Source organism: Cervus canadensis, chromosome 1, assembly GCF_019320065.1.
Source record: "Cervus canadensis isolate Bull #8, Minnesota chromosome 1, ASM1932006v1, whole genome shotgun sequence".
Classification (NCBI taxonomy): domain Eukaryota; kingdom Metazoa; phylum Chordata; class Mammalia; order Artiodactyla; family Cervidae; genus Cervus; species Cervus canadensis.
The window spans coordinates 20,704,565-20,772,636 of NC_057386.1; the positions used below are offsets into that span (position 1 = coordinate 20,704,565).

At 52.4% G+C, this 68,072-nt stretch overlaps 4 protein-coding genes and 1 long non-coding RNA gene across 7 annotated transcripts in view; 4 read left to right on the forward strand and 1 right to left on the reverse strand.

Annotated features, from left to right (window-relative positions):
* Positions 1-3,576: 3,576 nt before the first annotated feature.
* On the reverse strand, positions 3,577-15,083 carry LOC122441928. Its single transcript, XR_006269508.1, has 3 exons — positions 14,991-15,083; positions 12,401-12,507; positions 3,577-3,706 (listed from the first exon to the last, which is right to left on the reverse strand). It is a non-coding gene; the product is annotated as an uncharacterized LOC122441928 (long non-coding RNA).
* A 10,171-nt stretch (positions 15,084-25,254) lies between these two features.
* On the forward strand, positions 25,255-29,075 carry KRT19 (keratin 19). The gene is made up of 6 exons (XM_043469047.1): positions 25,255-25,739; positions 27,396-27,478; positions 27,699-27,855; positions 28,161-28,322; positions 28,434-28,559; positions 28,691-29,075. The coding sequence occupies exons 1-6, from the start codon at positions 25,323-25,325 to the stop codon at positions 28,943-28,945; spliced, it is 1,200 nt and encodes a 399-aa protein (XP_043324982.1). The 5' UTR covers positions 25,255-25,322; the 3' UTR covers positions 28,946-29,075.
* A 5,212-nt stretch (positions 29,076-34,287) lies between these two features.
* Positions 34,288-38,939, forward strand: KRT15 (keratin 15). Its single transcript, XM_043469024.1, has 8 exons — positions 34,288-34,965; positions 35,751-35,833; positions 35,917-36,073; positions 36,559-36,720; positions 36,806-36,931; positions 37,134-37,354; positions 37,787-37,812; positions 38,572-38,939. The coding sequence occupies exons 1-8, from the start codon at positions 34,477-34,479 to the stop codon at positions 38,664-38,666; spliced, it is 1,359 nt and encodes a 452-aa protein (XP_043324959.1). The 5' UTR covers positions 34,288-34,476; the 3' UTR covers positions 38,667-38,939.
* An 8,384-nt stretch (positions 38,940-47,323) lies between these two features.
* Positions 47,324-51,911, forward strand: LOC122441907 (keratin, type I cytoskeletal 13). The gene is made up of 8 exons (XM_043469034.1): positions 47,324-47,935; positions 49,168-49,250; positions 49,569-49,725; positions 49,920-50,081; positions 50,171-50,296; positions 50,391-50,611; positions 51,225-51,247; positions 51,592-51,911. Exons 1-8 carry the CDS (start codon positions 47,453-47,455, stop codon positions 51,642-51,644), a joined length of 1,308 nt encoding a protein of 435 aa, XP_043324969.1. The 5' UTR covers positions 47,324-47,452; the 3' UTR covers positions 51,645-51,911.
* Positions 51,912-57,387: 5,476 nt separating this feature from the next.
* The window catches only part of KRT36 (keratin 36), a 12,091-nt gene continuing 1,406 nt past the window's right edge, over positions 57,388-68,072 (forward strand). The window contains exons 1-6 of one of the 3 annotated variants that reach the window (XM_043469069.1): positions 57,388-57,524; positions 62,308-62,818; positions 64,462-65,980; positions 66,874-66,956; positions 67,220-67,376; positions 67,927-68,072. The exon at positions 67,927-68,072 is cut by the window's right edge and continues 16 nt beyond it. In XM_043469069.1, the coding sequence (XP_043325004.1) occupies positions 65,522-65,980; positions 66,874-66,956; positions 67,220-67,376; positions 67,927-68,072 (845 nt within the window). In that variant the 5' untranslated portion in view covers positions 57,388-57,524; positions 62,308-62,818; positions 64,462-65,521. Of the gene's footprint in view, positions 57,525-62,307; positions 62,819-64,439; positions 65,981-66,873; positions 66,957-67,219; positions 67,377-67,926 lie in introns of those variants that run through there. The other 2 variants (XM_043469078.1, XM_043469088.1) reach the window with 2 other exon arrangements.

A 68,072-nucleotide genomic window follows, 5' to 3' on the forward strand; every position in this document is an offset into this window, starting at 1 on the left:
GAAACATTAAAAAAAATTCTTTTCTATTATGGTTTATTATGGGATACTGAATATAGTTTCCTGAGCTATATAATATATCCATATATACATCATTGTGTATCCGTTCTATATATAACCATTTGCATTGGCTAATCCAAAACGCCCATTTCAGCTCTCCCCTGCCCCTTCCTCCTTGGTAACCACAAGTCTGTTCTCAATGTCTGTGAGTTTGTTTCTATTTCGTAGTTCATTTGTGCCCTATTTTAGATTTCATATATGTGGTATCATATGATATATGTCTTTGTACAACTTCACTTAGTATAATAATGTCTAGGTCCACTCATGTTGTTGCAAATGGCATGATTTTGTTCATTTTTAAGGTTGAGTGGTATTCCAGTGTATGTATGTACCACATCTTCTTTATCCATCCCTCTGTCAAGGGCCATTTAGGTTGTTTGCATGTTTTGGCTATTGTAAACAGTGCTGAAGAGAAAACTGAGGTGGGTGCGTGTGTCTTTTCAGTTACAGCTTGTCCAGATATACGCCCAGAAGTAGGACTACTGGCTCATATGGCAACTCTACTTCAAGATTTTTGAGTAATTTCCATACTATGGTCTCCATAGTGGCTGCATCAATTTACATTCCCACCGACAGTGCAGGACATTTAGGCTGAGGAATGTTCTGATGTTAGATTACTAGAGTGATCTCAGGGGCTGCTCTGAACCCCTTGCCTACGCCCACATTTTCTATTTGTGCAAGGCAACTGCTGGGGGTCAGGGGAGCTTGGTGGTGCCCCCCTTCAAATATTAACCCCCCACACCTACAGTGTTTCCTCCTATCAGGTGGCTGTGGGAGGAGATCAAAGTTCGGAGACGTTTAGTGGCTTGTTTAAGGACCAACAGCTACTTGGGGACTCTCTGCCCTCCTGGATTTGAGCCCACATACATGGGATTCCGTCGCTGATAGGATCTCCTTTTGGGAATTTGTCTCAGCCCTTTGCAAGGAATCCAGTCCCGCTGAAGATACGCTTCTAGTTTGCCCGGCTTTCTGTAGTTTCATCTCCTAAGAGTCCTACTAAGGTCCACACCCAATAGAACTAGGAACCGAGGGGACGGTCGTATTCTGGTAAGGTTGTAAATATTTGGGTTACACTGTGATTTCAGCTGGGTTTTCTAGGTGGCTCGGCTGTAAAAGAATCCGCCTGCAATGCAGGAGACGAAGCAGACGTAAGAGACCGCGGGTTCAATCCCTGGGTTGAGTAGATTCCCTGCAGCAGGAAATCTCCAGTATTCTTGCCTGGAAAATTTCACGGATAGAGGAGCGTGGCCGGCTACAGTCCATGGGGCCGCGAAGAGTCAGATACGACTGAGCACACACACGTGACTCCATCAGGGGTGGTACTGGGAGGAGGATGGCGGGGCTGACCGCCCACCGGGGCGTGGTGGGGCGTGTAGTTCACCTGCGAAAGTGCAGGCGGCGTCATCAGCGCCACCTTCCTTTACAGCCGAGGCTGTAGCGGCCCCTTGTGGCCATTTTGTTCTTGAGGAAACCGAAAGGAAAGGAAAGAAAGTGAAGTCACTCAGTCGTGTCCGACTCTTTGTGACCCATGGACTGTAGCCTACCACGCTCCTCCGTCTATAGGATGTTCCGGGCAAGAATACTGGCGTGGGTTGCCATTTCCTTCTCCAGGGGATCTTCCCGATCCAGGGATCGAACCGGGCTCTACGGCATCGCAGGAAGACTCTACCGTCTGAGCCACCAGGGAAGCCGAGGAAACTGAGCGTCAGACAAATTACAGCTTCAGAACTGGGAGGAGAGGTACCTTTCCTTAGATGGCCTCTCCGACTCCTTCGTTGTCCAGAGAGGCATAGAGGGCAAGCCCAGGGTCCCACAGCTAAAACCGTGGTCTTCGGATTTCCAGCCCTTCTGCGGCTCTTCTTCCTGTGCTATTCTCAGCTCAGTGCCCGTTTGCTCTCCATAGGGAGGCCAGGGAGTAGCCTGGAGAGTCGGGCCTGCCCTTGCTCAGACAGACCTTCCCTCCCCTCTCCGAACCAAGCGCAGGGATGCAGAAAGCGGAGGGCCTTATCTGGTGACGGGGCGGCGAGTCCCCATGCGGCCTCCAGGGGGCGCTGTGACACCGAGTTGGCCTGGTCCTGGGCGTCGGCGCAGGCGGAGCCAGCTCAGCCTCCTGAGGACAAAGAGAGCGGCAGGCCCCCGGAGTTTTTTGTTTTTTTGTTTTTTTTTTCATTTATTTTTATTAGTTGGAGGCTAATTACTTCACAACATTGCAGTGGGTTTTGTCATACATTGACATGAATCAGCCATGGAGTTACGTGTATTCCCCATCCCGATCCCCCCTCCCACCTCCCTCTCCACCCGATTCCTCTGGGTCTTCCCAGTGCACCAGGCCCGAGCACTTGTCTTATGCATCCCACCTGGGCTGGTGATCTGTTTCACTATAGATAATATACATGCTGTTCTCCCCCGGAGTTTGTTAAGTCAGCCCGGTGGCAGGCAGCCTGCTCGGTAGGAAACCAATGGCTGGCTCCAGGGTGGACACCTCCTCCTTTTCCGGCGGCTCAGATGCCAGCCTCTGCTTCGCCTTGCAGTCCCCTCTTCTCTTTGAACCTCTGCGTAGCCTGGGGTCGGTGGGGAGCGGGGGTGGGGGCGGTGGGTGGGTCGGGGGGTGGGCCGCGGTAGGTAGGATCACTGTCTCTGGTACACAGACTGGGAAACAGAGGGGCTGAGGGATTGCCCAGGCTGGGACATCAGAGCCCTATTGTGTTTCTGTGAGGCAGGAGCAACCTTCCCTGGACTCTGGGGTGCAGAGCGTGGACCAGTGTCACTCTGACTGCTGGAGCCAGTGCAGAGATGGAGCTGAGAAAGGCCAGGGCTGGAGGGGTCAGGGGCCGGGCAGGGTGTGAGGGATGCGGGGTGAGTCACTTAGCAGTTCAGATGCTGGGCAGTGAAGGGGCAGGAGTGCTGGGGCCGGCCAGGCCTGGGGGCACCAGGTACAAGGCCACCCTGTGGAAGGAGGCTGGGCCATGGCACCACGCCTGCCCCACCCCACCAGTTCCCCAGAGCAGGGCTGGAGCACAAGGAGAAATGTGGCCTGGGACCTCCTGAAGTGTGCGAGGATGGGGGGAGTGGGATCTGGAAACCTGACGGGGGTGAGGGTCAGGCTGCTTTCCTCCCCCGGCTGCCCACCCCCTTCTGCTATCCCCCCTGGCTAAAGCTTTTCTTCCTGCCTGTATGGCTGAGCGTGGAGGAAGATGCTCTGTGGGCCTCTCCTCCCAGGTGGGGTCACCATCTAAGACAGACAGACAGAGTCAGTGTCCACAAGAGCACCAGGCCCCTTGCAACTGACTTTCCTCTTGGGCTTCAGCCTCACCTGCGCAGGTCAAGATGCCCACAGGATATTATGGCTCTTGAGGTCAGCTGAATAGATTTTCCAGAAAGAACTATTTCGGGAGGTCTGGACAGGAGCAGGGATGGCGTAGCAACCAGACGGCAGCATGGGAGCTGGAGGGACAAGTGGAGGAGGGGGCAGTGTGATGGGAGCTGGTGGGGCTGCGGCCCGGAGGGCTGCTCTGCAGAGACAGTGACCGCAGTTGCCCGGTGGGGAGAGTGCATGCCTGGCCACTCTCTTCCCTCCTGTCCACCTCCTGCAGCTGCCTCCCATTGGCTGATCCAACCGAGCAGCCAGACATCAGCTTTCGGGGCAGATCTGGAAGGATGGAAGGAAGGATGGAGAATCGTCAGGATGATGGGGGCAAAAATATTAATAGCCAGGCCCCACCCTCAAGGAGCTCACCATCTAACAGAGGGGATAAGAACCCAACTACCTCTCACCAGAAGAACTATATAAAAAAGATCTTAATGGCCCAGATAACCATGATAGTGTGATCACTCACCTAGAGTCAGATATCCTGGAGAGTGAAGTTGAGTGGTCCTTAGGAAACATCACTACAAACTAAGCTAGTGGAAGTGATGGAATTCCAGCTGAGCTCTTTCAAATCCTAAAAGATGATGCTGTGAAAGTGCTGCACTCAATATGCCAGCAAATTTGGAAAACTCAGCAGTGGCCACAGGTCTGGAAAAGGTCAGTTTTCATTCCAATTCCAAAGAAAGGCAATGCCAAAGAATGTTCAAACTACCACAAAATTGCACTCATTTCATGTGCTAGCCAAGTAATGCTTAAAATCCTTCAAGCTAGACTTAAACAGTATGTACAAGCTGGATTTTGAAAAGGCAGAGGAACCAAAGATCAAATTGCCAACATCCGTTTGATCACAGAAAAAGCTAGAGAATTTCAGAAAAACATCTACTTCTGCTTCATTGACTCTGCTAAAGCCCTTGACTATATGGATCACAACAAACTGTGGAAAATTCTCAAAGAGATGGGAATACCAGACCACCTGACCTGCCTCCTGGGAAACCTGTATGCAGATCAAGAAGCAACAGTTTTTTATTGTTCCTTGGAACAACGGACTGGTTCCAAATTGGGAAAGGAGTACATTAAGGCTGTGTATTGTCACCCTGCTTATTTAACTTATATGCAGAGTACATTATGTGAAATGCCAGGCTGGATGACGTACAAGCTGGAATCAAGATTGCCAGGAGAAATACCAATAACCTCAGATATGCAGATGACACCACCATTATGGCAGAAAATGAAGAATTGAAGAGCCTCTTGATGAAGGTGAAAGAGGAGAGTTGAAAAAGCTGGTTTAAACCTCAGCATTCAAAAAACAAAGATCATGGCATCTGGCCCCATCACTTCATGGCAAATAGATGGCGAAACAATGGAAACAGTAACAGACTTTATTTTTTTGGGCTCCAAGATCACTGTGGACAGTGCCTGCAGCCATGAAATTAAAAGACGCTTGCTCCTTGAAAGAAAAGCTATGACTAACCTAGACAGCATATTAAAAAGCAGAGACATTACTTTGCCTACAAAGGTCCATCTAGTCAAAGATATGGTTTTTCCAGTAGTCATGTACGGATATGAGAGCTGGACAATAAAAAAGGCTGAACACCGAAGAATTGATGCCTTCGTGTTGTGGTGCTAGAGAGGACTCTTGCGAGTCCCTTGGACTGCAAGGAGATCAAACCAGTCAGTCCTAAAGGAAATCAACCCTGAAAAGTCATTAGAAGGACTAATGCTGAAGCTGAAGCTCCAGGACTTTGGCCAGCTGATGTGAAGAGCGACTCACTGGAAAAGACCCTGATGCTGGGAAAGATTGAAGGCAGGAGGAGAGGGGGATGACAGAGGATGAGATGGTTGGATGGCATCACTGACTTAATGGACATGAGTTTGAGCAAACTCTTGAAGATGGTGAAGGACAGGGAAGCCTGGCATGCAGCAGTCCACAGGGTCATAAAGAGTTGGATATGATTGAGTGACTGAACAACAACAACCTCTCACCAGGTGGGGAGAAGACAGCCCAGGGGAGGGTCAGCTAAAGCCCCAGACAGGCTCAGAGGAGGGAAGGAGTTGGGGTGGGGAGGATGCCAGGGGTCCCAGAGGCTTGAAAGAAGAAGTGGTATTTTGGTTTCCTATTGAAAAAGGTACCTCAAAGTTAGTATCTTAATACAAACTCAATATCTTATAGTTCTACAGGTGGGAAGTCTGAAATGGGCTAAAGTCAAGGTGTTACCAGAACTGTGTTCATTCTGGAGGTTTTAGGGGAGAATCTGTTTCTTTGTCTTTCCTAGCTTAGAGGCTGCCTGTGTTCCTTGGCTCGTGGCCCCTTTCTCCTTCAGGGTGCATCTCTCCAACCTCTGTTTCCATGGTTACCTCTTCTGTCTCTGAATTTGACCATCTTGCTTCCCTCTTATAAGAACCCTTGTGATTGCACTGAGCCCATTTAGATGATCCAGGATACCCTGTCCATCTCAAGATCTTTAACTTAATCACATCTGCATGACCCCCCTTTGCCATGTGAGATGCATAGTCATAGCTCCTGGGGGTCAGGACTTGCACATCTTTGGAGGGTCACAGTGGGCACTGGAGCAGTGGTAGGGTTAGATCTCTGATGGCAGAGGGTGAGGACACTGCAAGTGGAGAGAACGGCCCAGCAGGGGCAGGGGCATGAGGACAAAAGCAGCTGCTGCCAGTGCCTTGTGCCTGATCGCAGAAATAGGGCGAACAGGCCTGGAAAAGCTGAAAGGCCAGTGCCTGCTCCGTTTCCAAATAAACATAGATGACCTCTGATTTGAAGGGGCAAAGATTGCCCCTGAGGGGTGGAGGGGCTGGGGTGGGCCCTTTGGGGGCTGGTTAGCATCACTGTTAAGCCTTCATTCCACTGCTTCCCTAGTGGCTCAGACAGTAAAGAATCTGTCTGCAATGCAGGAGATGCAGGTTCAGTCCCTGGGTCAGGAGATTCCCTGGAGGAGGGCATGGCAACCCACTCCATTTTTCATGCCTGGAGAATCCCATGGACAGAGGAGTCTCGCAGGAGTCTGGTCCATAGGGTCACACAGAGTTGGACACGACTGAAGTGACACAGTACGCACACACGCACCATGCTTTATTGAGGGACCAGTCATGGCCAATTTGGCCTTTATAATTGTCCTTCAGTGGCTGTTCTCAGCCCCACGGCTGAGAGCTTTAGAATCAGCACTACTCTTTCCCCTGCAGAAGTGCAGGTCTGGGCTTGTCTCCCCTACGTGGCCTTCCCAGCCTCCACACCACTGATTCCCTCCTTCTCTCCTCCAGCTGTACTCCCCAGCTGCACCTAACTGCTCCCAGCTCCAGAACACCCTGCATTCATTGACAAAAATCTGTGTCTGCTGAGCAGCCTCCCACGCAGAGCTGGGGGTCATATCCCTTTCCACTCTCTTATTGGTGTTACATCCCATCAACTATAGAAGGCTCTGCATGTGCCAGGCACCGTTCATTATATTACATATGATTTTTATTTATCTCCCACAAACTCTGAGTTGGGTGCTGTTAACCCCATTTCAGAGATGAGGAAACTGAGGTTCTGAGAGGTCAAGTAACTGGCCTTGGATGATGTGGCCTTAAATAGTGGATCTGTAAATCAAACCCAGGCCACATTTTATGGGGGAGGAAACTGAAGCTTGGGGAGGTGGAACAACTGGACCGGGCTAATAAGTAGTGCTTAAATCAAGGTGTGTCTCGTTTCAAAGGCCAGCTTGTCATTGTCCTGCCAGTCATTGATTAATTTTAACTGCTGCACGGCACTGCTTAGCCTCTGCCCTGGAGTATTTGTACAGAGCTTCCCTCCCCCCACCTCTACCTCGCCCACTATATGGGGAGGTGGCCAGGGAATGGCCCTGGGTCTCTTTCATCTCTGTATTCTGCAGCTGGTGCAGGGCCTGGCTCAGAGCACACATGCAGCAGACGGGTAAGGCAATGAATGATGCTTTCTGGGCATGGCTCTGGACACAGGTCAGGGTGGCCACCTGCAGCCACCGAGGTCCAGAGGCGCTGCAGTCTTGAGGCCCTACTGGGCCCAGGCTTGGGCCTCAGGTCATCCAAATTTCTTAGCAGATCTGAAAGCCTAGTATTTTTTTTAAACAAATGTACTTTATATGCAGTTTTTGGAAGAGGTGTGTACATGCTCAGTCACTAAGTTGTGTCCAACTTTGCAACCCCATAGTACTACCTGCAAAATATAGTACACAATTTATTTTTAATTTTTAAAATATTTACTTATTTTATTTGGCCCAGTGTCAGGTCTTAGTTGTAGCGTGTGGGATCTAGTTTCCTAACCAGGGATGGAACCTGGGCCTCCTGCATTGGGAGCAGAGAGTTTTATCCAGGGAAACCCCTTACAGTACAAAACTTAAAAGTATGAAAGACAGACAAGAAAAATGTTAGTCCTCCTGCATTCTTTGACTTCAGCCTCCCAGATCCCCTCCCAGGAAGCCTCCCTTGCTGTCACTTTCATGTGTATTTTTCTGGAGCTGTCCTGTGCATATACAAATAGACGTGTGTCCAAGTTCTTCCCTGGAGCACATATATCAAGGGTAGCAAATAATATTCTTTGCTCTGCTATCTTAATTTTTCATCTAACAAAGTATTTGGGAAATCTTTCTATCAGTACCATATAGAGCTACCTCATTCTTACTGACGGTTGCATATGTTTCTATTGTATCAAGGTATCACATAATGGGCATTTAGTGGTTTCCACCTTTTACTATTATAAATAATGCTAATGAATATGCTAGGATGTCATGTCATTTTGCATGTGTGCAAAAATATACTCAAAAGGTAAGCACCTGTAAGATAAGTTGACACGTCAAAGGATTATATTTAAAATTTTGATGGAAGTTGGAAATCACCGTTTATAGAGTTTATACTGATTTTTCTCCTACTAACAATGGGTGGATTTTTCAGTTCCCCATATGCCTAACAGGGCTTCCCTGGTGGCCCAGACAGTAAAGAATCTGCCTGCAGTGTGGGAGACTTGGGTTCAGTCCCTGGTTTGGGAAGATCTCCTGAAGAAGGAACTGCCAACCCACTCCAGTATTCTTGCCTGGAGAATCCTGTAGACAGAGGAGTCTGGTGGGCTACAGTCCATGGGGTTGCAAAGAGTAGGACCTGAGCGACTAGTGTGTGCATGTGAAAACACGCACACACACAGACACATATACCTAACAAATGGGAACTTATCAATTCTTTTCATCTTTACCAATCTGACATGTAAAAATGAGAAATCATGATAATCTAAATTTGTATTTGTCTTATAGGAGTGAGGTTGAATATTTTCATATATCTAAATGCAATTTGTGTATCCTTTTCTGAGAACTGTTTGCTCACATACTTGGCTTCATTTCTCTTCCTGGGTTGCTGATCTTAGTTGGTTATTTGTATGAACTCTTTAAATGTCTTCAGGCTGTTGGCATGGGTTCAAGCTATAGCTTGCAAATACTTCCCCTTGGTTGTTCCCACAAGTTCTGTAGTGAAAGGCTTCCTGCTTATCAGTTTACACCTTTGACTCCAGTTATTGCCTCCTTATTTTATCTCCTTCATAATTATCCCTCATTTTCCAAGAAACTTTCACTTACATGATCAGATTTAAAGTTTATAATTTCCATGCAAAATGAAGTTTGATTTTCTCATTAGTATTGACAGACAGTTCTCCATGGATCTCATCTGCATTTGTGCTCATCTGCAACAGGGAAGCACTGACAGTTTTTGTTTGGGTCTGTTTTTTCAAGGATATTTTAGTCACGAACTTTCATCCACACACCTATGGTCAATTAATCTTTGACAAAGGAAGCAAGAATATACTGTGGAGAAAAGACAGTCTATTCAGCCAGTGGTGCTTGGAAAGCTGGATCAGTTCAGTTCAGTTCAGTTCAGTCGCTCAGTCGTGTCTAACTCTTTGCGACCCCATGAATCGCAGCACGCCAGGCCTCCCTGTCCATCACAAACTCCCAGAGTTTACTCAAACACATGTCCATCGAGTCGGTGATGCCATCCAGCCATCTCATCCTCTGTCGTCCCCTTCTCCTCCTGCCCCCTATCCCTCCCAGCATCACGGTCTTTTCCAATGAGTCAACTCTTCGCATGAGGTGGCCAAAGTATTGGAGTTTCGGCTTCAGCATCAGACCTTCCAATGAAAGCTGGATAGCCACACTTAAATAAATGAGGTTAGAACACCCCCTCACACCCCTCAAACAAAAATAAACTCAAAATGGTTTTAAGGCCTAAATATAAGACAAGACATATAAAACCCTTAGAAGAAGATATGGGCAAAATGTTCTCTGACATAAATTGTAGCAATGTTTTCTTAGGTCAGGCTCCCAAGGCAAAAGAGATAAAAACAAAAAGAAACAAATGGGACCTAATCAAACTTAAAGGCTTTTGCACAGCAAAGGAAGCCATAAACAAAACAGAAGACAGCTTATGGACTGGGAGAAAATATTTGTAAACAGTGTGGCCAACAAAGGCTTAATTTCCAAATTAAACTCATACAACTCAATATCAAACAAACCAACAACCCAATCAAAAAATGGGCAGAAGACCCATATAGACATTTCTCCAAAGAAGACATAGAGATGGCCAACAGTCACACAGCTGTGAAACCCCAAGCTCTGGGAAACCAAACTTCTTTTAATGAGAAGATGCTCAATATTGCTAATTACTAGAAAAATGCAAATCAAAACTACATCTCACGTCTGTTAGAATGGCCATCATCAAAAAGTCTATAAACAATAAATGCTGGAGAGGGTGTGGAGAAAAGGGAACCCTCCTGCACCTTTGGTGGGAATGTAAATTGATGCAGTCACAGTGGAAAACAGTATGGAGGTTCCCTAAAAAACTAAAAATAAAATTGCCATATAATCCAGCAATCCCACTCCTGGGTATATATCTGGAAAGACAAAAACTCTAATTTGAAAAGATACATGCACCCCAATGTTCATAGCAGCACTATTTCTCATGGTCAAAACATGGAAGCAACCTAAGTATCTATCAATGGATGAATGGATAAAGAAGATGAATGGATAATATAGATATGAATATATATAGGTAGAAAAAAAGAGTGAAATATTGCCATTTGTGGCAACATGGATGGACCTAGAAAACATCATACTGAGTGAAATAAGTCATACAAAGATGAATATTATATGATATCACTTATATGTCAAATATGAAGCAGAAATAGACTCACAGAAAACAAACATGTTTATCAAAGGGCACGAGTAGGGAGAGATAAATTAGGAGGATGGGATTAACAGATACATACCAGCATATATAAAATAGATAAATAGTAAGGATTTACTGACTGGCACAGGGAACTATTGGGTTTCCCGGGTCACTCAGTGATCAAAGAATCTGCCTGCCAATGCAGGAGATGCAGGAAATACGGGTTCAATCCCTGGGCCTGGAAGATCCCCTGGAGGAGGAAATTGCAACCCATTCCAGTATTCTTGCTGGGAAAATCCACAGATAGAGGAGGCTGGCTGGGGTTGCAAAGAGTCAGACATGACTGATAGACTGAACAACGCCCCCCCCCCCCGCCCCCCCGCAGAGGGAACTATATTCAACATCTTGTGATAACTTATAATGGAAAAAAACTGACAAAATATGTATAACGGAATCACTTTGCTGTGCCTCTGAAACTAACTCAATATTGTAAATCTACTATACTTCAATTTTTAAAAAAAGTAGTAAACTTTCTTGGAACATAGAGATAGCACTTCCCTCTTGAGCAGAGGCAAGTTTTTTTTTTTTTTTAAATTTAACTGCTCTGTATAAATGATGCTAGTTCTGTTGGAGGAAAGATCAGACAGGTTTGTTTGTAGTTCATTGTGAGAGGCTTGGTTTCCCAAAGCTTGGGGTTTCTCAGCTGTGATGCAAACCCATTGCATACGTAGCAGCTGGCTGGATTAAGCTTTGTGTTGTTCCCGTGGAACTTGAGGTTGGGGGCAGGGCGAGAGGAATCAATGCAAATATGAAGCTTGAGTGGCTTGTTGTACTGTGAGTTATGAGGTCCTTTGTCTCTGACCTGGGAATCTCATGTCTTCTGCCAGAGTTCACAAAACTGTGGCAGGCTACCTTGTTAGATTGCAAAAAAGAGTAAATCTCAGATTCTTATACTTCTTGACAGTTTGACAGCTGGGCAAAATGAGGCTTTGATCATCAGAGCCTCCCAAGGTCATCCAGTTAGAGAGCAGCAAAACTGGGCCTGGAACTGGGTCTCTTACTCCACACCCCAAGCGGTGGTCATGCTAGCAGAGCCTTCCCCTGCTGGCAGGTAAATTGCCTATGGCTAGGCTTTTCCGGGCTGATTTATTTTTGTCTCTCCTGCATCTCCCAGGTGGTTTCAAAACAGGAGTTTGAGGGATCTCACTCTTGGGCTAGTGGTTCTCAAACTTCAGCAAGACTTAGAATCACCTGGAGGAGCATACTGAAAAAGGAAACTTATTAAAGAAATGTATGGACTTTCCGGGTGGTCCAGTAGTTAAGAATCTGCCTTGTAATTCGGAGGACATGGGTTCAATCCCTGATTGGGGAACTAAGATCCCACATTCCTGAGCAACTAAATCTGCTGGCCACAACGACTGAGCTCTCACGCCACAACTAGAGAGTCTATGCACCGCAAAGAAAGATCCTGCAGCAAAGATCTTGTGTGCCACAACGAAGACCTGATGCAGCCAGATAGATGAATAAACAAAATTTAAAGAAATGTAGGCTCACCTGTAGAGATTGGATTTAGTAACCCTGGGGCGGAAGCCAGGAATCAGTACTTTAAACAAGCTTCCCAGGTGATGCTGTCCCAGGGGATCTAAGAGCTACTCTGAGAGTCACAGCTTTTGTTTGTGAACAGGCTGAAGGTTTGTGAGCAGTGTGACTTGATCAAAGCTGGCCTGAGGATGAGGATGAGGCTAGGGTGATGGGGGCAGCAGAGTGAAGGAGTAAAGGAGGGGCTGGGACACTCACCTGGAATGACAGCCCTGTGTTCCCAGCTTCAGGGACCCGGCTCCCAGTGGTCTGACTCATCCAACACCGCATGTGTCACCTCCTGACTCAAAAACCATTGTTGGCTTCTGCAGGGAAAAAAAAGAAAAAATCAAACCTAGTAGCCTGAGCTGCAAAGGCTTTTCCTTGTCTGAATTTCGCCAGTTCTTCAGCCTCTGATTCTCTTTTGGCACAGAAGTTAGACCAGGAGGCACAAGTCCAGACCTCCTGGGTTCAAATCACAGTTCTGCCGCTTACCAACCTTGAAGCTTAAGCAAGTTGCTCTGTTTCCTGGTGGGTAAAATGGGGATACTGCTGTTTACAACAGTTTCTACAGCCTAGGGGAGCTCTGATGGCTTAAAAAAGTCAGTGTTTGCTACATACTTGAACAGAACCAGGCATGCAGTAAGGACTCAGTACATTTGGGCTGTTTTTACAGGTTCCTTTCTGGGACTTTCCACCCATCTGCCACCTTGGTGTCCTCACTCTGTTTACCCAGGGGTCTTCTCATCCCAGGTCTCACTCAGGCTGCTGTCCTTCCGAGCTCCATCAGCCCTTCATACATGTCCCTCCTCTGTCCCCAGCCTGCCACCTGCTCTTGTCAGGAGCCTGCAGTGTTTACCCCTTTCTCTTCCGGGAGCTCAGCTCTTCCCTGGGGGCAGGCAGCCTGGATCCAGGGTAACTGCCTGCTGGTCTCAGTTTGGGGAAACTCAGGCAGGCCCAGTCCGTCTCCTGTTTTCTCTCCTGACCTGCGAATAGACAGAGTTGGGCGAAAGCACCCGTCATTGAGCTTTAGAAGAGGGTGAACCCTCTGCAAACCTTTATGGGAAGCTGGGTGTGCAAAACCAGTGAGAGCAGAGCTGCTTTGGGTGGAGGAGCATGTGTGTAAGTGTGTCTGGATGTGTGAGCACGTGAGTATGTGACTATATGAGTTGGAGAGTATATGCACATGTGTGCATGTGTGAAGGTGTGTCCATATGTGGGTGAGTGAGTGAATGAGTGTGATAGTGAGCATGTGAGTGTGCGTGTGTGAGTATATGTGTGAACACGTGATTGAGCGTGGAGAGTGTATGAGAGCATGTTCGAGTGTGTACATGTGTGCATATGTATGGGTGTGTGAGTGAGCCAGTGTCTACACACCTGTGTGACAGTAAGTGAATGATGGTGTATGTATGTGTGTGATTGTGAGTGTGTGAGTGTGTGTGGTCAGCGGCAGGTCTGCTCAGCTGACACCTCTCAGGTCAGACTTGGAAACGAGATTTCTGCCCTCCCGTACCACTGGTGTAGGGGTTTCACTAGGCCTGTAGCAGAGATTGACTGTATTTCTCAGAGGTCAAGATTACGGGAAGAAGCAGGTAACGGCAGGCCTGGCAGGAGTGGTAAGTTCCGGATTCCGGAGCCTCCTGACTCCTCCCCTTCCCTGACTCAAACCCTTCCTTCTGAAACCCCAGATACGGATCTCTGTGCCTGAAGGTCTTGATTTCAGCGTGCTGGGGGCCTCAGTTCACTGAGCTGGGACTCATATCTTCCCTGGATGTTCTGGTCTCTATGGGCCCCTGCCTTGATCCTGGACCAAGCCTGCCAAGGAAGCCCCCACCGCCTTCCCAACCCCAACACATTCCACCGGAGGGGGCTGGGGACCAGGCAGGGGTGCTGGGAGGGCTTCCTGGCCCTGTGACTCCAGGGCTGATCCCCAGCTTTCCCTGGTGGTGTCTGGGAGGCCTCAGGCTGGTGTTCTGGTGCCCTGGTAAGGGCTGAGGCTGGCACCCCATAGTGCTGCCTAGAATGGTAGTGAGGCGCCCAAGAGAGCCAGTGAGGTTTTGTCCTCTGTTACTGGTCTGTGTGTGTGGATGGGGCCTCAGGTGTTTTCTCTCTGGGCAAAGGGCCTCTCCCCCAGCTAACCCAGCACTCCTTCGTTCCCAGCTTCTGTCTGGCAGCCCACCTTGTTATGGGATTCTTTGTGGTTTCTGTTTAATGAATGTTTATCCTGTAGCCGGCTGGATCCAGGAAGAGCCAGGAAGAGTCCAGAGGAGCCAGGAGGGGTCAAGGCTCAGCATTCTTTCTCCAGAGTGGCTCTGAATTCAGCTGCTCACAAGAATGTACCCCCCCACCCCCAACACACACCCTTCCACCACCCCTCCTCCCTGGGTAAGAAGCAGTTTTTCCGGGAACTCGGCTAACCTGGCCAACCCTCCCTCAATCTACTGGGTTTCCCACTTGCCAACTTGGGACTGGTGGAGCCTGGAGCAAGTCAGAATTAAAAAATAGAAACACCCTCCACCCCCGATTATAGAGCTGATACACGATCTTTGTTGCTCTGTTGAAATTTTGGGAAATGCATATTCTGGTTTTCCCGGAATGTCCCTACTCCCAGCCCTGACTGTGGGCTTTGTGGGGCCAAGACCAGCGTGGACACAGCCTGTCTTTCCCCTTCCGACAGTGGGTATCAGCACTGGTAGACATGGGCACAGTGGGTGCTTGGTGAGTAGAACCTAATCAGAAACTCATTCTACCAGGACTTCTTCCAAAGCAGATCCAGGGATTACTCTGGGGGTGGTGGGTGACCACTGACCTTCTGGAGAGGGGATCAGATAAGTCAGGCTCCAGACCAGTCCCCCAACTGCGGTGAAATCCCAGGCTCAGGCCCCAAGCTAGGTGCCCTCCCAGTTTCCCTTCCCTCTCCATGTGACTCCATTAGCCCCACCTCCTGCCTCTGCCCTCAGGATACGCCCCAACACTTCTCAGCAACCTTGCACATTTCCTTGGAACCAGCCCCCAGCTTCTCTGCCTGGCCTTTGTAAGAATATCTTATCAGATCTCCAGCTCCCTACCTTGACTCCTGGTCTGGAAAGCCAGAGGAATCCCAGGTTTCCTCTCAACAGAACCCCTTTACTGTCAGAATAAAAGAAAACAGTGCATGAGGCAGGGTTCTCAGGGCTGGTGCACTGGGATGACCCTGAGGGGTGGGATGGGGAGGGAGGTGGGAGGGAGGGTCAGGATGGGGAACACATGTACACCCACGGCTGATTCATGTGAATGTATGGCAAAACCCACCACAATATTGTAAAGTAATTAGCCTCCAATTAAAACAAACAAAAAAAGAAAACAGTGAAAGTGCTAGTCGTGTGCAAATCTTTGAGACCCCATGGACTGCAGCCCGCCAGCCTCCTCTGTCCATGGGATTCTCCAGGCAAGAATACTGGAGTGGGTTGCCATTTTCTTCTCTAGGTTCAGAATTAAGCCCTCTCCCTGATAAGACTGCTGGCCTGTCTGCTGGCCTCTTCCAGGCCTTGCCTCCTGCATGCCAGCCCTTGGCACACAGCACGCACCTCTCCACCCTGGGCATTCTTCCTCAGGGGCTCTGGCCTTGCTGTACATTCTGCCTGGTCCCCAGGGATCTGGCGGCTTCTTTGCCTCCCTCAGGTCTCTGTCCACATGCCACCTCCTCGGGGACCTTCTCTCCCCACCTCCCATGGCTCCCCCCATCACCCTTCACCCCTTCCCTTCTCTGCTTCTTCCCACGAGGCCCTTGCTCCTAGAATCACACTGTCTGCCCCACCCAGAATGAAAGTTCAGGAGAGGAGGGAGCTTTTTTTGACCGTTTTGTTCTAGAAGCACAGTCTACAGGGTAGTCTGTAATTATTGGTTGAATGAAAAAAAGAGGTCTCCCTTTTCTTCATCTTTTCCAGCAAACAATCATTAAGCATTTACTTGTACTGGCATCGGCCTGGGGCTAGATGCAGCCAGCAGGCTCTGTCTAGCTGCGGAGACAGAGCTGGGACATGTAATGGGGTTGAGCCCAGGGGTGAGTCCAGGGGGTGAGTCTGGAGGCCAGGGGTAGGGGTGGCTGAGAAAAACTGGTCTGGCCTGAGTGCATCAGGTGGACGTCCCAGAGGAGATAATGCCCAGGCTGAGTGCTGAAAGAGGAACCAGAGTTACTGGCATCCAGGTAAAGTGAGGAGGCCAGTGAGAAGGGAGGATGCTCCAGGCCCGAGGAAGGGCCCACTCCCCTCCTGGAGGGCAGGGATGTGGCCCCGACATGTCAGTCTCTGGTGCATGGCAGTTGTTCACTGAAAATGCGGAGATAGCTGGTGTCCTGAACCACAGCTGATTTTGAGGAAGTCAGTTTCAGTTCTTGTACAAGAGTCTTGCCGTGAGGCGCTCAGTTAGGGCTATGTAGGGTTCACCGAGGGATTCTGAAATGAAAGAATCCCACCTCCCAGAGTCTCTGCCCCTTGGGAGGCAGCACTGATTCCCTTGAGGATGCTGGTCCCAGGGAATTTAGCAGATGACCCACCCAGGAGACCACGGTGGGCTCTGGGAAATCAGAGGAGACGTGGGACATTTTTCTTTCTCTCTGCCCTGTGTCTGGCCCTCCCCAGGCCCCAGTCCATGTGGTACGGGCTGAGGTTTGGTACAGGGCTCCAAATGGGGGCCAGGCAGCCCAGGGTCAGGGAGGAGGCAGAGAGCAGCACCGCTGGCTAAGTGACCAGCCAGCGCCCTCCCTGTGTGGAGAGGAGCTGAACCTGGTCACGTACACTCAGCCCTGTGGGGGATGACAGGGAGGGAGAGGCCAGTCCTGTCTTCCTGAGTGTGGAATGTGGCACCTGGGGGGAGGCTGACCCTTTCCCTCCCCCACTGGCCTGGACCTCAGACAGTTCCTTAAGACTCAGCGCTCCCTGCCTTCCCCCATGCTTGGCCCTGGTTCCCGTCAGGCTGGTTTTTCTTCCCCTGGGGACTCCAAGAGGAACACCAAGGGGTCATGCTGGCCCAGACAGCCGTGACCCACCTTCCCTGGGTTCCCACTTGGGGGAAGTGACAGTGATGAGCTGCTGCAGATGGAGCTGGACCTGGACTGGGGGGAAGCTCCCGCCCCCACTGTTGGCCTCGGTCCCCATGACATCAGCTACCTGGCCTGAGCAAGGCCTTGAGTTCCTCGTAGCACGGCCAGTCATTTCTTGTCTCTGCGTTACTCTCCATCATCATTCCAGGATGATGGATCTTCTTTGTCTCTAGTGGGAACTATTTCAACAGGCCCTAACCTGGTCTCCCTACCCTTGGCCATGCCTCGCTCATCCCACCAACCCATTCAACATTTGGAACTCTTGGCAATTTCTAAAATATGAATTTGACCACATCACATCCCTGGTTAAGGTGACTTTCCACTATCTTCAGGATAAATCAACTCCTTGGCTGAGCTTACAGCACCTGGGACCTCTTCCTTGGTCTTCCCCTCCCCTGCATGTCCCCACAAACCAAATGACCACTGGCCCCAGTGATCCCACTCTCCCAGGACCTCCTGCCTGACAAACACCAACAGGTGTTTCAGCTTCTTGCTCGAGGGGGGTGCCCTCTGTGAAGCGTCTCACTCCCAGGCAGACATGAGGGCTCCCTCCCTTTGCTCCCAACTACCCCTTCTCCAGAACAATTCTCAGCACCCACACACTTGATTATACTGATTTGTTTGAGATCCACATGCCTACTGGCTCAAAAGTTCTAGAATGGTGGCACATAGTGGCTGCTCGCTCCAGCACACCTAGAAACCCCCCAGTTGTTTCAGAAAGTTCCCCCAAAATGCTTCCCATGTGCTCTCAAGGTGGCTGTTGGTTGCAGGCTCAGGTGGGGGCGGTCACTCCAGGTCCAGCCCACCTGTCCACATCACGTGCAATACTCAGGGAGGCTGCCTGCTCATCGTGAGAATCCCTAGATCCCTGCCAGAGGATGACACCAGGGTGTCCCTAAGGCTTCCCATCCTCTGGTACCCAAAACAGGAGGACCTCCCTCCAGGTCCAAGTCATCCCAGCTGAAGAAGCCTTCCTGCACCCAGACTCTTTCCAAGTCCCTTTTAAAAAGTTCTGTCTTAGGACTTCCCTGATGGTCCAGTGGATAAGACACCCAGCTTTCACTGCAAGGGGCAGGGGTTCGATTCCTGCTCAGGGAACTAAGATCCCACATGCCTCCCATTGTAGCCAAAAAAAGAAAGAAGGAAAAGTTCTGATGCCTTCTCTTCCCTTTTCACCCCCTTGCCTCATAAAGAAGGAAAATCAAAGCAAAGGACCTGGGGTAGGGGCAGGAGCCTGGAAACCTTTTGTGGGGTGATCTCTTCTCCCCACATATGCTGTTACCCTTTCCAAAACTTCCTCTCTCTTTCCCTAACTCAAGATTAGCATGTCAGCATGCATGAGTGGGGACACAGAGGTCGGTGGTGTGTGTTCAGGGCTGGGAAGAGGGATTTGCTATAATACATATATGTGAAGTTGTTTCAGTCATGTCCGACTCTTTGTGACCCCATGGACTATAGCCTGCCGGGCTCCTCTGTCCATGGGATTTCCCAGGAAAGAATACTGGAGTGGGTTGCCATGCCCTCCTCTAGGGGATCTTCCCATGCCAGGGATCGAACCCATGCATCATGTGGCCCCTGCATTGCAGGGGGATTCTTTACTACTGAGCCACTGGGGAAGCCCATATTACAAATACCCAGTTGTAAAAGTCCATCATGTAGTGTCTCCTAAGAAATTATTTTTAATTAGCCATTAATCATTTTTAATTAACAAATAATATGTAAACACATTCTTGTTGTAAAAATTAGAATAGCAGAGACAAGCTTGGGTTCCCCTGACTATTATCCTTCGATCAGCTTCTCTCCAGGGAAATCCTTGATGTCAGTCTGGTTTGTTTCCTTCTTGTTTATGTGCTTAGATGCATACTCATATGTACCTGTAGAGAAGTCTTCTTTTAAGTGTATGTCAGTATTAATTATGTTATATGCATTGCTCTCCTGATGCTTTTATTTTACCCAACAGCTGGTTCTTTGAGGTTCTCCACATCACTAAATATTGACATGACTCATTTGTTTAATTTCTTCTCACACAATGTGAATGGTACATAGTTTACTCAATGTCCCCCCACCTGTGTTTTTTTCTGGCTTTCCTTTATTATAAGCAATGCTTCAGTGCGTATTTTTCTATATACCTTCCTGAATATATGAACAAGGGGTTCTTTAGGAATATATATGGAAGAGTGGAACTGGGGCTTGCAGTGGATTTTTTTTTAAATGGAAAGTGTTAGTTGCTCAGTCGTGTCCGACTCTTTGCAACCCCATGGACTGTAACCCGCCAGCCTCCTCTGTCCATGGAATTTCCCAGGACAGAGTGGGTTGCCATTTCCTTCTCCATCTCTTCTATTTTAAAAAACTATTTCTTTATGGTCAGCTTAACAGGGTTTTAAGAAGGAGCAAAATTAATGTGGGTATTCAGTCTACCATATTTCATCAGAACGAATGTCTCTATAATCCCCTGCCAGACTGTCAGCCTCTTAGAGGCAGGAAAGGCTTGTGTTTACTTTTGTGTCCTAGCATCTTGCCTGGAAAATGGAGGTGGGGATACTTGATACACTTTCAGAGAAGCCAGTGAGAAAGTACCTGAATATCTCGTGATGACGGTCCTTGGGAAGGGGATGGTGCTTAGGGAAGGGTTAACAATTTATAGAGGCAAGGCAACAATTCATGACAGGCAAGTTCATGAAGTCTTGCATCTTTTTCCTTTCTTTCCTTCAGCTACGACTCCTGCTCTATTCACAAACAGATGCCCCATCTCTTCTTTGAGGCTGAACTTTGAAACTTGCTTGTGTGACCCATTGACTGACCAAATAGATACTTGTGTATCCAAGCAGGGAGGACAAGTTAGGACCTTGGCAGGTGATACTATGCCTTTCCCAACCTGATGACCCTTTCTCCAGACCAGTGGAAGAAAGCACCTTGACCCCCAACCCACGAGACGGGGGACAGTGTTTGTGGTTGGGACTGTAGCTTTAGAGAGTTAAAGACTTGGGCTTAAATCCTGCGTCCGATGTAAGAGCTAGATGGGCTCCAGGTTAGACATTGACAACTGGCCTCCTGTTTGCATTTCATGGGGTATGAAGAAGTGGGCTTCAGGCTGGATACTTAAAACTGTTAGCATTTCTTGAGACAAGAGATAGGTGGGCTCCAGTTAAGGCATTTACAATCAGCCCCCTGTTTGCCCTCTGAAATGGAAGTAACAACAGAAACGGTAAATAGCCGGTAAACACTTTGAGGCAATAGTCATGGCAAGGATAAAGAAGGGCAAAACCCTCTTTGAGTAAAGGATTAAGGGGTCTCCAACTCTCCCCTCTTTGGGGACAAGGGAGAAACTACACATGCTGAGAAAGGCTCCTTGTGAGTCAAAAGTCAAGGGATAACCCCAGGCTATAATGAGTCTTCCCAGAAGCCTTCACTTCGAGATCCATCTAGGGTGAGGTGCACCCAGAGGACAGTTTGAGGATAGGTCAGGCGTGGAGAAGAAACCAGATAATTGGCTTGAAGGAAGACAAAGACCCAGAAGAACTGCCCTATATAAATGACTTAGCTACCTTTTTACTGTGCACCTCTTCAGAGGGGGGATGCTTACACCCTTTCTCTCTGGGTGTGCATCTCTGCCTTGCTTCTGTCTTAACTAAACAAACTAAACAAACAAACTAAACAACAGTGTTCTCCAACTTGTTATGCTACATCTCTAATAATAAATTTTAATACCTGCATTTACAGTTTCTGCCTCCATGATAAATATACTTTTCACTGGGGGCAAAGATACAGGGAAAAATAACTTCTAGCCTCTAGCCCTTACTGGTCTGGTGGCTAAGATTACTGATTTTTATCTAGGATGCACAGGTTCAATTCCTGGGCAGGGAATTAAGATCTCATTTCATGCCACCACTCACTGCTGCCTCACCGAGATTAGGTCCATTACTTGTGTGGCTGGTCAAGGTACTAACATTTTTTGAGCCTCAGTTTTCTTGGTCTGTAAAATGGGGATGATAACACTTTAATTCACAGGACTAGTTGAATTAATGTATACAAAGTGTTTAACCTAGTGGCTGGCACAGTAGACATTAGCTATCATCGTTATCACCTTCATCATTATCCCTGTTGGCATTACAGTCATCGTTGTCACACCATTTCATTCTACCCAAGGACTAGGATTCTCACTTCTCCCCAGTGGTCCCAGACACTATTTTATTTCCTCAGAGATGATGAAAACTCCCCTACATATAATTTCTCCCCTCTGGGAACTGAAATCTGCATTTGCTCCAGTGTTAGAAGCTTCTGTGTTAGTTGCTCAGTTGTGTTTGACTCTTTGCGACCCCATGGACTGTAGCCCGGCAGGCTCCTCTGTCAATGGAATTCTCCAGGTAAGAATACTGGAGTGGGTTGCGATTCCCTTCTCCAGGGGATCTTCCCGACCCAGGGATTGAACCTTTGTCTCTTCTGTCTCCTGCATTGGCAGGTGGGTTCTTTACTACTAGCACCACCTGGGAAGCTTCCCTGGTGGCTCAGATGGTAAAGAATCTGCCTGGAATGCAGGAGGCGATCCCATGGAGTAGGGAATGGATACCCACTCCAGTATTCTTACCTGGAGAATTACATGGACAGAGGAGCCTGGCAGGCTACAGTCCATGGACTTAGAGTTGGACATGACTAAAGTAACTTATATAAAGAAAGCTGAGTGCCGAAGAATTAATGCTTTTGAACTGTGGTGTTGGGGAAGACTCTTGAGAGTCCCTTGGACTGCAAGGAGATCAAACCAGTCAATACTAAAGGAAATCAGTCCTGAATATTCCTTGGAAGAACTGAAGCTGAAACTCCAATACTTTGGCCACCTGATGTGAAGAACTGACTGGAAAAGACCCTGATGTTGGGCAAGATTGAAGACAGGAGGAGAAGGGGTCAACAGAGGGTGAGATGATTGGATGGCATCACCGACTCGATGGACATGAGTTTGAGCAAGTTCCGGGAGTTGGTGATGGACAGGGAAGCCTGGAGTGCTGTTGTCCAGGGGGGTCGCAAAGAGTTGGACACGACTGAGTGACTGAACTCAACTGAACTGAAAGCAACTTAGCATGCGAGAAGCATCTAGGGTAGGTCCAGGTAGAGAATCGCTGGCCTCAGTATTTGGACACAAGTTAGCCATGTGACCTCAGGTGAATCACTTTACTTCTCTGAGCTTCCTAGGACTAGATCATCTTTTCTTAGACCAGGGCCCTAGACCAGGGCTTGGGAAGGGAGTTCGTCCAATCAGGTTCTGCAGGTTCTTGCCCTTGCACAGCCAGAGGCAGATCATGGACTTTGCTCGTGGGCAGTCTGTTTACCCAATGGGAACCGCAGCTTGATTCCTCAGTTCCATCCCTTGGGAGGGCAGCCTTAACAGATTGTTCTCGTAAGTTCTGGATGTGCCAGAGAAGTGTTTAAAAGTCACACAGCTCAGGGGAAGGTGCTGGGCACTGTACTGGCCAGAGAGTGGGAGCAGGGGATTCTCCCAGACTCCACCGTTCAGCTCAGTCTGGGCCTGACTATCCTTGGAGTTAACCTAGGATTTTGGGGGAAAGAGATCTGAGGACGTTGTTTGGAGGTGGGACTTCCTTGGAAGGGAGAGCACAGCCTCTATTGCACCCAGGAACTCAGGCTGTGGGGCCGAGGAGGGTTAAGAGGCCAGAAGCCAGAATCTGACACTCTTGGCTGTGGACCTCCTGCAAGTTACTGTTCCTCTCGAAGCTTTTGTTTCCTCATCTGTGAAATGGGGATCAGAATACCTTTTCCACTGGGTGGCTGTGGGGATCCAATGAGATCTGAAAAGGCTTTATAAAAGGTACTACCCTGCAGTCAATTGTTCTTATGGCTCTGGCCTAGGGGGCTGGGACCTGAAGCTCTTCTGAAGTATGCTGCTGCTGCTAAGTCGCTTCAGTCGTGTCTGACTCTGTGCGACCCCACAGATGGCAGTCCACCAGGCTCCTCCGTCCCTGGGATTCTCCAGGCAAGAACGCTGGAGTGGGTTGCCATTTCCTTCTCCAATGCGTGAAAGTGAAAAGTGAAAGTGAAGTCGGTCAGTCGTGTCTGACTCTTCGCGACCCCGTGGACTGCAGCCTACCAGGCTCCTCCGTCCATGGGATTTTCCAGGCAAGAGTACTGGCGTGGGGTGCCACTGCCTTCTCTGCTTCTGAAGTATAGTTAACTTAATCTCTGGAGAACTCTTGGTCTCATTCTTTGTTTCCCAATGCAAAGTCCCTTCCCAAACCTTCCTATCAGGCTCAGAAGCAGAGACTTCAGCTGGGGCTTGGTGTGCTAGCAACTATCTGGCCAATTTTCCCCTCCCCCGCCAGGAGCAGGCCTCCTCCTTAGGGCCAAATAGTGACTCACATCAGATCAACCCTGGCGGCTACAACCTTTGTAAAGGTCCAGCCACACCCTGCTTTCAGGGCCGGCCTTGAGTCTTTTTCCCCTGGGAGCCCCAGGACCCACTTTGCAGGTCTGATTCACTGGTTTAAACAGCCTCAGACTGGATTTCCTGGGGCTGCTCCTGGTGGGCGAGGGTGTGTACGTACGTGCGTGCGTGTGTGCATGTGTATGTGTGTGTGTATGTTGTTGCTACCCCTGTTCTTAAATAAATTGGTGGCCAGAAGATAGTTTATTGGGGACAGGTTTCAGAGGCAGGGGACAAGTCTTCATTTACTCACAAGTGACCCAGGAGATAATGTGCAGAGAGGAGGGCTAAGATTTCACTGGAAAATGAGAGTAACTGGCCCATGTCCCTACCACCCTGTCCAAAGGGTATGGGGCCTCTGTCCTGAGACTGGGTGGCTACTCTGACATAAGGATGGGAAGGAACTGTGGGGACAATTGTGAGGAGGAGTGAGGTCCCTGGGGACAGGAATTGGGGTGAGGTTGCCTCAGGACCTTGCAGAGTCTGGCACGGGGGCCTCCAAGGTGATCAAAAAGGTGGGTGGAACTACTGAACAGTGGGCTTGGGGCTGTGTGTGGAGTGGAGGGGCACCTTCCTCTATTACCCAAACTCTCCGCGGTGAGCGTGAGTGCCCTTCTGGGCAATCCATCTACCCATCCGGGTACTAGGACAGGACAAATAGACACAAGAGGATTCAGCCTTTGACACCCTCCTAGGAGATGCTCACAAGGACAGAGGGATTCTATCCTGTCTCTGGGCAGCAGGTACTAAAAGTCTCATGAGTGAGTTACTTGACTCACTTAGGCTCAGAATGTATGCCTTTGGAGTTGGAGGTAAAGGGTTGTCCTGGTAGAGGGGTGGGTAGGAAGTGAGAGGCGCTGAATGGGGGGATCAGCCCTCAGGTTGGGGGTCAGGGTAATTGTGCTTTTTACAGTCCAGTTGCAGAAACCCTCCCTACAGCTGTCCCCAGGAGCCTACTGTCACCCTGGGGCTGGGTCCAGCCATAACAGGGTGGGGTGGCTTTGTCTCAGGAGGCCTGGGAGGTTGCAGCTCAGAGTATCTCCACCTGCGTATTTGGAGGGGGGGCGGGCAGGGTGTGGGCAAGCCCCAAGGGACAGCTTCAGAGAGGTGGTAATTCCCAGCGGGATGTAGGAATCAGGTGAATGTACTTCTGGGGGTGGGGGGGAGTTAATTTTGCTCATAAGGAAGGGGCTCGGAGCATGATGGGGAGGGGGACTCTGAGTGACTGATCCGTACTCTCAGAAGGACTGTAATTCCTGGGGGGTGTCAAACTCTGGGTGATCTTAATGGCGGGGGCAGCATGTGAACTGCGGGGATGTCCAAGTGTGAGTGTGCTAGCGGGGCGTGGGGCCGGGGCTCGGAGTGGGGCAGCTCTCAGGAGGGCAGGAGCCTCTGGCCCCTGGGAGGGGAGAGGAGGAAGCTGAGCCGCCAGGAACTGACCAATGGGGAGAGCGCCCTTATTTGCAATCAGGAGTCTGCAAATTCCAGGGCGCTCAGATAGCCGCCTGACACCGTCCCCCCTCCCCCTCCCCCGCCCGCCCCGGGCATAAAAGGCGCCAGGTGAGGGCCTCTCGCCACTCCTCCTGCCGACCGCAGCCGCTCGGACCGGTGCCGCCTCGTTCTCCTTCGCCATGACTTCCTACAGCTATCGCCAGTCGTCGTCCACCTCGTCCTTCGGGGGTATGGGCGGCGGCTCCGTGCGCTTCGGGTCGGGAGGCGCCTTCCGCGCGCCCAGCATCCATGGGGGCTCAGGTGGCCGCGGCGTGTCGGTGTCCTCCGCCCGCTTCGTGTCCTCGTCCTCCGGGGGCTACGGCGGCGGCTATGCGGGCGCCCTGGCCACCTCCGACGGACTGCTGGCGGGCAACGAGAAGCTCACCATGCAGAACCTCAACGACCGCCTGGCCTCCTACCTGGAGAAGGTGCGCGCCCTGGAGGAGGCCAACGGCGACCTGGAGATGAAAATCCGCGACTGGTACCAAAAGCAGGGGCCCGGGCCCGCCCGCGACTACAGCCACTACTTCAAAACCATCGAGGACCTGCGGGACCAGGTGGGCGGTGGCCCGGCCAGGGGAAGTGCACCTGCCGCGGAAACCCAGCCCCGCGGGCCGGGCGAGGCCCGAGGCAGGGCGGCGGGTGCCCGAGCCACCTCGCGGCGGGGCGGGAGCGAGCCCGTTAGGATGTGGGAGGCCCACAGGGTGGGGCTGAGCGGAGCGGGCAGGTGAGGAGGGGCAGGACGATGGGGCAGGAAGTGAGGCCTGGAGGGCGGGGCGGGTTAGTGTTGCGGGGCGGGAGGAAGAAGGCGCTCCGGTCCGCTAGGCTTGGGAAAGGGGGTCGGAAGTAGCAGAAGGAGCTGGGGCACAATGTGGGCTGCCCTGAGGTCTGGGCCCGAGTCGCCGTGACAACAGGAATATGCAAGAGTTTGGCCAGAGAGGAATTCGGTCCACACCAGGCCAGCCCTGTCTCCTGCTGCCCGCGGTTGGGGCCCTCTGCATTCCTTTATTCCGGGCGGGGCGGGGGTCTGGATTCCCTCAAGCTCAGGCTGAAGGCCTCCTCCTCCCTGAGGGCCACTCGGGACTCAGAGGAGCTCTAGGAAGAATGGGAGAGGCCGACTCTGGGCCCTGGTCAAGGAGGGCCATTCGCTGTGGCCGCTGGACCGAGTGAAAGAGGGGCGGATGCAAGCTCCCAGTGTGCGAAGGCCCAATGCTCCGTGGGTGGAGACAGGTCCCAGCTCCAGCCTCTTCCTGGGCGGTGCTCAGGGTCCTTCAGGGTGGGGCTTGGTCTACGCCCACCCTACGGGGAAGAGCAGGAGCTGGGAGCTCTTCCAGAAGAAATGTTTCAGGAGCCAGTGGGACGTTTAACAGACTCACATGCCATGAATGCTTGCGAGTGTGCTCAGTCGTGTCGGACTCTTTGCGACCTCATGGACTGTAGCCCACCAGGCTCCTCTGTCAATAGGATTTTCCAGGAGAGATTACTGGAGCCGGTTGCCATTTCCTTCTCCAGGGGATCTTCCCCACTCAGGGATGGAACCCGGTCTCTTATGTCTCCTGCATTGGCAGGCGGACGTGTTGGATCTCCAGACACACAGCCCCCACAACATAGCCCAGGACCCACCTTGTGCCTGGCCTTGTGTGATGGGTGCCAGGTGTCTAGACCAGTCCCTCAGATGAGGAGAGCTAGAGATGTAAACATCTAGGATAGTGCTTTCACACTTGTAAAACACTGACCTACACTAGGAAATACAGTTTACCTGAAAGAGGAGATGCAAAGTGCCGACACTTAGCAGATGCTCAACAAAAGAAATTCCCTTCCCTGAAGGCAAAGTAGGGGTGGGACAATGGGGTAACCCCTATTCTTGCTTCGTCTGGTCTGCAGATCACTAGAGGCTGCCTACCTAAGACCATTAAGAGTTTCCCTGGGTACAGGTCTTGGAGACTTTTCCCTCTGAGCCTTACCGTTCTCCCCTGCCCCTTCCCATCTCCTACCTCCTGGGTCAGCCTCCTTGGCAGTGATTTTCTCCTGTTTCAGCTCTCAGGCCTGGACAGATTTCAAGGCCGCCCAGAGAGCAGGCAGCCTAGGGTGGCTGGAGCTTTGGTCTCCAGGGGCCTGGGGGTACACGTACTCCTTTGCTCCTCTGGGAAGAAAGTGGATGGGCATTGCTCGTATGCTGAACTGGTGCCAACCTCCTGCATTCTGCCTCCCAGATTCTCGGTGCCACCATTGAGAACTCCAAGATAGTCCTGCAGATCGACAATGCCCGTCTGGCTGCAGATGACTTCCGTACCAAGTGAGTGTCTCTGCTCTGGGGGCTGCGGAAGCCAGAGCAGGGGAGGGGGCAGTCCCTTAGGGGGCTAAGTGCCGTGGGGGGGATGGATGCTCCCCTCACCTGCCCCAGCTGGTCTAAAGCACTCTCCATCTCCCATGGGGCCTTGAGCCCAGGGGAGGTGGGGAAATCTTCAGAGGTGTGGAGGAAATGCTGGCCTGACTACAACTATTTCCTCTGAAAGGTTTGAGACAGAGCAAGCTTTGCGCATGAGCGTGGAGGCCGACATCAATGGCCTGCGCCGGGTGCTGGATGAGCTGACCCTGGCCAGGACTGACCTGGAGATGCAGATTGAAGGCCTGAAGGAGGAGCTGGCCTACCTGAAGAAGAACCACGAGGAGGTGGGTTTCATGCTGGGCATCCCATCCACCCTAGCCCAGTTCCCCCGATGAGGACATTTTTAGCCTGTAGTCTCTGACTGTGGCCACATTTGTGGCCCCCTTGACCTGACCCTGAGTGTGGATTGTGGCTCTCATGGGTTCTAACAGCAGATGGTGGTGGCTCCATCTGTTTCCCAGTGCTGGGTCCTAGGTCTGCACCTGAAAACTAGCCCCTCCCTCCATGGCCCGGGGTATTGGGGAGTGACCTGGTTCAGGCCCAGCAGGCTCTGGGCCCTGACATGCCCATCTCTGCTGTATCTTTCCAGGAAATCAGTGCGCTGAAGGGCCAGGTGGGTGGCCAGGTCAGTGTGGAGGTGGATTCTGCTCCAGGCATCGACCTAGCCAAGATCCTGAGTGACATGAGAAGCCAATATGAGGTCATGGCTGAGAAGAACCGGAAGGATGCTGAGGCCTGGTTCACCAGCCAGGTATGGAGGGGGAGGCAGGTGCTCCCTGGAGAGGTGGCAAGGAGAGCAGGCTTAATGCTCCTGGGTAAGGGTCTGATTCAGTGCTATTCCCGCTGCCTCCTTTCACTGCAGACCGAGGAGCTGAACAGGGAGGTCGCTGGCCACACGGAGCAGCTGCAGATCAGCAAGACGGAGGTCACTGACCTGCGGCGCACCCTCCAGGGTCTGGAGATTGAGCTGCAGTCTCAGCTCAGCATGGTAGGTGCCCTCTGCCCTGTGGGATTCACATTTATGTCCTTGCAGCCTTGGGCAACCTGGGTGGTGGCTCCGCCTGGACCCTTTCTGGGCACTAGGCTCTGCTGAGCCTTCTTCCCTCTTTCTGCCTTCAGAAAGCCGCCCTGGAAGGCACGCTGGCGGAAACGGAGGCTCGCTTTGGAGCCCAGCTGGCGCAGATCCAGGCCCTGATCAGTGGTATTGAAGCCCAGCTGAGTGACGTGCGAGCTGACACGGAGCGGCAGAACCAGGAGTATCAACACCTCATGGACATCAAGACCCGGCTGGAGCAGGAGATTGCCACCTACCGAAACCTGCTGGAGGGCCAGGACGCCTACTACAACGACCTGTCCCTCGCGAAGGCCCTCTGAGTCCGGTGGCCTCCTGGCCTTCCTGCTCTGCTGCAGAAGGAATTCCCCTGGGTAGAGGCATGGGAGGGGAGGGACCCTTACCCTTGCCTCTCCCCCTGACCTGCCAATAAAACTTTATGGGCCAAGGGAAGATGGACGTTGGGTTTCTTATTTCAGTCCACGGAGGTGGGTCTGGCCTTGGCACTGTTTAGATTTTATTGTTTGGGTTTCATTTAAACCAGAGTTCACCCTGTCCCAGGAAAGGGAAGGGAGGGCTCTCACAAACTGTAGCTATTACCATAATTCCTCTTTCCAGAGGTCTTCACTTATCTCACCAGTTCCCTAAAACAAACTTGTGAAATAAGCATTGCTACCATTTTATGGAGAGATAGGGCTTCCTTGGTGACTCAGATGGTAAAGAATCCGCCTGCAATGAAGGAGATCCAGGTTCGATCCCTGGGTTGGGGCGATCTCCTGGAGAAGGGGATGGCTACCTACTGCAGTTTTCTTGCCTGGAGAATTCCATGGACAGAGGAGCTGGGAGGGCTATAGTCCATGGGGTCACAGGGTCGGACTGAGGTGGTTTGCTGTGTATATATACTGTTCTAATGCATTGCAAGGGTGGGATTTGAAACTGTGGTTTTTGCTTCCAGATTTAGTGTTTTTTTTTCCCCACTGAACTCCCCCCCAAGGGTTGGTGTGTGTTTATCTGTAATTAATGTTTACTGAGCACCTACTAAGGGCCATTTAATCAAAGTCCATAGGGTTGCAAAGAGTCAGACATGACTGAAGCGACTTAACAAGTTATATCCTATATAGAGCAGGAAATAGGCTCAGAGAGGTTAAATAACTTGACCAAAGCCACACAACAGCTAATGGCAGAGCTAGGACCAGAATCCACATTTCCTGATTCTTAACCCAGGTGCCACCCCTGTGCCCCTGATTCCTAGGATGATAATCCCTGTGCCATTTCCTCAATACATTCCAGTCGTGCTCTGTGTGAAGGCCGAGGACTGGGATCCCCTGAGGCAGTTCCTCCTGACATGCAAGGAGAAGCAAACTGGGACTTTGGGTCAGAGGGCAGGCTTCAGCTCAGGGCCAGGCTGGAGAGGCTGCCCTGTCAAGGCGTGTACGTGCACATGTAATGACACCATCCATCCCCTGGCAGCCTGTATAAACCTCTTACGGCCACCGGCCCATACCTGGGCCCAGAGCCTGGAATAGGACCCAGCTGTGACCCGGACCTCCCACACAGACCTCCAAACTGGCTTGCCTGGGGCTGGTCCTGGGCCCACACGTCCCAGCTTCCTGGTACAACTCTGCCCTTGGGTGGATATGGTCCTGCCCCTGTGGTTTATAGCTCAGCTGCCAAGAACAGAGGCCGATTAAAGGTAAATAAGTCCCACTTTCCCCAGCCGAGACGTTTAAGCTTAGCGGGTCTCTTCAGGCCTGTGGGTCTGTCCGTAACAGCAGACTGACCCTGTGAGGGAGGGGCCAAGTGAGGCAGAAACTCTCCTCTGGACACAGTGACGCTTGCTGCTGTCTGTGCCCAGCGCTGACATGAGGAGACCTCGGACCCCGCCACACTGGGTGTTCATCCGGAAGGAGGTGCTTTTCTCGCCATTTCCCATGGGACTTGGTAGGCTCATTAGCTTGCTTCAGATCACAGATTGGTGACCCCAGACCAGCACTTCCCGCCTCCCCTGCGGCAGCCGGTGGACAGGAGCCGCTTCTGCCACCTCCCCAGCTTTTCCCGCTTTGGACATCCTGGATATGGGCACCTACGGTCCCCTCCTCCCACCTCGCTGTGGAGGCCTTGGATATAGAGACCAGAGCCCTGGCTGCACCCCGAGGCTGGGACTGCCCGGAGATATTTGTCCCCTGTTCATGAAAGCCTCTGTTGTCAGAGCTGAAACCCTCCCCTATGCCCCAGAGGCTCCAGGAATGTGGCTGTGGGGCGGGGTCGGGGCCCACGCAGGTGGGGCTGGTGACTGGGTCTCAGGTCTGGGTGACAGGAATAAAGCCTTCCTTTGTGTGTGGGGGTGGGGTGGGGTGGGGGGCACTTTCCCATCTCAGTCTGGGAGCTGAAACTACAGGTACTGTGTTGACAGAAGCAGTTGGGGTAGAGGAGAGGGAGAGAGAGGAAGGAGGAGGGGATTTGGGGGAGGGGAGGGTCTTCCCAGCCTGCTGGTCATCACAATCACTTCAGTTTGCAAGCATTTCCGGTCCGTCATCTCACTCTATAACGAGTCAGGCTGGGCAGGAGCTATTTCCATTTTTCCGACTGGTAGACTGAGGCTCGGAGTGAGGAGACTTGATTATCCACAGCCACATAACTAATAAAAGAGAAATGAGGCATTCTCCAGGCCCCAGGGCATGCACTCTCTCTGTCCCAAGCATCTCCCTGGGGACGGGCAGGAGGCGAGGGAGGATTCTAACGTCCATGGAGACTCCCCCACTCCCCCTGTGCCTCGAATGCTCCTTGTGGACCTGTAGCCGGGGCCAGTGTTAATGCGGTCAATGGTTTTTTTTTTTTCCCTTTCTTTTTTTTATTGTTGCAAAATACACATAACAAATTTCGCCATCTCAGCCATTTCTCAGTGTACAGTTCTGTGGCATTAAACACACTCACATTGTTGTACAACCATCACCACCCTCCATCCTCATAACTCTTTCCGTCTTGTAAACATGAGACTTTATACCTATTAAACAGTAACGCTCCATTCTCCCTCCCCACCCCTGGCAACCACCATTACACTTTCTGTCTTCATGATTTTGACGCTTCCCTGTACCTCATGTAAGTGGGAAAATGACCCAATTTTAAGTTGTGAACCTGGCTTGGAGCTGTTTAGTCACACCCAGGTGGAGTCCAGCCCAGGCTCTTTCCACTGGGCTGCCCTGTCCCATTCTGAGGAGGGAAGAAAGCTGGTTCTGGGGACCGCCTGTCTGTCTGCAGTGGGCCAAGGACAGAAACTGGCACAGCCTCCAGGGCCCGGGGCTGCAGTCTGCGCTGGAGCCAAATGGAGTTTGATCTCCGCCCTCTCCCACCCATCCCCTCCTGGTGCTAATGAGGAGGTCCTGGCTGCCCGGACCTTGAGCTCATAGGAACCATTTGGACCGAAACCAGGGATTTGTGACCGGGGCAGCTGCCGCTGGGCCTGGGCCTGAGACTCGGCCTGGGCCTGAGAGTGTGTAGGGAAAGCCCCCTTGAGGGGCTGCTGGAGGTGAGTCAGGGTGCAGAGAGAAGGTGGCTGGGGTCCAGCCCTCCCTCACCCGGGGGGGGGATGGCACGTAATTGTTCCCGTGGTAATTGCTGGGGCCGTCATGTCTGCAGAGGCTTTAATGAGCTATGGCTGATCTGACTTTTTCTTTCAGAGGAAAAGACAGTATCCTCTCACCCACGAGACAATACCTCACTGTCCGGGCCCAGCGCTCAGCAGCTGGCTCAGTATGATGCTGAGGGAGGAGAACCCCTCCCTGTCCCCACGAGGACGATGTCCCCCTCCATCACCCCAGCCCAGGTGCAGGATTCTGGGGTCTGGCAGAGGAGGGGAGCACCTTCTTTTCCTGTCCCCTGTTTGACTGACGTGTCAGAGGGTCCCCTGAGTCCTATTGATGCCCCCTTGCTAGCTGTGCCATCTTATACAAATAGCTTCCCCTCTCTGAGCCCCATTTTCATTCCTTCTGAAATAGGGGCAGGGAATACCTTCTGAGTCATAAGGATTAGAGGAGGCATGGGTGTAGAAGTGCTTTGTAAATTAGCAAGTGTGCAGTGGAAGCATGCGATGACTGTTATTAAAGCAATAATGACAATGATCTGCATTGCCCCACAGGTGATGTTTATGGAAGAATATGGAAGAGTGAGATGCTCACTCACAGGGCAGATCTAATGCCCAAGGGCAAAAAAAAAAAAAAAAAGTCCCCCCAGGTGAGGGGTACTTGGGAGTCCTAAGTATTGGACGTGCACGCCCCTATCCGGCCCCTCAGAAGATGGGGAGCAGGATGGAGGCTCTTGGGCCTCAGGGCTTCTCCATTAGTAGGAGTTGAGAGGACCTGTTGCCAGAAGGAAACTGAGACTTGAAAATTTCCAAGTCCAAGGTTCCCAAGCAGTGACAGATAGAGCCTGGCTTGAACCTGGGTTTGAGGGGTTCCAGAGCGCCGTCTGCTTCATGATGCCGCAGCTCTGGGCCAGGAATTCTCCTCCTGGTGCTCCAGCCTGATCTGGCCCACTTCCCCACCACTGTCTCTCTCTAAACCCCAGAGCCAAGGCCAGAGGGCCAGGCCATGATTCCAGTGGCCCACAGGTCTCCGCGCACACCAGGCCCCCGAGCTGGTGGCAGACGAGAGGGCTCTCCTGAGCACTGGACTCCCCTCTTCGGCTTCAGCAGCCTGCTCTTTGAGGTGGTGCTTTGACCTTCTAGATCTCAGAGGGGCCTCCAGTCCGCCTGCCAGGCTTCCCCGTCCCCGCCCTCCCTGCAGTGTTCAGGCACGTACAGACCTCGGGTCGAGCCCCTCCCCAGCCCCGCTGCACTTCACAAGACAAACAGGGTTAATCTGGGCCCGCTGTGCAGCGACATGCCTCTCGCTGGCGAAGGCAGGGGCTTTCTGGAACTTGCTCCCATCTTATCTGCAGAGGTTTGCCCCAACTCGTCCCAGGAGCAAGTAAAGGTTCAGTGACACGTAGTTGGCAGGTGGTGGGATTATCAATCAGCTCCTTGTCAGCCCTGAGCCTGCTGGCTTTTGTGGGAATGCCAGTGCATTGGGACAGGGGGCTCGGGGGAGCTGGGGAAGTAGGAGGGGGTCTGTGGATCGGGGAGGAGAGGAGGAGAAGGGTGGAGGAGAAGAGTCCATTTGTAGGGTCAGGGAAGTGACAGATGCTGGCCCCTCTGGTCACCTCAGCTGGTACCAGACTCAGGCTCCCTCTCCTGTCCTCAGTTTATGCCCACGGCCCCTGCCTTCTTCCATGCACCTTGCCCACCAATCCCCAGAGCCTGGCAGGCTGAGACATGGGATTTGTGCAAGGGATCATGTGGAGCAGTCCTGCGAAGTGAACTCCCAAACTGAGAGCCAGCTGCCTGGAGGCGAGGGTCCTGGGCTGGAAGCAGCAGAGAAATCCAGGCGAGGGCAGAGTTGGCCTGAGCCACTAACAGTGCTGGCGGAGGGCTGGCAGACGTGCGGCGAGGTTCCTACGTTCCGGGTTTTCTCTTGGAGTGTAGAGATGAACCTGTAATCCAAGTGTTAAAATCATGGCCCAGGGCAAAACACCATTCATTCTGAATCATCTCCTTTGTTGCATTAAAAAAAAAAAAAAGGAAGAAAAGAAAAACCCCACACCAGCCACGCTGAGGTGTGCAGGCAGCTGTGTTTGTCAGGAACGCAGAAGGAGTTGGCCTCCCTTTGGGGGAGGAGGTGCAATCCCACACCCCCCTGGGAGGGGTATATAAGGAGCTCCGGGGCTGGGGGTGACAGGCACAGCCCTCAGGTTCCAGCCCAGCCCGCGCCTCCTGCCAGCTTCTCTCGTGCTGCTGAGAGCTCGGCACTGCTGCTTGGCCATGGCCACCACGTTTCTGCAGACTTCCTCCACTTTTGGGGGTGGCTCTACTCGGGGGGGTTCCCTTCTGGCTGGGGGAGGAGGCTTTGGTGGGGGGAGTCTCTACGGGGGCGGTGGGAGCCGTACTATCTCAGCTTCTTCTGCCAGGTTTGTCTCCTCGGGGTCAGCAGGGGGCTACGGGGGTGGCTTTGGTGGAGGGGCCAGTAGTGGTTATGGGGGTGGCTTCGGAGGTGGCTTTGGTGGGGGTTTTGGCAGTGGCTTCGGTGACTTCGGCGGTGGAGATGGCGGCCTCCTCTCCGGCAACGAGAAGATCACTATGCAGAATCTCAACGACCGCTTGGCCTCCTACCTGGAGAAGGTGCGTGCCCTGGAGGAGGCCAACACCGACCTGGAGGTGAAGATCCGAGACTGGTACCAGAGACAGAGCCCAACCAGCCCGGAGCGTGACTACAGCCACTACTTCAAGACCATCGATGAACTTCGGGACAAGGTAAGGCCTCCAGTGTTAGGGAGAGGGGAGCAGGTGGGTGGTACCAGCTGCCCCGGGGGAAATCCTTTTCTGCCCAGGCAATGATGTATAACCTTGCCAAGTGCGGGGAATGCGTTCCAGATGCGGTGGGAACACACCTTGCTCAACCTGGCAGTGCTGGGGATCCTGCGAATCTGGTCTGGACCAGTAGGGGCCGAGATGGGGGCAGTGCTCACACCTGTGGGGCTCTACCTAGAGCACTCCTTTGCTTCTTTTGCAAGAATAAGGGTGCAGAGATGAACCTCAGGTCCTAGGAGTCCTGAGTGCCAGGACCGCCTGCCTCACCCTCTGAATGTCTTGGGTGGCAAAAGCCTTAGGAGACCTGGGACTGGATATGGACACTGCCAGCTCCTCACTCACCCTTCACTCACCTGCGCCTGTTTCCGTAGCTGCCCTCCAGGTTCCCACTGACTGGAATGTTCCATAGATGCATGGCTGCGTTAAGGTGTGCAGGAGGCCAGCGACCATGAGTTGTCCACAGGGGAGGCTGGTAGAGCAGCCCAAGAGGTCACCCTGCTCCTGGCCAGGCAGTTCCCATAGGGCATTCCCTGCTACCTTGGCTCCTTGGTCTTTCCTGTCCCAGAGACCAGGAGGGTGGCTGGATTCTGCCTGGGCACCCTACAGCCTACTCTTGCTGGTGTCAGAGGGGAGATGGTCAATGAGGGGTCCCACATGAGGTGCAGGGCAGGGAAAGCAGCAGGGAAGAGGGAGGGGCCCTCTTGACACCAGCTCCCTGTATCCTGCAGATCCTGGCGGCTGCCATTGACAACTCCCGGGTCATTCTGGAGATTGACAATGCCAGGCTGGCTGCTGACGACTTCAGACTCAAGTACGCTCCTTCCACATTGTCCCCCAGCTCAAGTGTTCCAGACCCCTCACCCCTCCTCACTTGGGTTTCCTCATCCTTTCCAGGTATGAGAACGAGACGGCCCTGCGCCAGAGCGTGGAGGCCGACATCAATGGCCTGCGCAGGGTGCTGGACGAGCTGACCCTGACCAAGACTGACCTGGAGATGCAGATCGAGAGCCTGAATGAGGAGCTGGCCTACCTGAAGAAGAACCATGAGGAGGTGAAGATCAGGCAGGGGCTAGGGCTGGTGGGAGGCAGAGTGGGGCCACTGGGGACTCTTCTTAGTTGGCTGAAGGGCTGAGTGGTTCAGATATGCACCCGCCAACACAGAGGTCCTCATGGAGGGAAGGGACACTGGTGACCAAGGCTCCTTTTCTTCTCTGATGCATCGCCAGGCCAGGTGGCCAGAGGGCACTACTGTCCTCGTCTGTTTCATGAGCTCATAGAAGGGCCCTTCTGTCTGAGGTTCTCCCTTGGCAGGACCAGAGACTAGAGAGGAGGAGAGACCCTCAGAGCTGAGGGACCTGTGTGATCAAACCTCTTCATGTGGCATGGGAAACAGAGGCCAGGGTGGGTACGGGGCAGAGCTGAGGTCACGTGGTGCATTAGTGATTAGTGATGGAGCCAGGATTGGCACGTGGGACCCCAGACTTGGCTCTGGCTTCCGCCCTCTGTCTCTGAATGCCCACCCTCCCCATCCTGAAGGAGATGAAAGAGTTTAGCAACCAGCTCGCTGGCCAAGTCAACGTGGAGATGGATGCAGCACCAGGCGTGGACCTGACCCGCGTGCTGTCAGAAATGAGGGAGCAGTACGAGGCCATGGCGGAGAAGAACCGCCGGGATGCCGAGGCTTGGTTCTTTAGCAAGGTGTGTCTGACTGGTGGGCCTCTCCCCAGCTTCCTGAGCCCCTGGGAGGCCCATGGAGCTCACTTCTCTTGTGTGTGACCTATAGACGGAGGAGCTGAATAAGGAGGTGGCCTCCAACACAGAGATGATCCAGACCAGCAAGACGGAGATCACAGACCTGAGACGCACGATACAGGGGCTGGAGATTGAGCTGCAGTCCCAGCTCAGCATGGTCTGGCTCCCTGCTAAACCCCTCTTCCTCCTGCCAAGCCTCCCCCTCCCCACCTCTGCCACCCTTCATGGCTGCTTTAAGCATTAGAGTTTCCAAGCTCCTCCGGGGGAGGTTCCATGTAACCCATTTGGCCTGTCTCCCCAAGCCCTCGATGGCTTCCTGTCTAGTCTGATGTGGTGTCTCTGGTCTGCTGCCCCACTAGAAAGCTGGGCTGGAGAGCACGCTGGCGGAGACGGAGTGCCGCTACGCCGCGCAGCTGCAGCAGATCCAGGGCCTCATCAGCAGCATCGAGGCCCAGCTGAGCGAGCTCCGCAGTGAGATGGAGTGCCAAAACCAGGAGTACAAGATGCTGCTGGACATCAAGACGCGGCTGGAACAGGAGATTGCCACTTACCGCAGCCTGCTGGAGGGCCAGGATGCCAGGCAGGGGCTGGGGTAGAGAGGGGGCGTGAGGGGTTAGGGTGGAGAGTCATCTTAAGGGCACAGCAGTGTGTACAGTGAAAAGAGAGCAGAACATGGAGTCAGAGGTTCTGGACTCTGTGCTCTGGTCATCGGCTATTACTTTGGGCAGGTCACGTCACCTCTCTGGTCCTGTGTGCCTTCTGTAAATGACAGAATTGGGCTAGTGGTCTTAGATTTGATGCTGGTTCCATTTCCTACAGGAAATAGATGGGTGTTATTAAAGATTAGACTCTATCTGCTTGGGGGTGGCAGGTCTGGAGGGCTTGCAGGATGTCCCAGCCTTTAGAGAAGTCAGATATGGGGGTAGGGGTGGAGAAGACTGCTTAGCTGTCTCCCTGTAGGCAGACCTGAGCTTCTGTCCTTTGCTTACATCTGCTTCCCTCTCTCTTGCAGGATGGCTGGCATTGGTACCAGAGAAGGTAAGAGGCTTAACTCTTCCTGAGTTGAAGGGGGAGAGGAACTGTTGAAGTAACAATTACCCTTGGAATGGGGAGGAAGGAGAAAGAGGCCAAGCATCCAAGTAGGGTGGGGAGATGCACATTCCAATAGGTACCTCCTCCTCCAGTGGGACCTCTGTCAGTCCCTGGTAGGGCTGGGGTTGAAGACTTATGGAGAACCTTCCAGGATAGCAAACTTTGTTCAGGGCATAGCTCCTGCCTAGGCCCCACCTTCATGTACTTTTGGATGCATGCATGCTAAGTCATGTCAGTTGTGTATGACTCTTTGCGACCCTATGGACTGTAGCCTGCCAGGCTCTTCTTGTCCATAAGCAAGAATACTGGAGTGGGTTCCCATGCCCTCCTCCAAGGGATCTTCATGACCCAGGAATTAAACCCATATCTTTTCTGTCTCCTGCACTGGCAGGCGGGTTCTTTACCACTAGTGCCACCTGGGAAGCCCCGTACTTATGGATGGATGCCCATGATTACTTCCTGTTTATGTGCAGCTTAAAAGTTCACACATTCTTGCTCACTGCAGGGCATACCTGCCGCTGCTCCCGCCCATCTCTTTGATGAGTAATTCAGCACCAGTCGTCCGGGCAGCTCTGGAAGGATTGGCTGATGGCCATTCTCAGGGGTGCTGTCCAGTCTTCTCAGAGCTCAGCCGAGACCCTGTCCACCTTGGGAGGGAGAACAGGGAGCATCTCCCACTCTCAAACTTGCCCCTTCTTTCTACAGCCTCCCTGGGAGGTGGCGGTGGCGGCAAGGTCCGCATCAATGTTGAGGAGTCTGTGGACGGGAAGGTGGTTTCTTCCAGGAAGAGAGAAATCTAACAGCCCAGTGCAGGGGACTCGCCCCTGCCACCCCTGCCCTCCCCAGGCTGGCCAGAGGGACTGGAAAAGCAAATTCCAGGCTCTGCTTTCAGAGCGTCTGGTCCAAGGGGTCCCTCGTCTCTTAGTTGGGTGCTTCCCACGCTCTCCTCTGCCCCCTCCAGCTTTCCTGCCTCCGATAGACCAGGGAGGTGCAAGAAACAGCTGTATTGTGTAACAAGCTCATGGTCTGTACCATGTCCATGCAATAAAGACTTGCTTTTCCTTTTGCAAATACCTCTCAGTAGTATGTCCAGTTTTTCTGGTTGGTGGCCTCTGGGAAAGGCCAAGGCCCACCTGTTGCCATTTCTCCCTGACTTTGACTTCTTCCCTGCACAGTCACTCTTTGGGGTGTCTGGGTCACCTCGGACAAGCCAGGCTGATCGGATGACTTGCTGTCTGGCTGACCCCATTTAGTGATCATGGAATCAGGAAACAGGGTTCCTTAGAGTGGTGTGGTGTACTTAACACAGAGTAAACACATCGAAACGTTGACTAATCACTCACTGGATGACTGACTGCGTAGACGGCTCTGGTTCCCCACTGTATGGGTGGCACTGGGCTAGGTACACCCACTCACGGGTCTCATTTAATACAACTGCTGGTGGTCAGGCTTTGTTATGCCGTCTTAGAGATGAGGGAACTTAGAGTTGAGATGGGAAACTTACAAATGAGGTAGTCAGGCTGATGATTAGTCCAGTGGCCTCATGGCTGGACAATAAGTAGCAGGGCTGGGGCTGGGCCCCACACCTGTATGACTCCAAGTTCATGGCTTATTCTGGGATCCCAGGCCCTGGTTCTTCACAGCCAATTGCCAGGACCTTCCCCTTTGCTTCCAGCTCTCAATGCATATGCTCCCTAATTTCCCCTCTTTTCCAGCCGGGTACACCTGACCTCTAGAGTGACTGAGCCACTTCCCATCTCTGAACCCCTGCAAACCTGGCCCCCATCCCCCCAAAGATGCCATCTCCCTACAAGGCACCGAAAACGCCAAGAGGGAAAGACACCAGCTCCAGGAAGCCCTCCCTGATTTCTCTAATTCCAAGTCCAAAGCAACTCCAGCCCTTACTGCACTTCTTCATCCAAATCCTGCTCCCCTGTCCCGTTTCTACCTGAGGGCTCATTAGAGCAGTGGCATCCACACACACCTGATCTGCTGCCTCAGCTCTGGGGCTGGCTCCTCTGGAATCCACAGCCCCTGATGTGCTTGTGCTTGGTCACTCAGTTGTGTTTGACTCTTTGCAACCCCATGGACTGCAACCCGCCAGGCTTCTCTGTCCATGGGGACTCTCCAGGCGAGAATACTAGAATGGGTTGCCATCTCCTCCTCCAGGGGATCTTCCCAACCCAGGAATCAAACTCAGGTCTCCCACATTGCAGCAGATTCTTTACCATCTGAGCCACCAGGGAAGCCCAAGAATACTGGAGTGGGTAGCCCATCCCTTCTCCAGGGGATCTTCCTGACCCAGGAATTGAAGCGGGGTCTCCTGCATTGCAGACGAATTCTTTACCAGCTGAGCTACCAGGGAAGCCCATAGCCCCTGATAGAGGGCAGGGAATGAGGAAGTAGAGAACTCTGGGCCCTGGTTGGGCTGGGCTCAGGAGAGGATTGAGGGGAGAGGGAGAAGGAGAGGGAGAACCGGTTTCTTTGTCCTGCTGGGAAGATCACGAAGGAGGTGCTGCTATTCTCCTGAGAATCAGATCATTTGTGGGGAGGGCTAGGCCTTCTGAGAGGCACCCCGTGGGTCTCACTGGGTGAAACTCCTCTTTCAGCAACCTTAGCTGGAAAGAAGGTGGCATCCGTTCTTTCTGAGGGGGATTTAATCTAGAATGTGTCTCCTGAATGAACACTTCAAGGCCAGATTTCCCTGGGGCTGGTGGGGAGGAAAGGGATTTTATTAGTGTCTGTACACTCCCATAGTAAAGAATCTGCTTGCAATGAAGGAAACCCGGGTTGGATCCCTGGGTCGGGAAGATCCCCTGGAGAAGGGAATGGCTACCCACTCCAGTATTCTTGCCTGGCGAATTCTATGGACAGAGGAGCCTGACGGGCTACAGTCCATGCGGTGGCAGAGTCGGACACAACTGAGCAACTATCACTGCACCCTGCCAGGCTCTGGACAAGGCATTCAATGGATGGTGTCTCATTTCCTCTCCCAAAAGCTTTGGAAATCGAGGCCAGACTTGAGCCTGAAACTTGAGCAGTTTTCAGAAGAGGAAACTGAGGCCCAGGGAAGCTAAATCACATTCATGAAGCCACAGGCTAGGGAATAATGAAACTGGGTCTGGGACTGTCTCTCCGATTCCAGACCCTTGCTTTTTCCTTGATGCCAGGGTAGCGGGGGTGGGGGGCGGGCGGGGTGTCAGAAGCTGGTGACACCTTCCTTAGAGAGTGTGCTGGTCTGAAACTCATTTCTTGACCTCTAGGGGCAAACTGTTCAAGTGTCACACAGCCAATATGGTCAGAAAGATAGTCCTCACAAGGAACCTTGGTCTCTCACGCTGCGGTTCAAGCCCAGAGCACCAGGTGCTGTGTCCCCGACATCCTGGGGCTCAGCCAGGCTCCTTTGGGACACTCTCCCACCCCACTGTTGACGATGGTACCTGGGCTACTCCTCCTGCATCACTGACATCCAGGCCTCTACTGAGAGGTCTCAGCCCTAAATAGCCAGAGTGGAGTCTACTTTGTTTGCAAAAATAACCATGTCTGCAAAAGTGCTGGGCAGCATGGGGCTCAGCCATCCCTCATCCAGTGAGCTTCCACTAGAGGCCAGACCCTGAGCTGGGGGGAAGGAGGCTGCTTCTCCTTGGAGCACCCTTGCCAGCGCTGCTGGCCTGCTCTGCTGGGATTCAGGGACGGGCTATCAGAGAGGCCCTTGCAATTTGCCAAGTTCTGTCCCCTGCCTGACCCTGGAGTGAGATGCCCACTCCCAGGGGGAGTGCATGCCTGGGTGAGCCCTTAAATTGTCTCCGGGCATAGACAGCCACCTCCTGCCCCGTCCGTGGATGGAGGTGGTGCTGAGTTTCCAGCCAATCCGGGAAGCAGGCAGCAGACCTCCCTCCGCTGCTGAGAGGGCAGCTTTGGGACTACGGATTAGGGCTCTGGGCGTGTCCTGGGTTCAGACTGGCCTTCCCAGAGCAGGCATGGGGCATGCCCACCTTTCTCACTGAGGACTCTGAGTCCCTTTCCCCCTCTGGGTCTCAGTCTCCCCATCTTTACATGGAAGATTCTGATTGGACGAGATGATTTTGAGGTTCTCGATGAGCGGCTCTACATCCTGAGACCTCAGGGGGGAGCCTGACCTGGGAGACCTGTGGCAGCAGGGGTGGTGTCTGCTCCACGCACGGCTGAGTCCTCAGCGGGGTCTCTCAGTAAATATTTATTGCATGAGTGCATGAACTTTTTTCTCTTTTGCTCCTTCCTGCCTTAGGCATGGCTCTGGATATTCACTGGTGTCTTGGGCGTGTGCCCACCTAGGGGTCCCCTGTCCCTCCATGGGCAACTGGCTGCATGAAGGAAAATAAAACGATGCCAGCTTTTCCCATGAGATTTGGAGCTGGGATGATCTCACTGGATACCATTTCTGCTAGATATTCCTTCTCACTTAAAACCAGCAGACAACGTGTCTCTGAAACAGCCTTTCAGGCAGTTAGCTAGCGCTGCCCTCTGCCAGGAAAGGTATTCGGAGGTATATTTGACAAAGCCCCTGTCTTCAGGGAATGTAAGACTGAGTGGGGGAAATAAGACCAGAATGCCACCAGCTGTTACCTGTCTGGTTGCTGCAGGTGCGATGCTGGCTGCAGGACCCAGAGAGGGAGGTGAAGCAATGAGCTGGCACAGGACGGAGGACCAAAGAATTTTCTGATGAGTCATCTGACAAGGAGAAGCTCGCGTTTCCTTGTTTGTAACAGGGAGGGGAGAGGAACCTTCTGCCTGCTGGGAGCTCCTGGGTGTCAGGTGTTTCTCAGATACTCACTCGTCTGATGCCTGTTTTTCTGTTATGGCCACTGAGGCACTGAAAGGTTGAGTAACTCTCCCAAGGTCACACAGCCAGTCTATGGCAGACGTAGGGTTGGAACTCAGGTCCACTTAATTCAAAGCCTGTACTGGCCTCTGTGGGTTTCTGGGGAACCCGGGTGGTAACAATAGGGATTTTAGAAAGCTGAGTGTGTAGAAATATAAAGCCCTTGAGACCTCGAGGCTAATCTGAAGAAGGCTCCTGAGGATTGCTGTGTCAAGCAGGTGTCTCTGAGGGTGCAGGGTGCCCAGAAGGCCTGGGTCCACCATCTGGGCAGGGTCTGCCTTTTGCAAGGTGACTCTCTCCTGTGGGGGAGCCTTAAGACCCTTTGGAAGGTGGTCAGCCAACCTGGGAGCTTTCCAGGTGGCTCAGTGAGTAAAGAATCTGCCTGCAGTGCAGGAGACACAGGAGATATGGGTTTGATCCCTGGGTCAGGAAGATATCCTGGAGGACGGCATGGCAATGCACTCCAGTATTCTTGCTTCGAGAATCCTATGGACAGAGGAGCTTGGCAGGCTACAGTCCATGGGGTCGCAAAGAGTCGGACATGACTGAAGTGGCTGAGCATGCGCACTCATGCACAGCCATCCTGGGCTCCAGACCCCCTGTGGTCCAGGGAGAGAGAGAAGGAGGCAGGAGCCTGATCCAAGATTCAAGCAAGGAACTCTGGTTAGGAGCTGGAAGCGGGGTTTAGGCCTCAGCTCTGCAGATGAACAGTCTGGTGACTCTGGATAAATCTTTGAGAACCAGAGCCCCAGAGGGCATTGCTGAAGGAAACTTGGAAGTCATCTCAATGAAATGCCCCCAATGAATCAGCGGTCGACCTAGAAATCCACGTATTTCTCTTCCTTTCCCATTGCCCTGGGCCTCTGCATTCTGGGTCTCAGTTTCCCCCACCTGTGAAATGAGGTGATTGAATGGGAAATTTTCTACAACCATTTAGGCTTTGACATTCTGCACTTAGTGAGTACCTGAGAAATCCCCTGAAGTACCGAAATCAGGTCAGACAGCAGACAGGCTGATCACCCGGCCGTCAGCACACAGGCCTAACCTCTGTGGGCTGCAGGACCATCCACCAGGTGGGTCTTGGGTGACAGGAGGCCTGGGAATGGCAAGGCAACAGAGGCCGGTCTCTGGATGGGACGGTGCTAACACTGGCCCGAAAGGGATTAACCAGGCAGTGGTTAAGTGTGCAGACCCTAGAGCCAGAGGTTTGAATCTTGGCTTTAACATAGTCAGGTTTGGGCAATGTAGTCAGCCTCTCTGGGCCTTCATTTCCTCATCTGCAAAAAGGAGATGATAAAAATAGAGTTGTTAAAAGGACCAAATAAAGTCATGCATGTAAAGTGTTTCACAGAGTGTTCAAAATATTAGCTAGTGTTATTTTATTATTTTTTAACACATACAGAATAGGATACTCAGAGATCAGACACTGAGTTTGCAGCAAGGCTCGGAGACACCAACCGATGGGGTAGCGAGAGCCAGATGCCAGCTTAAATTTTGACTTCACAGCGACCTTGGACTAGTGACTTAGTCTCCCTCAAGGGGCTTCATCATAAAATGGGGCCATGTAAAATCCCTCACCTGTTGTTGTGCAGACTCAGTGACAACCTGTCAAGACGAGCCTCTTCTGCAGGGTTACTCATACATGGGGCTTTCCCTCTCCCTCCCTTGAAACGTTATAGAGGAGGGGACTAAATCTGTAGTTTTGCCAGAAAGCAAAGAAGGGAGCTTTAGACCTGTGAGCAGGGCCTCAGCCCCATCACTGGGTCCTGTCCCATCTGACCCAGGGCTGAGAGAGGAGAAACAGGGTCCCCCGTATGGCTCTCTGCCCAGGTCCCTCTAGGAGGGCTGGCAGGTGTCCCCAGCTCTGTGGGTCCTGGGGTTCACTTCGTGGTCAGAGGAAGGCATTCCTGTGTCAAGGCATCGCATACCCTCCTCGGGAGGGGTGGGGAGGGGCTGTGCCCTGACCCTGTGAGAGAGGCATGTCCTGGCTACCGTGGGCCTCCAGAGGATCTGTGATTATTGTTCCTCTGAGGGGCGTTGGCTGAACCTGCTCTTCAGCCCCGGGAGGATCGTCATTCCAGGCCTGGCAGGTTCCATTAATCACCTTCTTTTCTGTTTTGATCCCCACTGAGAGAGAGAGGGCTTCTGCTTTGGGCTGAATCACACCTTTTCAGTGAGAGAGCTGAGCCATCAGTTTGGGGCAGGAGAGCTGGGCAGGGTCAGGGGTAAGGCTAAATCCCTGGTCTCACCAGGTTTTGGAGCACCGCGGCCCACCCTGGCTCTTTCCCTGATGCTGACACCTGTGAAGGGAGATGCAGGCCCACTTCCCCACCTGAAGAAAACAAAGGCCAAGAAAGCCCTGACTCAGAACCTTCCTTTCTGGTATTGCAGAATCAGCAAAAGGGTTTCCAGGACAACCTCAAGTCACCTCACCCCAGCCCCTGGCCTATCCCACCAAGCCCCTCAGGCTGTTGTGGGCAGAGGGCAGCTCCCAGGGGGCCATTCATGGCCATCATGGCCTCCTTGGTAAGTGGAGCCTAGAAGCCTGAGTCCTGGGTCTGCCATTCCCAACCCTGGAAACTCTCTCTCTATTCTGGGCTTCTGAGAGACCAGCTCAAGGCCCTTTACCTTTGGCTCAAGAAGGAAATGGCAACCCACTCCAGTATTCTTGCCCAGAGAATCCTGTGGACAGAGGAGCCTGTCGGGCTGCAGTCCATGGGGTGGCAAAGAGTCGGACACGACTGAGTGACTAGGCATGAAGGTGAGGCCTCCTCTGGTGGGCTTCCTAAGTGGACCCTGAGTCTCAGGCACATCCCAGGCTCCTCAGCAGGGACCCTGGCCCCAGGCCCTAGGTCATATCCTCTGTGTGGCCTCTTGGTTAAACATGCACAAGCTGAGTCAGGCATCACGTGGTTGTGGGACTAGAAAGAGCTCAGTATTACAAGACTTCCTTTTTGGAACTGGCTATGCCTCTGAGGCTGCTGCTGTAATGAAACCATTAAATCCATGGGTCAGGCTGACCTAGGGCTTCTCAACCTGGACACAACGGACCTTCTGGGCTGGAGGATTCTTGGTGGCAGGGGCTGTCCTGGGCACTGTAGGGTATTCAGTGGTATCTCTGGTCTCTGTCCTCCAGATACCAGTAGTATCCCTTTGGTGTGAAGAACAAAATGTCTCCAGACACTATGAAATGTCTCTTGGGAAGCAAAATAGCCCCTGGCTGAGAACCTCTAAATTGATCTGTGGTGACAGAGTTGGAATTATTGTTATGTTAGGGGGATGGGGGATATGGAGGGCAATTGACCAGGAAAAAGTACATTGAGATTTATAGGGAGTTGGAAATGTTCTGAGTGGTGGCTTAAATTTTCATAGCTGGGGATCCCACATTAAGATCCCCACAACTAGATCCTACTTTAAGCCAGATGCTTATAATTTGTCTATTTTGCTGTAGGAAAAAATATGCCTAAAGAATGAGCCTAGTCTGATTCAGGTCAATGTATGGCAAAAACCACTACAGTATTGTAAAATAATTAGCCTCCAATTAAAATAAATAAATTAATTAAATTTAAAAAATGGGAAAAAAAAAAAGAATGAGCCCAGTGTCAGACAGATCCAGACTTAGGTTTCAGTCCTGACTTTGCCCTTAAGGCTTAGTTTTCTTCTCTGTAAAATGGGGATAATAGTAGGGTCAACCTTCCTGGGCCACTGCAAAGGTTAAACAAGGTGTGCATGCTTAGTTGCTAAGTCATGTCTGATTCTTTGAGAACCCATGGGCTGTAGCCGAGGAGGTTCCTCTGTCCATGGGTTTTCCAGGCAAGAATACTGGAGTGGGTTGCCATCTCCTTCTCCAGGGGATCTTCCCCACCCAGGGATGGGATCTGCATCTCCTGCATTGGCAGGAGAATGGATCCTTTACCACTGAGCCACCAGGGAAGCCCCTTAAACAAGGCAGTCACTATAAAATTCTTAGCTTGGTGCCTGCATACAGTGAAGGATCTGAGTGTTAGCTCTTAGCACGTGTGGGTCCGCCTGCTCTTTCTACGACTCCCTTTCCCCAGCTGTGTCAGATGGTCCCTAAGGTCCCTTGCCACCATGACTTTATCTGATGGTCTTGGAGCCACTTTTTCTCTCAGCCTAAACACCTTCAAGATCATTGGTTCTACAGGACCAAGCAAAGTTGATCACTGCTGCTGGGAACAATGGAGTAGATGAAGTGCCAAGACGCACACAGAGCATCTCAGTCAGACTTTTTAGAGATAGGAAGAAGGGAGGCAGAGGGCCACTTTGCAGCCTCCTTCCCTCTGCTGAGGCTCCCTGGTAGGCAGGTGCAGCTCAGTCCCCGTTCTAACATTGGGTGGGGCCGATGGGAGTGAGTTCCCCAAGTGGAGAGGTGAGACAGAATTCAGCTGTCAAAGGGTAGTCTCAAGGAGAACACTGTTCCCTCTGAATCATCCCTTTTGTTAAGGATTAAAAAAAAAAAAAAAAAAAGGCCCCTTCCCCCAGAGGCACAACCCACCCTGGAGAACGGAGGTAACTGAGCTTGTGGGAAACATACGTGCACTTGGCACCAGTCAGAGGGTGGGGAAGGGAGGAGAGAAGATAGGGCCACTGTCCAACCCCTTGGAAGGTGTATAAAAGGCATCCTCTCCGGAGGAGAGCCACAGTCCTCGGCCAAACCAAGCCAAGCTCCTGCCTCTCCTGCTCTCTGCCCATCTCAGTCTCACCATGAGCTGTCGCCTGCAGAGTTCCTCCGCCAGCTATGGAGGTGGCTTCGGGGGTGGCTCCTGCCAGCTCGGAGGAGGTCGCAGTATCTCTACCTGCTCAACCCGGTTTGTCTCCGGGGGATCTGCTGGGGGCTTTGGGGGTGGTGTGAGCTGCGGCTTCGGTGGAGGGGCCGGTAGTGGCTATGGGGCTGGCTTCGGAGGCGGCTTTGGAGGTGGCTTCGGAGGTGGCTTTGGTGGGGGTTTTGGTGGAGGCTTCGGTGACTTCGGCGGTGGAGATGGCGGCCTCCTCTCTGGCAACGAGAAGATCACCATGCAGAATCTCAACGACCGCCTGGCCTCCTACCTGGAGAAGGTGCGTGCCCTGGAGGAGGCCAATGCCGACCTGGAGGTGAAGATCCGAGACTGGCACCTAAAGCAGACCCCGACCAGCCCGGAGCGTGACTACAGTCCCTACTTCAAGACCATCAATGAACTCCGGGACAAGGTGAGCCCTTGCAGGTTGAGCAGGGTTTTCCTGTGAGGAGGGCAGAGACTCGATGGCCTTCATATCCATGAAGGGTCCCCAGGGACCAGCAGATGCAGCATGGATGGAGTTCTTATCCTTCCTTCCGGTGAAAATCTAGGCTTTTAACTGCCTATCAAGCGTGTCTACTCTGGATGATCTTTCTCATGCTACGTATTTTCTCTCATTATTCATTTTTATTGTTCTTACTCATGCCAACATTTTTTTTTTTAACTGCTTTCCAAACAGTTATGTTGTTAGCGACTTGATCTCTATAATCCTAACTCACTGGGTTATTTGGAAACCGTGACAGCTTTAAAAGCCACTAAGATTGGATAAAATCAACAGAGAAAGAAATACATGTTCATTCATTGGTCTGGGAACACTGGTTTGTTTTGTAGGGGCTCCCTTTAAATTGGTGTTCTCAACTGGCCTCAACCAGGTGGGAGAGATGCAGGCAGTGCTAAGCTGAGATTCTCTCCCTTTGTGAGGCCAGCTTGTTGGAACAGAAATCCACCTGCCTGGGCTGGGTCCCAGCTATGTGGGGTGGATTTTAAGTGCTTTGGAACACAAAAGTTGAGACAGGAAATTCAAATGGATGGGGATATTTATTGAAATTCCACTCTTCTCAGTGGGGAGGCCAGCTCCAGTGAAGTTATGAACTGTAGGAAGCGAGGCTGATTCTTTCCTGATCTTTTAAAATTAGTTAATTAATTAGGCTATGCAGGTCCCAGTTGCAGCGCAGGGGATTTTTAAATTGTGACTTATGGGATTCAATTCCCCGACCAGGGATTGAACCCAACCCAACTCCCCCTGGGAGCTCGGAGTCCTAACCACTGGGCCACCAGGGAAGTCCCCTCTCCTGATCTTAAGGAGAAGGAAGGTGCTCAAGACAGTGACCTTATGAGATTGATGGTCTGAGGCTGTGGAGACATGACTAACCACAGACATCCTTGGTGGGGTCGCTCCCCTGCAGTGCACATACAGATCACCGTGACCAGACGCAGAACGCTGGAGTGATAGAACACGCTAGGGGGACCTATCTCATCCCCCACTTTACAGAGAGGACCCGAGGCCCAGGGAGAAGTGCCTTGTCCCAGCTCGCAGGGGCAGGGAGCAGGCAGAGCTGGACGGCCACCCGTCCAGCTCATGTTTTCTGAGTCCTCCTCCCCGAGTTTGTGGACCCTCCATTGGTCACCTTCTGTATTTTGCAGATCTTGGCGGCCACCATTGACAACAACCGGATCATCCTGGAGATTGACAATGCCCGGCTGGCTGCTGACGACTTCAGGCTCAAGTGAGTTTTATTTCCCTCCTCCCGTTCTCTCAGCAGTTCTTGTTTTAAACAAATGTTCCTCTGATCAATGTAATCCTGGCATCCGAGGAGTGAAGGTCTTGGGGAAGGAACAGAGTTCAGAGAAGGGTAGGAGTATCTCTAATTTCATCTCTTTCCCTTTCTCTCTCTGTTTCTTTGTTTCTTTCACTTTTTTTTTTTTTTAATTTGAGCAGAGAAAGGTTTATTGCAGAGCCAAGCAAGGACAATGTGTGGCTTCTGCTCAAAACCTTCAATTCCTAATACCATTTCTGTGTTGTTTTTCATTTAAAAAAATATTAGGTATGAGAATGAGCTGACCCTGCGCCAGAGCGTGGAGGCCGACATCAATGGCCTGCGCAGGGTGCTGGACGAGCTGACCCTGACCAAGACCGACCTGGAGATGCAGATCGAGAGCCTGAATGAGGAGCTGGCCTACCTGAAGAAGAACCACGAGGAGGTGAGAGGGGGGGAGCTGGGCCTGCTGTGGCTGAATCACCTCCAGCAAGAACGGGGAGCCCTCTGCTGAGGTCAGACTCAGCCCTCCACAGTGGAACCTCGTCCGAAGCACTTTCTGAAACATTCTGGTAGCATTCAGAGCCGAGGAAAGGCCGGCTGAGGAGTTTCACGCGTCTTCCTTTCCCATCCCTACAGGAGATGAAGGAGTTCAGCAACCAGATGGTCGGCCAGGTCAACGTGGAGATGGATGCCACCCCAGGCATTGACCTGACCCGCGTGCTGGCAGAGATGAGGGAGCAGTATGAGGCCATGGCAGAGAAGAACCGCCGGGATGCAGAGGAATGGTTCCACAGCAAGGTACCTGGCTGTCTCACCCGGCTGAGCCAGAGGGTACCTGGGCCATCCAGCTGGGCTCCTGTGTCACCTCCATCCTGCTTGAATTCCAGAGCGCTGAGCTGAACAAGGAGGTGTCTTCCAGCACGGCCATGATCCAGACCAGCAAGACAGAGATTACCGAGCTCAGGCGCACGCTCCAGGGCCTGGAGATCGAGCTGCAGTCCCAGCTGAGCATGGTACACCGGCTGCCCTCTGCCCTGTGGCTGCCCCCTGAGGCCCCCTCCTCCAGGTCTGGCGTCCCTCAGACCTTCTCCTCTGCTGTCCCACCAGAAAGCCGGGCTGGAGAGCACTCTGGCGGAGACGGAGTGCCGCTACGCCCTGCAGCTGCAGCAGATCCAGGGCCTCATCAGCAGCATCGAGGCCCAGCTGAGCGAGCTCCGCAGTGAGATGGAGTGCCAGAACCAGGAGTACAAGATGCTGCTGGACATCAAGACGCGGCTGGAACAGGAGATTGCCACTTACCGCAGCCTGCTGGAGGGCCAGGATGCCAAGTAGGTCCCGCAAGGAAAGGGACTGGGGGACTCTGTGCTTTTAGAGCAGGCAGGGTCTTGGGGATCAGTCCAGGAGGGGAGGGCATCTGTCTGCACTTTAACAGCTTGGACCAAGATCCAGGACCAGAGCTTCTTCCTTGTCTTCTGGCATCAGACTGTGGGGGCATTTCCTTTAACTTTCTCACCTGGGCCTCTGGATTAGACTTGGCAGGGCTAGGGACCATGGAGAAAATATCTCATGCTGGAAAAGTATATGAGCTTGGATTCAGGACAGCCCAACAAAGCTATTAAGCTAGAGACTGAACTGCCTTCAGACTATTTGCAGGTGCCAGGCCGTCCTTGTAGGCTCAAGGGAAGGGTAGAGGGTCCGTTGAAACAAAAGGAGGACAAAACTTCCAGCAAATGCTCAATAATATCTCCTCCTGAGGCTTCACAGACAGACAGGCAGGACAGATCTGGGTTTACCTGATGCTGCTGCCCTGTGGGCTGGGGACACAGCTGGGAAAAGAGCCCAACTCAGGGGCTCCAAGGGCTGAGTGGCTCTAGCTGAAGACAGGTAAGCAGGTGCTCTTGGTTGCCTTCCATTCATGGCTGCCTCTCTCTTCTCTCCCAGGTTGATCGGTTTCCCCACAGGAGGTAAGAAAATAACCCAGTGGGAGAGGCGATCAGGCTCCTGTTCATCGGCCTGGGGTGGGGAGGAGGCAGGAGGCAGGGCTGGGCTCCCCCGTGTAGGCAGGAGGATGGGGCTAGAGCAGCAGGGGTCACCTGCTCCTCCGTTTTCCTTTCAACATAGGTGACTCTGCCCCACAGATACACGGGGCTGTTGTGGAGAGAGTCCCTCAGACAGCAACATAGAGTCCCCATCACCTACCCCACCCCGACCTGACCTACTGCGAGTTTGGGGCCCTCCTGGGGGGCCCAGGCTGGCCCGAGGTGGGTCTCCTCCAGCCTGAAGGTCTTTTGCCTCCTTCCTTTTCCAGGAACCTCCAGCAACAGCTCTGGTCGCCGGGTTCTAGATAACAATAGGCCTTAAATCTGCCAGGCAGTCCCTCCCTCTGCCTTCAGCACCCAGAGGAGGAGAGGGCTGACAGCTCCCTGCAGGAGCGAGGGAGAGACTGCGAGGGGCCCCGGTCACTCTGCGCCTGGCCACCGCCCCCTCCCCAGGGCGGCCGCTCCCTGCCCTGCCCACACCCCCCAGGTCTGCTTCCTCTTCTCCCTGACCTGGCTCCTCTCTGATTCCTCAGCTTCTCCCCAAAAAGAAAAGCTCATTCAATAAAATTCCCGCCTTCTTGCAAATGTATTTTTGATTCTGGCCTGGTTTCTGGGGGTGGCGCCTGCCAAGGCCCTGACTGGGGGTGGTGGGGGTGGGGGGCGGGTGTGGTCCAGCTGAGTGGCCCACCCTGAGGAGGCCGGGCCCAGAGAGCACTGAGCTGGGAAGGACACGAGGCACCCGGGGCGACCGTCGGCCACAGGTGTGATACTGACAAACACAGGGACACATGGATGATGGCTCCCTGTAAATGTGGACTTGCGGGGGCACTTGGGCCAGTTCAATACCCTATAGGACATCTGGTAATAGTGAAGTGACAGGGGTTCTAGTACAGTCAGGTGATGGCGTGATGCGGGGAAGAAGTATGCACGGTTTGGGGCAGGGTGCAAGGGGCTAGTGAAGGGCTGATGGAGGGAGAAGGAGGCCAAGGACAAGCATTCCAACTCCAACCACTGCCTCCCTGCTTCCCACAGAGAGCGCTTCCTTTGAGATGATGGGTGCCCAGGGCTGCAGTCCCCTCACCCCTTGGCCTGCCCCAAGTTCCTGCCATTCCAAGTCACTCAGTGACCCAATGCACGACTTAAGGAGGGACCTCAGTCCATGCTGATACTGACCCTCCTCCCCCTGCTTCTCTGGATGTCCTGGCTCAGACAAGCAGCCTCCACTGGCTCCACTTAACTCCTTACTGGGACTGATGTAGGCACTTTTCTCTTTTTCTTCTTCACCCCTCTGCCCCTTGGGGCATCTGGAACACGTCCGCAGTCACAGTGTGTCCTGCTGACTCTCCAGAGAGGCCCCTCTTCTCTGTTCCTGTCTCACATGCCCAAATGAGTCGGCCATCGCCTCCTTGGATGCACTTGATGAAGGAGCATCTCTCCTACTCCCAACTCTGGGCCTTCCTGCTCCTCCATCCCAGAGGACCTGGAGACCCAAACCACGGGCCTGGGAGCCCTCTTGGCTCCCTCTTTCCTTCACCTCCTTCACAAGTCCATCCCTGTTTTAGTTGTAATGTCCTCATCACCTGTCTGGTCTTAACTTGCTGGGCAGGTTGCTATGGCCTCCCTGCCTCTGGTTTGAGCTCCCCCTTCATCCATGCTCCACACACTGGCTGGGGCGATTGCTGGAAATGAAAAGTCCTCCTGGCTTAGAGATGCTGCAAGGGCTCCCCATGGGCCACTGAGGAAAGTGCAGATTCTTCACCAGCCAAGAGATCACCTGGCCCTGGCCTCTTCTGGCCTCTCTCTGACCTTGAACTCCACACTAGCCTCCCCCTTGTCCACCTGGAGGTCCTGCCACTCCAAACTGCTCTCAGTGACCAAGCCATGTGGCTGGACCTCTCGGGCCCTTGTTCAGTGAGGGATCTCGGTCTAATCTGATCTTTCACCTCTGTACTCTATTATTGGAGACCAGGTGCCCCTAGTGGTAAAGAACCCCCTTGCCAGTGCAGGAGACATAAGAGACATGGGTTCCATCCCTGGGTCAGGAAGATCCCCTGGAGAAGAGCATGGCAACCCACTGGAGTGGGAAATCCCATGGACAGAGGAGCCTGGTGGGCTACAGTCATAGGGTTGGAAAGAGTCAGACACGACTGAAGTGACTTAGCATGACACGACCAGGTGTTTTATTCAACATTCCGATGGAGATGGCCACCCCTTCCTCCATGGTGCGGGGAGAGAGTGGGGTGTACTCAGGTGTTTGCACATCTGTGCCCCCTCCACTCCACCCCACAGTTGATCGTTGACCGCATGCGCCGAGGGGGCAGGGCTGTGTCCAGCCAACTGCTGGGCTTGGCCAATACTTACTGAAGGGAGAGATCAGTGAATGAACAAGGGGGAGTGCCTCTTAGATGCTTTCTGAGTTTCGTCGTGCGGTTGTAGGCCAGAAGGTAGGGGTGCTTGGTGCTCTTGCCAGCTGCCCTTTCTCGGCTCCCTCTTCATTTCCTCCCTCTGCCTCCCCTCCTCCTATAGTCACTGCCCTCATTCATCATCTTCTTCTTCCTCCTTCACCCCGAGCCTGTCTGAGCTCCGGGCAGTTGGTTTAGTCCACAGTGGTCGCTCAGAGGTGACCCGCCCAGCTTGCTAAGGCAGGGGAAAGCTGTGGCCGCCCACTCATCCCAGATCCCAGCCCCCTGTGGAATGAGGTGCGGTTCCATTCTCGTCCACACACCCAGAGCTGTCCTAGGAGCTCAGACGTCAAAGAGGAAGAGGACATGACCTCCACTCCCAAAACTCGGCTTCTTTTTTTGGTTAATTTATTTCATCAGCAGCTGTTTATGAAGTGCACTGTGTACCAGATGCTATACTGGATCCAGCAGAGAGAAAGATGCACAAAAAGGCAGCCTCCGTCTTCAGGGAGTTCACACACTGACAGGCAGTATGAGGTGACGCCCGCAGCAATAAATTATTTCCATCTTCAAAGCTTAGTTCAGGGTTCAGCTTCCGCTACAGATCTCTGCTCTTTCCCCACCACTGCCAGCCTCTCGGGTCTATCCCCAAGGCTCCCTGGACTGATGGCCATCACAGTCATTTGTAGGAGAGCAGGCTGTGAAGTCCACGGGCTCTGGAGCCACGCTACCCTGGCAGGTGTCCTGACTGTCACCGGCTCCGTCTGTAACCCTGGCCAAGTCACTTACCCCTGTGGGCTCATTTTCCTACCTGCCAAGTACAACCCCCCTCGCAAGTTATGAAAGTCAAATGCTTAGAACAGTCCTGGTAAGTAGTAAGTGCTCAATAAATTAAGCTTTGTCATCCTCTTCCCTTCAGGGCAGGGATGGTTTCATCCTCCTCCTTCTCCTCCTAACTAGGATGTTATAGGAGCTCAGTAAATGTGCTGGGTGGAGGAATGAGAGCTGAATGAAGATAGGTTCTGGGAGATAAAGAGGTGGGCAAGCATTTTGTCCTGCAAGCATGAGAAAGGGGCCTGGACCAGAGGAGACACTCAGAGCTGAGCCCCATTCGCTGGTGCAGGGGCCCCTGGGGTCTGTATCCCAGGTTTGTTGGGCTTGGAGTAACCCCTCTCCCCGAAACCCAGACCAAGGATGTATGGGGGCAGCCTCCTCCTTTTCTGAGCCAGTGCTGGGTGGTCTGGTGGGGTGTGGGGTTAGTTGTCCACGTGAAACAGCAAAATGAACTGAACTCTGGGCCTGGTAGGGGCTCTGGCCTGACCCGTTCATCAAGACCCCAGGGAGGAGACTGAGAAGCTGGGCTCCATCCAAGGACCTCTGTGGCCAATCAGAAATCCTGAGGCAGCTGAGAGGGAGGCTAGGGGAGGGGCTCAGTGGGAGGGGGAGGGGTGTTACTGTCAAAGCTGACTCCAGAGCCTTCCTGAGCTGGACAGGAATGGTCGTCCCAGGGCTCTGGCCCAAGATGTGGGAGAGGCTTGGGGGTGTAACTGTGCTAAGTTCCTTTAGTCGCGTCTGACTGTGTGACCCTATGGACTGTAACCCGCTAGGCTCCTCTGTCCATGGGGATTCTCCAGGCAAGAATAGTGGAGAGGTTTGCTGTGCCTTCCTCTAGGGGATTCCAGACCCAGGGATCGAACCTGCGTCTCTTACATCTACATGCATTGGCAGGCAGATTCTTTACCACTGAGATGTGAGAGAGGCTTCAGGGAGGGGAGGGCAATCTGCTCTTTGTATCCAGGACTCATTTCATCCCCTCAGTCATCTGCATGGGGTGACCACTCAAGGGGGGTCAGCTTTATCAGGCCTGTTTGGTCAATACTGCCCCTTCCAGGGATTGGCCAGGTGCCCACCTGCCTCATTGCTCCCCCAGGCTCATACTCCTGCTTCCCAGAGCTGTGACTGTGAGGAACAGCCCTGTCCATGGAGCCTGACTAACCTTTATGTCAGTGATTGGCAGTGAACACAGTTAATACAAAAGATGCCAAAACAGAGAGGGTGCTAATAAAGGAGAAAGTAATAATGTGTCCAGCATTTGTCTAAGGCTCCTTTTTAACCTTTACTTTGTTTCATCTTTACAAAAACCTGAGTTGGCCCAATTGTACCCATTTTATACATCTGAAGACTGAGGCTCAGACTGGTTAAGAGACCTACTCAGCAGGGTATCTGGGATCCATGTTCCAACATGCTTTCTGAGACCATGGCTGACCCTTTGCTAAAGTCGAGCACTCAGGTCTGGAATCTGGGGCAGCAGCCAGACTCTCACCTAAGCCCCAACACTTAGGGGTCAAAGATGTCCCATGGAATGTGCCTGTGGTGTCCCAGTGCCTCAGCTCAGAAAGGATGCACCTCCCCATGGCGCTGATGCACAAAGGTGGCTAATTGCTGCATGACTCTGGGCTGACAGTCACATCCCCAACCAGAGGTGCCTCCCTTTCCCAAAGCCTCTGCCCGGGGTGGAGGGACCAGTGCACTTCTGCCCTCCCTAATACCTCTGCGCTCCCTAATGGGGTTGTGTGTCCTGCCTGGGCCCTGCAGGGGGCAGGCTCACTCCAGAAAGCTGGTCATGCCACTTTGGCCACTGGCTGGGACAGAGTGGAGGGTCAGGGCACTTGACCTAATCCCAGCATGAGCCCCTATCCATTCTCTACCCTTCATGGAGCAGTGGGCCAGCAGGGCATGGCTGAGGGCAGAGCCGCAGCCCCAAGACCCTCGGGTGCCTGTTGTCCCTTTGTTTGGGAGGGTAGCCTTGAGGCTCCACAGAAGACCCTGAATATGAGATGAGCGTGTCCGGGGCTTCCTAGCAAGGGGAATCTTGCTTGAGGGAAGTGGGAGAAGAGATGTCACAGGAGGGCTGTGGTCCATGGAGTGTGATGACGCACTGTCCCAGCTTCCCCATGTCAATGACTGGTCCCTTCTTTCCCCCTGGCTTGGGTCAGTGCATCTTGGGATGGCTGGGACCTGCCCCCTGCTGGAAGGTTTTCCTGGGGCTGTTGAGGGCTGGAGTGGAGAAGGGTATGCAGGATGCATCACTCTGAGCAGCTTGTCTGGGGGGAGGTGCTCTCAAATTGCTGAGCGCACATCAGACTTTACATCCTCCTGCAGAGCTTGGGAAGGATCATGTGGGTGGGCACCTGTTGGTGGGGGGAGGGTTCGGGGGAGTTGGCAAAGAGCTGATATTCACTCTTTTGGCCCATTTTTATGAACAACCATAATAACTCTGTGGCTTCTTTCATCTGAGGATCTCAGATGAGTTTGAAAGTAGAACCCCCAGTATAAAGCTTGGTTAATTACTGCCTGGAGCCCATAGTCTGCTTTGCAGACACGCTGTTAGCAGGAAGAGAGTGAGGCCGACTGCACATCAGCCCCTGTAAATGCAGACGCTGGAATCCAATCAAACAGGGTGTTTGAGGAATTTGCTTTGTGGTCCAGTTAAGTGGTATCTGAATCAAGGGGACGCGGGAGACTGCAGTACCAGCATCTCTCCCATTGGGTCTGGCTCTGTGTCTCCCACAAACCACAGATTCTCCAAGGACTTCAGGGAGAGCAGTGACAGCTCTGGAATTCTCCATAAAAGCTGGGTGGGGGGAGTTAGGGACTGAGTGGATTTGAGCGAGAAGCTCTGGACTCTTCCAGACAGGAGCAGTCAGCCAGTGCAGCCACGCAGGAAGAGCTGGCCCGTGGGCAAGAAGGAAGTGGCCTAGGATGCGGAAGGCAGAGGTTGGTATGAGAGAACTGGAGAGGTATGGTTTAAGATCGGGGTCAGGGTGGCTCTCTGGCCCTCCCACAGGGCAAGAGCAGTTTGGAGCAGATTCCTAGACAATTGTCAAAACCATATTCCAGGGCAAGAGAAAGTACTTCTGTATTTTGGGGGAGATGCGAGTTCCACCATGAGACCCTGTCCAGTCTCCAGCCCTCAGGGGGGCAGTTGGGCAGCAGGGCATGTCTGAGGGCAGAGCTGCAGCCCTAAGACCCCCTTGGGTGTCTGCTGTCCCTCTGTTTTGGGGGGCAGCCTTAAGGGTCCATGGAAGACCCTGAGTATGAGATGAGGGTGTCTGGGGCTGTTCCAGGGTGATGCTGGGCCTGGTAACAGGATTGGGTCCTGGCCCAGCGGGGATTCAGAATCATCCACAGAGCAGCATGTTGGGAAGTTGGGTGGCCAGGAGCCTGGCAGAGCCCTAAGTCTGGGGAGGAACCAAGGGTCACCTCGCCTGCTCTCCTGAGGCCCCTAGCACAGGCTCTGGGCCCTGGAGAGGGGTGGCCAGGGAGTGGGGATGACCTCCATGGTCACTGATCCTGTGCACTGAGTCTGGTGAGGCCTGGAGACAGCAGGGGGTATGTACAAGTTTGGGGCACAGGCTGGGGGAGCAGGAACTGATCTTAGAGAGGGACTGAGCAGAGAGGGACTTGTCAAATCTTGCCGAGGAAGGTCTGAGTCAGCCGGCTGAAGGCAGTTGCCATCAGGTGGAATGTCACTGAGGTGGCCATGAGGGAGAAAAGACACCTTAGCTCTCTTCTGAGTCCTGCTCACTGGGCCGGTGAAGGCAAAAATGGCAGCCACTGAGACTGGGGTACAAAGGAGAGAAAGTCACGATTTTCTAGGGGAAGCTGGATACGCCTGCTCCTGAGACCAGCCAGTCATGGTGACAAGTCACAGGGGGAGGAGGGAAGGAACAGCTGTGTCTTGTTGGGCCAAAGTTCTCCACCAGTGATGCTTCCTTATGGAGGATTACCAGAGAAAATGTAGGACGCCTAGTTAAACTGGAATTGTAAATACACTTGAATAATGTTTTAGTATAAGCATGTCTTAAATGTTGCATGTATTTTTATTTGCTGAATCTAGCAACCCTACCCTCAGCAGGCTTGCTAACTGCCCTGAGTCTTCCACCACCAAAACCAAAGAGGCGAGACCTTTCTCTGATTAAATTGGTGGCTCAAAATGTCATAATTGAAGGTTTCCCCCCACCTCTCTCATAATGCTTCCTTCAGCTTTGTGGACCTGTCCCTGCCTGTCTGTACTGGAATTTAACATCAGCTGGCGGCAGATTTGGCAGGAGCTTTTGATGTGGTTACTTGACACAGAATATATAGTCACCCTGCTTTTCAGGGAGGAGCCAGGAATCCTGAGTACTTGGTTGCTGGGACAAATTCTTTGTTCCAAGGAAAAAGCACTTGTGTTGAAGGGGGTGAGATCAGTGGGGGTGTCCCTGTTTCTGGGTGGGTTCTGGGTAGGAGTCTAAAGAGGTGAACACGCCGACTGGGTCAGCCTTTTTTAGATGCCTCTTATGGTGGGAAATCTGTAGGACTTGCGAGTGTGGATGCCAAAGATGGGATAGGGAGCAGGAGAAAACCTGGAAGATGAAGCCTAGGCCACCAGGACACTCTAAAAAAGACAGTCATTGGCCTTTTTGAATGGTCTCATTCCCCCTTGCCGCCCAGTGAGCTGGCTGTCCACGTGGTCCACGGTTCTGCTTCCGCCATTGCCACTGGGGCATTGCGGGCCCTGGCACTTCTGGCACCAGCTCAGAGGCGCAGGGCTCCTTGGGCACACTGCGACAGGTGGTGCTTTCTCCGTCAAAGGGACAGGTCAGAGCTTGGGTAGAGGAGACTCAGGCTTGATTCCTTGGGTCTCTGCCTGCAGAGAACTTTAGCTTTCACATGGAGGCTCATTTGAGGGTGGAGATCTCTTCTCACCAAAGAAGGAGCTGCAACTCAACCCCTGATTTTGAACTTGGTGCCATCCAAGGTGGGCTTGGGGAAAGTGGAGGTGTTTTCTGTCCCCGTAGCAGCATCTTCCCTCTTCCCCTTGCCCCCCAAACTAGGGTCATGGTGGTCAGGGAGCATCCTGTCAGCTCTGTAGCCCCCAAGGTGGCATTTGTGCCTGCAGTAGTGGGTCAGGCGGCTTTTAGGAGTTTCTAGAGTAGAGGTTCCTTGGTAGCTCAGCTGTTAAAGAATCTGCCTGCAATGCAGGAGACCCGGGTTTGAGCCCCTGGGTTGGGAAGATCCCCTGGAGAGGGGACAGGCTACCCATTCCAGTGATCTTGGGCTTCCCTGCTGACTCAGACGGTAAAGAATCTACCTGCCGTGGAGACCTGGGTTCGATCCCTAGTTTGGTAAGATCCCAGGAGGAGGGCATGGCAACCCACTCCCGTATTCTCGCCTGGAGAATCCCCATGGACAGAGAAGCCTGCTAGACTACATACAGTCCATGGGGTCACAAAGAGTTGGACACGACTGGACAACTAAACACAGCACACAGACTAGAGACCAGAGGCCAGAGAGTCCTGGACACAGGATTGGGCTCCTGTAGCTCTGGAAACAGTCCCAGCCACAGTCTCTCACTCTGTTTTTTTTTTTTTTGGATGCACTGTGGGGCATCCACAGTTCCCTCACCATGGATTTTTCAGTCTTGCCCCTTGCAGTGGAAGCACGGAGTCCTAACCACTGGATTGCCAGGGAATTCCCCCAGCCCTAACCTCTTTAGGTGGCTGTCTTTCCTTGAACAGCTGGGCTAGGCCTCTGAATCAGTATTCTATGAAACCAGAGTGAGTGGTTTGTGCCCTGGAAATAGCGTTCATCTGAGGCTCAGACCACATGGGATATAAGGAGAGTTTTGATCTCTTAAAATCTGTGAAGTGAATTCCTGTTTATCAAGCATGTTTCAATTTAGTTATCACAGTCCTGTGAATATGGCATTATGAGCTTCATTCACCTTTTAGGAAAATGGAGGCTCAAAGGAATTAAGAAGCTTGAACCATGATCTGGCTGAGCCCAGGCCCAGGGCTCCTGCTGTCCAGCTCAACTCTGTCTAAGCCCTTCTTCTGCAAAGCCAAGTCTCAGTTGGCTTCATTAGCCAGCAATGTTATTTCAGCCTGGACATGCTGGGACTCCTGACAAACGTCCTAGTGACACTGCACCTCTGAATGGGCCCTTCTGGCTACCATCTAGGGAGGTGGGTTTGCATTGCCTCTGCCTATGAAGGGATGCTGGGAGGAAGCCACACCATTGTGCTCTCCTGGTTTGGAGGTGTTTCGGGGTGGTGAAGGATGGCAGGAAGGAAAAGTTCCTTCCAAACTGAAAAGGCATCTTGAGACCAAAAAACCAGGCAGGCAGCTCCAAGTAATCAATGGATCGGTTTATAATAGGGTACCTTACTCACAGCGTGGGATGGGGGCTGACAGCCATCTGGAAGCATCTGCAGCTATATTCCATACCACTGAGGGGCCATTGGACAATTTTATAGTTTACTTAGGGCATGCGGGGAGGTACTCAGAGACAGGATGGGCATCCCTAAGTCAAGGTTTATGAATGGGTAACGTCTCATGGACACTGGGAATATGTCAGTGAAGGTTTTCATCATTGAGGTCATCTGGTTCAAATGATTATTAAGCAGTAGCAATTAGCTACAAAGTCCTTGACCACAGAGAAGTGAGTTAGTGTCCAGTACAGTCCTGGGTAGGGTCAGCGGAAGGACAGGAGGAACTGTAAGGGCCCAAGATGGCATCAGTTCAGAGCCATAGAGAAGACCTGGAGGCAAAGTGAGACTGAGATCCATGCAGGCTTGCAAAGAAGAGAAAACCCAATTGTGTTGTGGGCTGAACCTCTGCAACTTGTCTTTGTTATGTGGTCAGTGATAGAGAGGGGACAGTGGCTGGTGAATGAGTCACAGACACATCCAGATGACATTTGGCTGGCTCCATGGGAAACACTCCTCAAAGCCTACACTGTCTGAGATGGAAGGGTCTTGAGTTCACGTTGTCCAGACTCTTCCTGTTCAGATTGGGGCTCTGGAGCCCAGAGAGTTTGAGGCAGAGCTCAATCTGGAGTCCAGGTCCCCTGACACTTAGCCCAGTATATTTTTAGAAAACTTTTTGATTTTGTATTGGAGTATAACTGATTAATAATGTTGTGATAGTTTCAGATGAACAGTGAAGGGGCTCAGCCATACACACAACATGTATCCATTCTTCCCTAAACTCCCCTCCCACCCAGGCTGCCACATAACATTGAGCAGAGTTCCAGGTGCTACACAGTAGGTCCTTGTCCATTATCCATTTTAAATATAGCAGAGTGTACATGTCCATCCCCAACTCCCTAACTATCCTTTCCCCCCACCAGCAACGGTAGGTTCGTTCTCTAAGTCTGTGAGTCTGTGTTTTGAAAGTAAATTCATTTGTATCATTTCTTTTTAGATTCCACATACAGGGGGTGTTATATGCTATTTCTCCTTCTCTGTCTGACTTACTTCACTCAGTATGACAAACTCTAGGTCTATCTATGCTGCTGCAAATGGCATTATTTCATTCTATTTAATTAGCCCAGTGTATTTTTGATTCAGGTTGGAGAAGACAGTCTCAGAATAGAACCTTATTTTGAAACAACACCTGGTGCATGGGCACCCCTGATGTATTTAACATTGTGCAGCTGGATTTTCTCCAGGGCTGGGCCACCATGGGAAGGGGTGAGCTGAGGTGGCTTCAGGAGATGAACAGACCTGTGAGTCCTGGGTTCTCTCTTCTGATACAGGAAGAACATTTTTTCCAGTGGGGCCTCAATCCATCCCGTGATGGTCCAGACTTCTGAGGTGAAAGAGAGCAGAGGAGTTTCTCCCATGAGACCCCTTCCACACTTCCTTCTGAGAGCTGTCCTTGCTGCCTACACCATGGAGAAAAGCAGCAGACCAAGGGCTTCCAAAAGACTTTCTCTGGGCAGCTTGTCACCCACTCCAGGAGATGTCTGTGCCACCCCTCGCAGCCCTGGGGACACCTGCCTGGACTCTGACCCACAGTGGCCCTCTGGATGTGTGTGCTGAGTGATGGGGACACAGCCAGAACAGCAGAAACCTGCTCATTCAGTTGTCCTGAGAAAAACCTAGAATCAGTTTCAGATACGGATTGCACAGTGGAGGGATTTAAAAAAAAGCACATGAGAACATTAACTTCAGATGTCCAGCAGCCAGAGACCCCAGTCAGAGATGAGCTATGTTAGGGCAGGGGAGCAGCTGCCTTTTGGACCGGCATACTGTGTCACAAACAAGGTGAGTTGGGTCATGCGTGCATTAAGGACCTGCCTGATTGGGCCCTACAGTGACAGTCAGACTCTGCACTTGTCATCCTAGAAGACAAAGGAGGGGCTGACAGGGGGTCTGGTCACAGCCTCAGTCCCTGTCCTAATAGTCCAGTGGGTGTCCACTGGGAGCAGTTTTTCCATCAGGAGACATTGGGCAGTGTTGGGAGAGTTTCCGATTGTCATGACTGGGGGAGGGGTTGCTACTGGCATCTGCCCAGGGATGCCGCAAACACTGTATGGTACACACGAGGCCCCCACACTAGGAATTATGTAGTCTACGATGTCCACAGTGCTGAGCTTGAGAAATCCTGAGACAGCCCCATCCCGGGCCCTGCAGGGAAGGTGGGCAGCCCAAAGGCACCCTTGCTGGGCAGTCGAGCTCTGGAGGCCTGGAGCCTGGAGGCCGGGAGTTGAGCTCCTTCCCTGGAGGGGCAGCACAGCAGGTGTACCCCCAGGAGCCCATCAGGTGGCTCTCGGGCATCCCATCTAGGTATCCACTGGACCAGGCAAGACTGTGCACCATAGCCAACCCTCTTGAGTAATTTCAGAGAGAAGCTTATAAAGTGTTTTAAGAGGTTGGTAAATTGCAACTTTAGACGCACATAAATGCTTCTATAAACGCCAGCCTTGCTGTGTGTGTCTGTGTGGACAAAGAGTGAGCAGGTTGCTCAAGCCTTGGGAAAACCCATGTTGAGGGCGGAAGACTGAGTTTACCTTTGTTCCTTAATCCTCAGGCTCTCTTCTTGGGTTGCTTAACTCTCTGTAGTGTCTCATCTGATCCTCTTATTCCTTCTCTGTCTGAAGGGTCTGCATGGACCATTTCTGTACCCTGTTTAAGCACCAGTAAGTCTTAAAACTCAACATTCAGAAAAATAAGATCATGGCATCCGGTCCCATTACTTCATGGCAAATAGATGGGAAAACAATGGAAACAGTAGGAGACTTTATTTTTTTGGGGCTCCAAAATCACTGCAGATGGTGACTGCAGCCATGAAATTAAAAGATGCTTGCTCCTTGGAAGAAAAGCTATGAACAATCTAGATAGCATATTAAAAAGCACAGGCATTACTTTGCCAACAAAGGCCCGTCTAGTCAAAGCTATGGTTTTTCCAGTAGTCATGTATGGATGTGAGAGTTAGATCATAAAGAAAGCTGAGTGCTGAAGAATTGATACTTTTGAACTGTGGTGTTGGAGAAGACTCTTGAGAGTCCCTTAGATTGCAAGGAGGTCCAACCAGTCAATCCTAAAGGAAATCAGTCCTGAATATTCCTTGGAAGGACTGATGCTGAAGCTGAAACTCCAATACTTTGGCCATGTGATGCAAAGAAGTAACTCATTTTTGAAAAGACCCTGATGGTGGGCAAGATTGAAGGCAGGAGGAGAAGGGGACGACAGAGGATGAGATGGTTGGATGGCATCACTGACTCAATGGACGTGAGTCTGAGCATGCTCCAGGAGCTGGTGATGGTCAGGGAAGCCTGGTGGGCTGCAGTCCATGGGGTTGCAAAGAGCTGGACATGACTAAGTGACTGAACTGAACTGAGGGCAGGAGTGGGGGTGGGGTTGGGGAGAGGGGACTGCCCAGCAATCTGATTATTCTACCCTCTTAGGTTCAGGTAACTAGAGGCCACAAAGGAAACTGCCCTCCAAAGCAGCTCCACCTGAGGGCTCACAGCCACAATCCTTTGCCAGCCACAGCCACAAACCATCATCAAAGACTGTCCTCTTAGCCCAACCAACATTTCTACAGCACCTGAGGTGTTTCAAACCATTTTTACTTCTGCCCTGGTTTCGACCCTCCTTGGATCTGCATGAAGCAGGCCCGTGAGGACACTGAGGATGCTCAGGATGGAGTGATGTGCTCAGCATCACAGGACAGATCAACAGCAGAGCCGGGGTTTGAACCTAGGTCTTCTGTCCCCAAATTCTGGGTGCCTGCACTTGACTTTGGTTGTGTTGGAAAAGCAATGGGAGAAGAGTGTGGGATTTGGGGTCCCAGAGCCCTGGTTTCAGATCCTCTGTACTCACTACCTGTTCTTCTCAAGCAAGCTTTCTCTTTCTTTCCTTTTTTCTTCCTCCCTTTCTTTCAACCATTCTGAGCCCCAGTTTCCACACTGGTAAAACAGAGATGATACTGGCCATTTCCCAGGACTGTCGTGAGATGTCCATGAAATAACTATAAGCCTGGCACATGATAGGTGTTCCATGAATTTTAGTTCCCTTTGCTCCCTTCTTAGCATCCCAGAGGTGAGCAGCTATGAGGGGTAGGGGTAGTGGTCAGAGGTGATAAGTGAGCAGCTTGGGCATCTGGAAGAAAGCTTGCAGAGAGGGCAGGTGCCAAATGTCATTTGTGAGGCCACTCCCAATTTATGGGTTCTGGTGCAAGGACTTTGAAGAGGCAATAAAATTCATATTCCACCAGGAAATGACAACAGCTGAGAGTCCTGACTTAGCAAATGAAATTCTACATTATTTTTTATTTTTACAAGGCAAGGGATTCTGGATGGGTAGCAAAAATCACATTCTAATGAGATTCTCCTGGAATAGGAATGGGCTTTCCCAAGTGTAAGATGGCAACACCCCACAGACAGTGTATATAAATGCCCCAGAGAGGACACGAGAGCCAGAACCTGAGCTCCTTGCTAAGCTGCAACCTCCTCTGCTAGCATCATGGCCTCCCAGCTCTGCTCCCCGATCTTCTCCTCTGGGTCCCTCAGGGGCCACTGCGGCACAACCAGCGGCATCTCTCGGGTGTCCTGTGTCCGCTCCGTGGGCTCCTGCAGGGTGCCCAGCCTTGCTGGTGTTTCGGGGTCAGCCTCCTCCGTCAGGCTGGGCCTCTCCAGCCTTGGGAGCTGCTTGCCTGGTTCCTTCCTGTCCTCTGGGTTCCATTCCTCTGGCTTTGCCGGGACCGGGGGCTGGTTCTGTGAGGGCGCCTTCAATGGCAACGAGAAGGAGACCATGCAGTTCCTGAATGATCGCCTGGCTAACTACCTGGAGAAGGTGCGGCAGCTGGAGCGGGAGAACGCAGAGCTGGAGAGCCGCATCCGGGAGTGGTACGAGTCTCAGATCCCGTACATCTGCCCCGACTACCAGTCCTACTTCAAGACCATTGAGGAGCTCCAGCAGAAGGTAACTGGGGCCTGGTCCCGCTCCAGCCCAGCCACCCCAACCCTGGGAGGGGTCTGTCTCATCTCACTACAGATGAGGCTGTAGCTCTCAGAGGATTCTCTCTCCTATTAGGGCCAGCTTTTCTCTCTAGGGGTTTGGTTTCTTGGGGGACCCAGATCTCTCTCTGCTTGTAAGCGTCCCTCCTTTCCAGCCAGTCTCAGCTACAGGAAGAGCAATCACACTGACCAAGCCCTTACTGGACACAAGCTCTGTGCCTAATGCCTTCCCTTCCTTTTGTTTGTGTATTCCTCATCTTGGAGAGATGGACATTATTGGTTCCATTTAACAGATGCAGAAGTTGAATTTTAGGGAGGTTCGGCCACTTTCTCAAGATCCCATAGCCTGTTGGTGTTGGATGTGGAATCTGAATCCAGGTTGGCCTGGTTCTCTCTGCTCACCTGAGTGTGACCCACTGTGCCTTTGGGGCTTCAGGTGTCAGGCCTGATGGCCACTGTGATGTCCTTCCTGGGACTATTATTGCTGGTCATTTGTTAAGTCATGTCCAACTCTTTGCAACCCCATGGACTATAGCACACCAGGATTCCCTGGCCTTCACTATCTCCTAGAGTTTGCTCAAACTCAGGTCCATTGAGTTGGTGATGCCATCCAACCATATCCAACCATCTCATCCTCTGTTGCCCCCTACTCCTCCTGCCCTCAATCTTTTCCAGCATCAGGGTCTTTTCTAATGACTTTCTGGGACTGACGATCCCTCTATATCTAGGCTCAGAGCTCAGGGCTGGAAATGCCAAAAGTACTTAGAAGTATGGCCTCTGAAAGCTGGGCTGTCCCCTCCCACCTGCCCCCACACTGCTGAGCCTTCCCCAGCTCACAGGACGGCCCTGATTCCCCAGATCCTGCTGACCAAGGCTGACAACGCCAGGCTGGTCCTGCAAATTGACAATGCCAAGCTGGCTGCTGACGACTTCCGGACCAAGTGAGTGGCCTGATCTCAGAAGGTAGTTCTGTGCTACTCCCTTGCCTCTGTCCTCCTCCTCTGGGAGCTGGGAAAGCGAGAGTGAGGCCAGATGCAGCTGTAAGTGGGAAGTGCAGCATCAGTCCTAAATCCTCTCCGGGTCAAGGGAGAGAACCACAGTGATGCTGACCCCAAATCAGCCACTGCAGCTGGACAACAAGGTGGCAGGCCCTGCCTGTGAGTGGCTGCCTTGCCGCAGACTCAGCAGGGCTCTGTGCTTGCAGGTACGAGACGGAGCTGGGCATGCGGCAGCTAGTGGAGGCCGACACCAACGGCCTGCGCCGGATCCTGGATGAGCTGACCCTGTGCAAGGCTGACCTGGAGATGCAGGTGGAGTCTCTGAAGGAGGAGCTGCTGTGTCTCAAGAAGAACCACGAGGAGGTGAGGCTGGTCCCACATACCCTCCTGATGATTCCCACCCAGCAGGGACCCACTGCTGACCTTTGGGTGTAACAACAGTGACAACCACCTCCATAGTAACCCCAGATGACCTTTACTGAAGGCCCACCATGTGCCAAGAACTCTACAAAGCAGTTTGTATTTTATTCTTGTTTTATGTCATCCTCACAATAATCCCAGGAGGTATATACTATTACAAGCTTCATTTTACAGATGAGGAAACTGAGGCACAGAAAGGTTAAGTCACTTGTCTAAGGTCACATGGATCCCACACTCCTGGGCATGATACTAAATCTCCATTTGGAGGGTAGTGCCTGATAATGATTCTACTTACCTGGTATTTGCATCATCTTCCAAATTCTTCAAGGAGGCAGGTCAGGGTGCATGAGGAGGCTGAAGCCCAGAGAAGTTAAGAATCCTGTTTAATGTCACACAGCTGACAACTGAAGGAGGAGGGTTTTTACCCAGGTCAGTCAAACTCACACCCAACACCCTTGTCACAACCTTATGTCATCTTGCCTGCTCTCTGCAGGAAGTCAATACACTCCGATGCCAGCTTGGGGACCGGCTGAATGTGGAGGTGGATGCTGCTCCCCCGGTGGACCTCAACAAGATCCTGGATGAGATGAGATGCCAGTATGAGACTCTAGTGGAGAATAACCGCAGAGATGTGGAGAC

Excerpts from the sequence above, each read along its gene's own strand:
- LOC122441907 (XM_043469034.1), top strand. The coding sequence starts at position 47,453 with ATGAGCTGTCGCCTGCAGAGTTCCTCCGCCAGCTATGGAGGTGGCTTC. Across the intron at positions 47,936-49,167 it reads TCAATGAACTCCGGGACAAG|ATCTTGGCGGCCACCATTGA; the intron begins GTGAGCCCTTGC and ends TGTATTTTGCAG. Across the intron at positions 50,612-51,224 it reads CTGGAGGGCCAGGATGCCAA|GTTGATCGGTTTCCCCACAG; the intron begins GTAGGTCCCGCA and ends CTTCTCTCCCAG.
- KRT15 (XM_043469024.1), top strand. The coding sequence starts at position 34,477 with ATGGCCACCACGTTTCTGCAGACTTCCTCCACTTTTGGGGGTGGCTCT. Across the intron at positions 36,721-36,805 it reads AGGCTTGGTTCTTTAGCAAG|ACGGAGGAGCTGAATAAGGA; the intron begins GTGTGTCTGACT and ends TGTGACCTATAG. Across the intron at positions 37,355-37,786 it reads CTGGAGGGCCAGGATGCCAG|GATGGCTGGCATTGGTACCA; the intron begins GCAGGGGCTGGG and ends TCTCTCTTGCAG.
- KRT19 (XM_043469047.1), top strand. The coding sequence starts at position 25,323 with ATGACTTCCTACAGCTATCGCCAGTCGTCGTCCACCTCGTCCTTCGGG. Across the intron at positions 25,740-27,395 it reads TCGAGGACCTGCGGGACCAG|ATTCTCGGTGCCACCATTGA; the intron begins GTGGGCGGTGGC and ends TCTGCCTCCCAG. Across the intron at positions 28,560-28,690 it reads TGCAGTCTCAGCTCAGCATG|AAAGCCGCCCTGGAAGGCAC; the intron begins GTAGGTGCCCTC and ends TTCTGCCTTCAG.